The following is a 72,089-nucleotide window of genomic DNA, read 5'->3' on the forward strand; positions in this document are numbered from 1 at the left end:
ATTAAGACATTCCACTCTTAGATAATTACCTTATATAAATTAAAACATGCATCTGTAAAAAGATATACTCAAAATGTTTTACCTGCTTTATTCAAAATAGCACAAATTGGAAACAACCCAAATGTCCAAGAGGTGAATCAGTAAACAAATGATACATTTATTTAATAGCAAACTACTCAGTAATGGGAAAAAATAATTGTTTTTTCCAGCCACATGAATGAACTTGAAAAATATTATGCTAAAAGAAACTGCACACAAAAATTTCAGATTGTATGATTCTACTTGCACAAAGTTATCAAGTAATGAAAGGTACTCTATGGTGATGGAACTCTGCAAAGTGGTTATCTATGGTTGGAGATAGGCACATATTGATTGGAGATGGTAGCGGGAATTTTCAGTGGTGATAGAACTGTTCAATATCTTGATTAGTGTTTAGTTTTGCAGGAAATATGCATTTTAAAACTCTATTTAATATCTGTGCATTTCATTATGTGTGTCATTTATACTTCGGATATTATAAACGGAAATTTAATAGGCTTGTGTGAATGAAAACTTGGATTTATTTTTAAATATTTTATTAATTTTATACATTTATGGGCTATGATGTGGTATTTCAACACATATATACAGTGTGTACTGGTCACAACATGGAAACTGGGCCAGCTTTGTGGCATAGTGGATTAAGCTACCTCCTGAAGGCCAACATCCCATATGAGTCACGGTTCGTGTCCTGGCTGCTCCACTTCCAATCAAACACCTGCTAATATCCCAGGGAAAGTAGTGAAAGATGGCCCAAGGGATCTTCAGTTTCTGATGCCTTACAGACCACTACATGTTTGACTGCATCCCAGGTTGCTTCCTTGGACAAACAGTAGAAGGACCCTACAGTCCACTTTTTCTGTGATAGCCCTGGTGTGTGCCCATTTTTATTATTTTATTATTAAAAGCCTCCCCTTTCACTCTCAGAGTCGCCCTGGTTTGGAAGGTAAATGTTTTGTTCATATTAGCCGAAGGCATCCTTTTGCTTTGATCATAAAAGAATTATTTCTGTACTCAAGAAGCAAGAGGGAAGCAAAGTCATTTCGTGTCTAAGGCTCACCTTTTAAGCCCAGTGTCTTATCCAAAGAACCTACAGACAACAAAGAACATTCAGCTAGGCTCCTGAAATTATTTTAAAATTCATTATAAAGAAAGTAGTATTGAAAGCCAGCAGACTTCTGGCTTGCCAATGCTCAACAGTGTAAGAAAGAAAACATTATCTGAGTGCCCAACTCTTTGATTCTAAGATGACTAACATATGTGTAAGTAACAATATAAGTAATAGGTGTGAGGAAAATGTGATAGTGTACAAGCAAGTTTTTTTTTTTAATAAAAAGAAATAGAGTTCATAAAGTGCAGGAGAAGGGCTGGACAGAAAAGGACCTTGTGTCTTTGAGAAAAGATACCATGTTTCACCTACAACGTTAAAGCCCTGAGTGAAGTTAGTTTAAAGTTAGTTACAGTAGTGTAATCTCTATCTATATATATGGAAAACCAGATCACAGGGTATGTCTGCCTCACATTTCAGGGCCTGCCTAAAGAGGGTTACAGACCTCAGACAGGGCCTTCTGTCTATCATGGTATAAGATCTACAGACTATCAAAGATTAAGTGAGGGGTCCAGGCAGGCAGATGAAAGCAAACTTTAAAGCCTTTGGCAAACCAGGTAGTGTAAACAGAACATCAGAACCCTCCAGAGTCCTCAGTTAGAGACTCATAGATATAGCTGAGAGGTGGATAACAGACCAGCAAGACCTCAGGAGTGATTCTAAAAGGAAGCAGATGAACTGACATGTTGACCAGAGGCCATGAGTAGAGGGTCATCACAGAGGATAGCAGTCAGGGATAGAGGACAGTAAGCAAATGACCAACCACAGTGAGATATACCTTTGAGGATACCAGAAGGGGTCCCAGGAAAATCATAAACTAGCCCTTCCCTCTACTTGATGCCATGAATCCTAGACGCCTCCACAATTGAGCTGCTGACTAGGAGAGTACCAGAACCTGAGTCTTAGCACATCTCTCCTCAAATGCCTGAAAAATAAAACTGACTGGGTTTAAGTGGACAAAACCAAATTTTCTACTTTTCAGCCAAAAAACAGGCATGTAGAAACCATGTTTCATATTCTCACATCTGAATCTGTAACCTGTGAAATTCATACCCATTGCATTTTATTTCTTGCATTAGCTTTCTGTCTCTAACAAAATACCTGCCACAAGATACTTTTGAAGTAAAGAGGTTTATTTAACCCATGGCTTTGATGGTTTAAAGTCCAAACGGCCGGTCTGGCGCTGTGGTGTAGCAGGTAAAGCCACCACCTGCAGTGCCGGCATCCCATATGGGTGCAGCATCCCACGTGGGTGCCAGTTCAAGTCCCGGCAGCTCATCTTCCAATCCAGTTCTCTGCTAATGGCCTGGGAAAACAGTGGAGGGTGGCCCAGATCCTCGGGCCCCTGCACCCACGTGGGAGACCTGGAAGAAGCTCCAGGCTTCTGGCTTCAGATCTATCTAGCTCCAGCTATTGCAGCCATTTGGGGATTGAACCAATGGATGGAAGATTCTCTCTCTCTCTCTCTCTCTCTCTCTCTCCCTCCCTCCCTCCCTCCCTCCCTCCCTCCCTTCCTCTCCCTGCCTTTGTAATTCTGCCTTTCAAATAAATAAATAAATCTTAAAAAAAAAGAGTCCAAACGGCTGGGCACAAGCAAAGGCCCCAAGATAATTGGTGAAATCAATGTGGATGTGTAGTTTGCTTCTTACATATGGAAGCAGAGGGAACTTGGTTGTGCCCAGGCTTATAGGTTTCAGTCTCAGGAGAACTACCAAGGATCATACAAGAGCCACCTTAAACCCTTCTAAAAGTGAGACCTAAGGACTTCCCAACAGGCCCAAATTCTTAAAGGTTCTACCACCTCAGAATACCAGTACCCTGCCTGGTACAAGCCTTTAACACATGGATCCTCAGGGGACACAGAAACCATCAAGCCATGGTATTCCCCAGGAGCTCCAATGGCATTTGCTGTTGTTTCCCACCTGATGATACAAAAAGTATAAAATTCTTCAAGAAAGCAAGTTTGCTGACAATTTCACTGAAAAAAGAAATGTATTCCAACTCCATAGAACACCTGAAGAATCCATAAATCTGGTCTATGTGTAGCATTTTAAGTAGTTGACTCATTATCCATAACATTGTTCTCACAATCAGGAAATTTAATTTTCTCATTTGTTTCCAACTTTGCCCCTCCAGAACTTTAACCTGAACTGCCAAGAATAATAAAATTGACAGATTTGTGATTCAACCCTCCATTTCCCTTTCCTGTTTGTTTGATGGATGTGTAGATTAGCAGTGAAATGGCCCAAGACTAGCAAGAAAATGAGGGGGAAAAATCCAGTTGTGATCTCTTTGCAGAATCCTGCTACTATAGCTTGCCAACCTCCTCCATCCATATCTGTGCTTTAAATACACATGTGGGCACAGGCATGCACATTCAGACACACACACACACACTATAAAAGCACTCTACTATACTCTGTTTTAGTCATTCTTAATTTAATAGGAATAAATTACTTATACATTTAATGTGTGTTTGCTTACATCCATCCACTTGTACTTTGAAAAATCTCAGGAATATTTTTCTAAAAGAGGATTGTCTTTGGCTTCTACATTTTTCTCAGCAATGAAACATAGGGAACCACGTCTGAGCCTTCCATCTCTACAGAACAACCTCTCACCCTTTGCAGATCTCCCATATACTTACTGATCTTCCTTTTTAAGCACCCACATCAAGTGCCAGCCCTAGACATGTGCCATTGCCATTGGCACATGATGGTGGATTCTTGAATGCAAAACCTCGCATATCACCTTCCATCCAGTTCCTATGGCACAGTTCCATTCTGCTGTAACAAACCATTTAATCACATTGTCAGAGCTTAGCCATCTAACCCCAAGACCCACTCTTTCCAGTGACTCTACTTCTAGATACTCCTTTTATCTGACTATGGATCATTTCATTCCATTTTTTCTGATTCTGACACTTCCAGCATCTCTCTCTCTCTCTCTCTCTATCAATATTATGACTCCTAGATGCCTGAACTCTTTCACGTCTCCTAGATGAGCAAAGGCTCTCTTCTGGACTAGCTTGACTTTCTGACTGGCCTACATCCAATGCTTGCCATTTTCACAACGTACTCATCACAACTGTAGAATAATTCCCTAGTCTCCTAATATTCTGTCACCTTACCTTCAAAGACATTCCAATCCTTTTGCTTTCCTTCAAGTTACGGGCAACACTTCATGAAATGCACTTCTACAAATGCCATTTTATTTATCTCAAGTGAATTCTCAATGCCTCCTGGGGATCCTTTTCTCCTCCATTGGAATTTGATCATTCTCATGTCTATAGCAGGGATTTCAAGAACGTCCTTGTTCTCTTAATCACCTACACAAAATCTCATTGGGAAATCCCTCAATTTCACCCTTTCCAAAACAAATTCAAAGTGTTAGGAGCTTCTTCAACTTTCCCCTACTTAGTCTCAAATTGTTTCTCTATTATACTACTTTATTCTGTCCTCCCCTCTTTTTCTCCAGATTTTTTCCTGCACTGTGCCTTATTTCAATCTCTATCTCTGGATCTTTCAACTTAGTTTAGTATCATGTTCAGTTTTCCCAAATCCTAAAACACTTCCTTCCACTCCAACCAGACTAACATTGCTGTATATTGCCTCTCTTCCTTTCCTTTTAAAAAAAAAACACTTTATTATTTATTTATTTGAAAGGTAGAGTTACAGAGAGGCAGAGGCAGAGGCAGAGAGAGAGAGAGAGAGAGATCCTCCATCTGCTGGTTCACTCCCCAATTCACCGCAATGGCCAGAACTGTGCAGATCTGAATCCAGGAGCCAGGAGCTTCTTCTGTGTCTCTCATGCTGGTGCAGGGGCCCAAGGACTTGGCCCATCCTCTACTGCTTTCCCAGGCCATAGCAGAGAGCTAGATTGGAAGAGGAGCTGCCAGGACTCCAACTGGCGTTCATATGGGATGCCAGCACTGCAGGCCGCAGCTTTACCTGTTACTCCACAGCACCAACCCCTCTTCTTTTCCTTTTACACTCTCTTTCTAATTGCAAACAATTTATTCGACAAGTATTTTACTTTCTCACCCCTGTCTCCCTGGCTACTCTTTAAGTCTTAGAATCCAGCACAAGAGCTCCCTTATCAATGAATTCATCTAGTTGCCTACCTTTGATCACTTCTCTGTAGTATTTGACGTTGTTGATTCCAGTCCCACTGAAATTGGCTCCCTTCCTTCCTATATAATTAATCTCCCTCTCATTTTTAGTGCTTTTTCCTCCTGCTTTCCTAAATGCAAGCAGTCTCATGACTCCATCCTCCAAATCAGGGCTTCTTTCTCTTTCCACCTTTTTTTCCAACCATTTTATGACTCCTAGCATTTCCAGTAGCCTCTGAGACATCTTCATATGAACATCCCATTGACATTCTAAAATCAGTAGTAGCAAAGCTGAACACATTTTCTTTCTACCATACACCCCTTTCTCCAGAATTTTCTATTTTTATTAATATCCCTTTTCATCCTTAAGTCACACAAAGCTAAATATCAAAGTAGTTTTGAAACCATATACCATCCTGTGTTTTCACACTCTGGCTACATCTAACAGCCAACATCTTCCAGATTTTAAGACTCATCTAAAGTAACACTTCTGGGGGCTGATGCTATGGCATAGTGGGTAAAGCCACTGCCTACAGTGCTGGCATCCCATATGCACACCAGTTCAAGTCCTGGTTGCTCCACTTCTGATCCAGCTCTCAGCTATAGCCTGGGAAAGCACTAGAAGATGGCCCAAGTCATTGGGCCCCTGTACCCACGTGGGAAGACCTGGAAGAAGCTCCTGGCTCCTGGCTTTGGATCAGTGAAGCTCTGGCCATTGCAGTCAATTGGGGAGTGAACCAGCAGATGGAAGACCTCTCTCTATCTCTGCCTCTCCTTCTCTCTCTGAAACTCTTGACTTTCAAATAAATAGATAAATCTTTAAAAAAAAAATAAAGTAACACTTCTGACCACTCCTTTCCATTATAGTTCAAACTTGCTCTTAACAGTATCTATCTTGCTTCTGTTACCGGAGAAATTGCAGGGTTCTTGTCTTCGCGCAAGAAAGAATTCAGGCGTGAGACAGAGAGTAGTGGGAGGTAAAACAGCAAGGTTTATTAGGAAGGAACATCTGTAAGGACGGATGGGCACCTCTCCAGACAGAGCCTGAGAGACTGGGTGGGGGGGGAGGAAGGAGGGAGGTTTGAGTGGAGAGGTTACACCTGACCAGGCCAGGCGGGCGGCTCAGCAAAGATGCAGAGAGCTGAGCGCGGCTCAGCAAAGATGCAGAGAGCTGAGCGCACAGTCCAGTTGAGGCTGGGGGTTTTAAGGAGGTGGGTCTTGCTTCCCCACCTCTGCTCCTCTTGGAACAAAAGGGCTTTTTGGATGTAAATAGAAAACTTCTCTTGAAGGTCTGAAACAAAGGACTTTATGGATGCAAATGTTATCAGACCTGAGGAAGCGAGCAGGGTGTTTGAGATGCAGATACTGGGCTGCACCTGGGAGATTGTGGAAGATTTATCAGGCAGGAAGCAGGAGGGGTGAGGGCCTCCACCTGGCAGGTTATCAGGTAAAAGGGGGCAGGGCAGGCAGGATGCGAAATCTGGGCTTCCCCTGAAACATTGTTAGGATGACTTTGAGATGCAGATGCATATAGATGTCTTCTCTTTAGGCCTGTCACACACACATAAGCTCATAACTGACTTCCTACCTAACACTTCCACTTCTTCCTTCTCCAAGTTATCCCAGACATTATTATTGGACTAAACTTTTAAAAAAAATATGTATGTCTGTATTTTATTTACTTATAGAGCAGGGGCCCAAGTACTTGGTCATCTTATGCTGCTTTCCAAGGCACATTTGTGGGGAGCTGGATCAGAAGTAGAGCAGCAGGGACTCAATCTTGTGCTCTTATATGGGTTCCTGGCATTGCAGGTAGTGATTTAACCTGTTGTGCCACAGTGTGGGATCCTGTACTAAACTCTTTGAAGCAAAGCTCTAACATAGCCACTTCTCCTACTCAAAACATTTAATGGTGTCCCAGTGTTAACATAGTTGCCTACATATTCTCAAACTAGCATTCAAGGACTTCTCCAATATGGCTACAGTGCATTTATATTGACCTATTCCACTTATTTCCCAGGCTCTAGTCACTTGAAGAAAGTGTAAGAAAATACTGATTTGAGTTAAAATGAGAAAATTGTTCCATTCTTTTCTTTGTATTCTCTATTTGTTAAGTTTTCTTAAGTGCTCAAAATTACCTGTGTAAATGTCTATCTACTCTAATCACCCATTTTTCTCTTAATCTTCTGCTGTTCTGTCAGTACTCTAGAAAGGGGGAAGAGGACAAATGAACATAAATGTCAAGAAGTCAACACCCTTGACTCAGAAATAGCATTAACACAAAATTATTTTTACAAGGGCAACTTGATTGAGTTACATGTAATTATGTTAACATTCAAATACAACACCACCTCTAAATAAATAGTGTTTATTATCATGGCTATTATTTAATCTAAACTCTACCTTCAAGGAATTCCAATCTTTTGCTTTTTTTAAGAAAGTTATCATCTGATTGGAGTATAAAGATTGACACTTGTGAATTCTAAACAGTTGGGTGTCTTTTTTTTTTTAATAGGCTGTATGCATTTTCTTTTCTTTTTTTTCTTATTTGAAAGGCAGGAAGAAAAATACAAAGAGAGAGACACAGACACATAAAGCTCTCATCTGCTGGTTCATTCTCTAAATACACACAATGACCAGGGCTGCACCAAGCCAAAGCCAGGAGCCAAGAACTCAATTTGAGTCTTCCATGGGGTGACCAGGATTCAACCACTTGAGCAATCACCTGGTAACAGGGTGTGTTTTACTAGGACCTTGGAATCAGTAGTGGAGCCAGGACTTGAACCCAGGTACTCTGATAAAGGATGTGGAAATCTTAACTCTTGTCTAAACCACTAGGCCATTTAAAAGTAGCAGTTGTGCCACCACTTGTAATCATAAGCCGTAAAACCTCATGTGATGAAGATGCCTGCCCAGAACCAACCTGAGAATATAACCCTTGTCCCCAGTGATTGAGAGTTGATACTGCAATGGATTTGTATAAACAAACTCACTAAAATGACCCTTATCTTTCTCTGGCTTTATACCCCTCTGTACATCTCGAAGCGACTCCCTTGGAATTAACTACTCCTCACCCACACTCATTTGTTTTCTCAGTTCTTCATAAAATTGATTGTTCTTTGTCTAGAAAGTATAAAAGCTTTCTGCTCCGACCTTTTCTTACGGTCTTTAACCTTTCGTGAGGGTTCCCATGTACATACACGAATGAATAAAATTTGGATGCTTTTTTTTCCTTTTAATCCATTTTGTGCTAATCTAGTTCCTAGACCCAGCTGAAGATCCTACAAATTCTTATTTAATCGTCATGATTCTCCTTATCCCAACTGTTGAGGAGGCTATATCACTTCTCCCCATCTTATGATGGTGAAGTTGCACATGGTTTTACCACATTATTTCCAAATAATCTCCAAAAAGTCCTAGATATAATAACCAAGGCGTGATTAGATATTCTCTCAGTGGAATATCAGAGACTTCGGAATTATCTATATACTGGGATATATATTGTTGTTGCTGAGTAGGCTTCTTCACAACTCTATAGAGATTAAATTTAACTTCTAAAGATCATAGCAACTCAAATAAGTCTATGGACATAAAAATTAACTTAAATCTCCAGACCAGTTTTTAATGCAATTATGAATTCACCTCAATATTCCTAATTCATAAATGCCTGCATTCTTTGGGTTTTCCTTTGAACTATCCTAACATCTTGTTAGTTCCCTCATTTAATGAATTAAAGGAAATATTTGAGATATATTCATTTTACACAGGTTTGAGACTCATGTTTTCATCTCTTTTTGAAAAAGTCTCTCTTCATCGCTCTGACCACAACTACCATCAGAGAAAAAAGGGTGTCAAATCTGCCAGCCACCAATGGACAACATTAATAGACATTCTAGAAATACAAATTTAAAAAAGCCTTGTTCAGCTCTGGCACCCATCATGTTTGCTGGTAAAGGTTTCTGTACTCTCTTTTATCTTTCCTGGGCTTATGATAGTGTTCTACCAAGTTACTCTTGGGGTAAATACAATTCAGGAGAGACTCTAACTGTATCAGAATGGTTATATCACTGTTCCAAGAATTAGAATGTAGTGTTCCTGAGGCTTCCAACATGTGTCAAGCAAGTGACTTAGACCCTGCAAAGAATCTGGCCCAATATAGGGACAAACGATCTGAGGCTAAGAAGATCCAGCCCTGGGTGTCCAGCCACGGGCTCCCCCTGAGCTTCTCAAGGTATCTTCAAGCTAGCAAAGGACAGAGCCATCCACCAGGGGGACTAGCCATCCTGCTTGGAACAAAGTCTGCTGGGAAGAGCTGCTGCTGCCGCTTAGCAGAAAATGAAGAAGCCCTGCTCCACCAAGCCTGAGCAAAGACACCCAGCGTATACTCACATGCTTCAGGCACTTCTCACTCACCAGGCAACTCCCTACCATGTCTACCCCTGCTCTGAGAAGCCGGGGGACAGGAAGCATCTCAGCGTAGGTCCCCAGGGTGTCTCCAGTATTTCCTAAAATTTGGCCAGAATCAGACTGAAGAGAGTGCTCTGTATTGGCCACTTAACTGCCTTCATCTTTATCTGATTAGAACAACAGCGCTCTGGGTCCAGCCCACACACATGTCTCTCTTAGATTCGGCAGCCACCAAGGCTGCTGACAGGCAGCCCAATTTTAGAGGCTGCCATAGAATGATAAAATTTGACTGTTCTCATGGTGTGTGTCCCTCAAAATCACTTAATTTCCCCCCTCCCCCTGCTAATTCACATTATGAAAACGTTGTTCCAGTTTAGGTGGAATTTCTTTCTGCTTCGTTACACTTTCCTTTTTTTCCTTCTTGGACTTCCCTCCCCGATATCTGCAATGAGTACACACCACCTCCCTTGCAGCCTCTCTGCTTTTAGCAATAATTTGCACATAATGGAACAGCCAGAGGGGGTTTGATCAATGACCTCTGTCTCGGAGATGCTGTTCCTAGGGAAACACATCTGCCAACATAAAGTATTGGAGCAATCACAGCTCAGTGAACGCAGTAATAAGCAACTGTTACTCTGGCGCCATCAGTCATGTTCAGTTACAGACCTGAAAGGAAATGGCACCTCAGGGAGCAATGTCCTTCCATAAATTTGGGCAACAATGAAGAATGATTTGCAATCAAGTAATAAAAGGCCCAAAAAAGGTCCACCATGCATACTAACATCCAGTACAGCTGACAAAGGAAATAAAAAACCTTGGCATTGTTTGCTCGTTATGTAAACTACACAGCTGTCCAAGCAATTAAGATATGATTTTGGGAATTCTCTCGTAAAAATTTGCTAACAGTGCTTCCACTTGTGAAAGTGACATTCTTCTTTATCAGTAAAGTGCATTTCATTAAGGTAATGCAGTTTCATCAAGCTTAATAGTAGGAATTGCTTAACCTTATGGCAAGAGTACATAAACAACATAAAATTAATGTCGTTCCTCTATGGGGGTAGATTTGCATTAGTGACAGTGCTGATCAAGTAATAAAGAAAGCCGATTTACAGCCTTCAGGTCCAGCGTCTCTAGGGGCCAGCAGCTGCTCTTTAACGTGCTGGGAATCTGTGCACAGCAATAAAACAGTTAAATGTTAACCTCCACACAAAGCGTGGAGCTACAAGGAAAGAGCAGATCTAATTACTGCAAATTTGTTAGGAAAGTACTTGACTTATGACAAAATAGGGCACCTACCTTACTGAGAAAGAGCACAGGCCCACAGAAAAAGCAAAAGAAATAAAGCAAAAGGTGACTATTTCTGACCCAAGCACCGGCGCGTGTTGGCCTGAGAGAGAACTGGCTCCTTCCACCTGTTTTATACCCCATATTCAACACCCCTTATACTGGAGTTCTTCTCTGGAAACAGTGATATAGGCAGGCAGATAGGATTAAATCAATGAGATTTGTGAGCTGGAAGACCACGCCCCTCTCCCTCCTTACCACGTGCCATCTCACACCCCTACCTGAGCTCACCTGTACACGCACCTGCCAATCAGACTATGTAACCAATCCCCTTTGGGAGTGAGTAAAAGGCCTGTTATCCTGCACCTCCAGGTGTGCGGCCTTTTGGCTGCCTCTCTACCTCTGCTTTCCTGCCCACACTAAGCTACCTATGGCTGCTTCCTAATCACAGCCTTGCTGCACGTGGCTCCACGTGGCTCCACGTGGCTCCCGGCCTGCTCTCTGCCTGGTATGGACCCAGCTCCTGCTTCTAGACTTCTTTCTCCCCTAAAGAAAGCCCTCAGTTTCCTGTGCCTTTCTTTCACTGAGTAACTGTTAAAAGCTCACCATGTTGCCTGGTTTATTTGAGCTGATATTCAGAATTCTTATCTGAATAGATAGCAAGAACCCTCCAAAATATTAATATTAAAAATTATTAATAAGGTTAGACAATATCAACAGGGCTGCGGCTGATAAAATGAAGTCCTCTCTGAGCAGAGTTCCCCTTGCCTCTTTATTTCCACCAGTTCAAACCAAGTCAAATTTCCTGTCACTGAAGCCAATGTTGTAGTTTGCACAGCAGAATTTGTGCTTGAAATTCATTGTCAATGGAAGAACCAGCCCTTCATCTGCAATACTGAGTCCCAAAACATGGTTTAGCTTTAAAAAGTTTCAGCTTTCTTCTCAATATGTGCTGTCACCAAAATCGTTTTGTCATAAATAACAGCTGATTCATTTCAAATCTCCTCCTCAAGTCTTCTACTCACAGCAAAGGAGTGGGTGCAAACAGCAAAACCAAATAATCTAGATTCCCCGATTGCATTATTCTTGCATGTTCACCCTGCAAGCAAGTTCACTCATCATTCAAACACATAGTCCCTCTCACTTGCCTTATGGACAGACTTTCAGATCTGAGAAGGATGGAGGCCACGCCTTCAAGGAGCAAGCAACCTGGGAAGAAAGACACTCAAGCAAGAGGAGAGGTGGTTAAATGAAACAAGAAATACTTCAGAACTGAATTTGGTGTAAAGAGCAGAAAGGAAGGCAACCTTTATTTTGACTGTGGGTTAGGGTCATGAATATATGATGGTACTTCAACAACTTCATGGAAAATTCTAATAAATTTATTTAGGTGCAAAAATTTTGAAATTCATGCATCATTTTTTATTAATTTCTTTTTATTTGTATGTATCTCATAAATACAACATTAGGAACATAGTAATTTTTCCCATCACCCTCATCCACCCATTCACTGTCCCTGCATCCTCCTCCCTCTCCTGTTTGGTACGAGGAAAAAAACAAACAGAAAGAAAGAAAAAAAAAGAAAGAATGGGATACAAAACTAAGAGAACTGTTCCTCATCAATCTAAACAAGAGCTGTTCTTTGTTGCTTCTCAAAGGTGTTTTCACTTTTTTTTTTTGCTTCTTCTCTTCCCTTCCTTCCTTTCCCTTCTTTTTGAAACTTACTTGTCTTTCAAGAAGAACCCAAGGATGATATATCTTTTGTGAGCTCTTAGACATGACTATAACTTATGAGACATACTAACATCCTCCTTTTAATACACTACAAGGAAGTGATTCTTGAGAGCAAGTTTTACTATTAAGTCTCATGATACCACCCTTTGTGGACAGAAGTCCTGCATGGGAAGTTAGTTCACAGTGACTCCTGTTGTTTATTTAATAAATAACACCCTTATATATGACGTCAATAATTACCCAAGGCTTTTGACATGAGCTGCCTTGGCTATGGAAGCCTTATGGATCCAGTAGCTCAACTGGCCACAAGCAAAGTGGGAGTTCTCTCCTCCCTTCAGAGAAAAGTACCTCCTTCTTTCACTGGAGTCTCACCCACAGGGGTCTTTTATGTAGGACACTTTTTTCCCGGAGTGTCTTGGCTTTCCATGCCTGAAATGCTCCCCTGGGCTTTCCAGCCAGACTGGAATAACTTAAGGGCTGATTCTGAGGTCAGAGGGCTACCTAAAGCAATTGTCATTCTATGAGTCTGCTGTATGGACTGCTTCCCATGTTGGAGCCTTCACTCCTTTTTAATTCCATCTATTTTTGTTTCCATACACTTAGTCCGATTAATGTGATCACTTTAACTCTTGATCCTATCTGTATGGTCACTTTACCACTTGTTCCTATCCATTTGATCTTTGTAACATGTAAGCTGCTATTTTTATTAACCCTCATAAGGGATTTAGGGGTCTTATGGCTAGCTGTTAGGTTGTACCCTTAGAAATAAATCCATGTGAATGTATGTAGGACCATAATGCTTTGTGGTTGCATACTTCATACATTTCACAATTACAACCTTATGATCTTGGTTATTCTTCCCACTGTACCTGCCATCCCACCCTCACTCCTATCACCCTTCCTCCTCCCTTTCCCATTCTCACTCTTATTCTTTACTAAGATCTATTTTCAGTTAACTTTATACATATATGATTAACTCTATGTTAAATATAGCATTCAATGAATGGTATGAAAGAGAAAAAAGATAAGGAAAATTTTATAAAGCAAAAGATAAAGATATAGAATAAGAAGCTGTTCCTCGATAGTCAAGAGAAGGGATGTTCATAATCAGTGCTTCTCAAAATGTCAGTTTTGTTTCTATTTCTACATGTTGTCTTTTAGATGTTCTATTAGTTATCACTTATCAGGGAGAACATAAAGAATTTGTCCCCTTGGGATTGGCTGATTTCACTAAGCATGATTTTTTCCAGTTTCATACATTTTGTTGCAAATGACTGGACTTGTTTTATTGTTGTTTTGTTTTGTTTTGTTTTTTTTACTGCTCTGTAGTATTTCATGGTGTACATATCCCATAATTTATTTATCCAGTCTTCAGTTGACAGGCATTTGGGTTGATTTCATGTCTTTGCTATTGTGAATTAGCTGCGATAAACATAGAAGTACAGATGGCTCTTTCATATGCTGATTTCATTTCCTTTAGGTAGATTCCCACAAGTGTGATGGCTGGGTCACCTGGAAGGTCTATATTCAGACCTCTGAGGTATCTCCATACTGTCTTCCATAATGGCTTTACCAGTTTACAGTCCCACCAACAGTGGATTAGGGTACCTTTTTCCCCACATCCTCGCCAGCATTTGTTGTTTGTTGATTTCTGCATGAAAGCTATTCTAACTTGGGTGAGGTGAAAAATAAAGGGGGGGGGGACACTTTCAGGGGCAGCCACATGTGCCAGAACCAGCCTTCTCTTAGATCATAGCTCTCTACACTATAGTGTTGAATCTGTATTTCTCTGTTGGCTAGCAGTCCTGAGCATTTTTTCATGTGTTTCTTGGCCATTTGGATCTGCTCTTTTGCAAAATGTCTGTTTAAGTCCTTTGCCCATTTCTTAACCAGATTGTTTGTTTTCTTATTGCTGAGTTTCTTGATCTCTTTATATATTCTGGTTATCAAATGTTTATCAGTTGTATAGTTTGCAAACATTTTCTCCTGTTCTATCGATTGTCTCTTCACTTTGCAGATTGTTTCTTTTGCAGTGCAGAAGCTTTTCAGTTTGATGTAATCCCATTTGTGAATTTTGGCTTTGATTGCCTGTGCCTCTGGCGTCTTTTCCAAGAACTCTTTGCCTATGTCAATGTCTTATGGGATTCCCCAATGTTCTCTAATAATTTGATGGTGTCAGGTCATAGATTTAGGTCTTTGAGCATTTGATCTACAGTGTCAATTTAGTCTGTTATATCCCTGCTGATTTTATATCTGGCTAATCTGTCCATTGCTGAAAGTGGGATATTGAAGTCCCCCATTACTATTGTATTGGAGTCTATGTCTCCCTTTAAATCTCTTAACATTTCTTTTAAAAACAATGTGCCCTGTAGTTAGGTGCATATACATTTATAATAGTCACATCTTCCTGTTGAATTGATTCCTTAATCATTATGTAGTACCCTTCTTTGTCTCTTTTAATAGTTTTTGTGCTAAAGTATATTTTGTCTGGTATTAGGATGGCTACACCAGCTCTTTTTTTGGTTTCTGTTAGCATGGAATATCTTTTTCCATCCTTTCACTGTCTGCTTGCATCTCTGTTGGTGAGATGTGTTTTCTTGTAGGCAGCAAATAGATGAGTTTTGTTTTTTAATCCATTTAACCAGTCTGTGTTTTTTAACTGGAGAGTTGAGACCATTTAAATTCAGGGTGCCTATTATTAAGTAACAACTTTGCCCTGCCATATTTTTAAATAATAGACCTATTTTTTTACTTGAGGTTACCTTTGTATTTTTATTGGGCAATTTTCTGCCTCACCTTCTTTCGTAGTGATGTTCCTGTTTCTGTGTTTTTTGTATGAAGCACATCCTTGAGCATCTATTGTAGGGCTGAGCAGATGGTTACAAATTCTTTCAATTTCTGTTTGTTATGGAAGGTCTTTATTTCACCTTCATTCATAAATGAGAGTTTTGCAGGATACAGTATTCTGGATTGACAGTTTTTTTTTTTTCTCTAAGGATTTGGAATACATCTCACCATTCCCTCATAGCCTGTAGGGTTTCTGATAAGTATGCTGTGAGTCTAATTGGAGATCCTCTGAGAGTATCTGGCATTTCTCTTGTGCACATTCTACAATCTTTTCTTTATGTTTCACTATGGAGAGTTTTACTACAATATATCTTTGTGAAGATTTATTTTGGTCATGTCTATTGGGAGTTCTGTGTGCTTCTTGTACTTGAATGTCCCTTTCTTTCTCCAAATTGCAAAAGTTTTCTGTTATTAATTTATTAAGAAATCCTTCTAATGCTTTCTCTCTTTCCAAGCCTTCATGAACTCCTAGCACCTGTATGTTAGGTTGTTTGATAGTATCTTGTAGATCTCAACAGTGTTTTTAGTTTTCTAACTACTTTTTTTTTGGTCTGACTGTAAAATTTCCAAAATTTGTCTTCTAGTTCTGATATTCTTTCTTCCATCTCACCTACTTTGTTGCTAAGACTTTCCACTGCATTTTTTATTTGGTCTATAGAGTTCCTCATTTCTAGTATTTCATTCTGATTTCTATTTAATATCTCAATTCCATGGGAAAATTTTCATTTAGTTCATGAATTTGTTTTTGGTTGTGTCTAAGTAGTCTGATGATTAATTTTTTGAATCCCATTTCTGGTATATATTCAATCTTTTTTACTATTGAAGTGTTGTAGGGTTACTTTAGGGGGATCATAGTGTCATCCTTATTATTTAAGTTTCTTCCTTTGTTTTTGGGCATTTGTGTGGCTTAGTGGGATGCATATAGTATCAGTGAATATCTGGAGGTGTGAGGTGGGTGTGGCTGGTGGTTTTGTTCAGTATTCCAGGGTGGAGTAGATATCCAAGGTAATGCCCCATGGGGCTTTGTAGTTCTCCTCTGGATGTCTGTAGAGGAGGGTGTTCACCTCTGTTGGTGTGACCAGCCCCTCTCCTAACAGCTGCGGGATGCCCTGGTGTTAGTCCCTGATGTTTTCAGCACTAGTTGGGACTGCTTAATAAACTGCACCTTCGATCTATGGCAGTTTTCCTGTGAGTACGATTCCCTCTGTTGTGAGATGCTATAGGTCTGTGTGTCACAGGTGTGTGCATGGAGCCCCCACCTACTGTGGCCCAGATGGCTTCTCAATGGTGGTAGGACAGCACAAGCTTTCAATAGGTGTGGCTTCCCAATGCTTGCATGGTGTGGGAAAGTATTCTTCTGAATTACTGTGTTCCTCACTATTTGGGTGGAGGGTGAAGCAACCCCCACTATTGCGGGGTGCACACAGAGGAGACAGGGCAACCATTACCTGCTTGCATCAGAAATTAGAGGGAAAAAAAGACAAAAAATAAAAACCCACAGAGGAGCAGAATGGCTTCTTCCAGGGGCTGCCAGTCCCTCCAAGGTGCTCTACCTCCCTATCCATTTATTCCTTCCCCACATGTAACTTCAGAAGCAGTTTACCAAGCACTTCCTCGAAACTTCTCGAACCCGCGGGTTCCCCTCCCTCTCTCACCTGGTCGCTGGGGCAGGAGTTCTCTCTGGGTTGGAGACTCCGCCTTTGTTTCCCTTCCCCCCCCCCTTTTTTTTTTTCAATTTTTTTCTTATTCACTCTTCCCTCACTGACCTGGACTGAATCTGCCGCTCTCACTGGGTTTTCCACTGTGAGTTCCACATGAAATTTTGTCTCAGATGTGTACCTTCAACCCATTTTAAACATTAGTTTTGCCCCATATGATTAGGCCATTCTGTTGCTATTCTGCCATCTTGGTGTCCATCCTTCTCATTTTCATAATATGGCTTTTCCATGAATTTTTTGGATGAGCTCTCATATGCATGGATTTTTAGGGTTTTTTTTTGGGGGGGGGCTCCAAAATAAACTTCTAATCTTTTGATCAATTTTCAGCAAACGTTTTGAAGTATCCTTGTCCATGATCAGGGTAACATTTGTTTTGTCTGAATGCTAAGGACTTCAATAAGCCCATGAGCAAGCCCATCCAGAATATGACTCCACCTGAAGTCCTATGAGAAGTAGAGACTTGAATGAGATGCATTGAAAGATGTGATTGAACTAAGAATATCAAGGCAGACCAGGAAGAACCTCGCATGAGTCAGGAACTTTGAAAGTCTGATGGTGATTTCCAAAGAAAATAATTAAGGAGAGTTTAATGAAGGAATATTTAAAACATATTGGCGGGGCCAGTGCTATGGCACAGTGGGCTAACCCTCCGCCTGTGGCACCGGCATCCCATATGGGCACCGGTTCTAGTCCCAGCTGCTCCTCTTCCCATCCAGCTCTCTGCTATGGCCTGGGAAAGCAGTAGAGGATGGGCCAAGTCCTTGGGCCCCTGCACCCACATGTGAAGGAAGACCTTTCTCTCTGCCTCTCCCTCTCATTGTCTGTAACTCTACCTCTCAAATAAATAAATAAAATCTTTTAAAAATATATATATTGGCATAATTAGGGGAAATTAACAAGGGAATGTGAAACTTTAAAAAAAAATTTTTTATTTATTTGAGAGTCAGAGTTAGACAATGAGAGAGAGAGACAGAGAGAAAGGTCTTCCTTCAATTGGTTCACTCCCCAGATGGCCACAACGGTCGGAGCTGCACCAATCCAAAGCCAGGAGCCAGGTGCTTCTTACTGGTCTTCTACGTGGGAGGTTCAAAAACCTAAAGGGGAAAGTGGTTACTAGTGAGCCAGCAACATGAGCTATGTTCTTAGGCAGAGGAATACAGTCAACACTAAATTGTTACCTGGATATCTTTTTTCCCAATTGGCAAACCCAGCTGGAAACTAGAAAGTAAAAGAATTCATTGATCTAGTTAATAAAAGTCAGTCCTGAAAATCAAGTATAAAGAGTGGAGGTTGGATGTAGAGGAGCAAACAAAATATCCAGCAAGGATGAGTCAACAAGATAAGAAATTTTTATATAAGTCCGGGCCGGCGCTGTGGCTTAACAGGCTAATCCTCCGCCTTGCGGCGCCAGCACACCGGGTTCTAGTCCCGGTCGGGGCACCGATCCTGTCCCGGTTGCCCCTCTTCCAGGCCAGCTCTCTGCTGTGGCCAGGGAGTGCAGTGGAGGATGGCCCAAGTTCTTGGGCCATGCACCCCATGGGAGACCAAGATAAGCACCTGGCTCCTGCCATTGGAACAGCGCAGTGCGCCGGCCGCAACGCGCCTACCGCAGCGGCCATTGGAGGGTGAACCAACGGCAAAAAGGAAGACCTTTCTCTCTGTCTCCCTCTGCTGTCCACTCAGCCTGTCAAAAAAAAATTAAAAAAAGAAATTTTTATATAAGTCCAACTCTTTTTATTATAAACCTAGTAATAATTCCATGTCAGTATTACTATAAAATTCCCCTTTTAGATTACAAACAAGGATTTCATATACTGAAAGTAAGGATTGTGTCTTTATCATTGTATTATTCCCTGCATTTAGTATAGGGAAAACACAAGCAGCAGTGTGGAATTAAAGCATCCAGCAATTATGTAAGATTGATATAGTTAGGCCTCAACTGCCATGAAGAAGTTTAAGTTATGGTCCTTGGAAATCTATTACTATCCCCTCAATAAAAACACCAGGAAATGTATGTCTAAATGCATCAGTACTACTCCTCAGATCATATAATTTTAGGTCAGTTCAAGAATACCGACAAAATCTTGGATGAGGCTGGAATTTCACTCAAGCCCCAGGGCATCTATTGCAAAAGAAAACCTGAAAATGAGGCACTGGATTGAAGTCAGTGGAAAGTTTAAAGGCGATTTGATGGTGTGTGCTTGGTGGAGGTTGAATCCACAGAGGGATGATTAAAAACACACAATACTGACTTCCTCTGTTTGTGGAGAACTAGAGATTTTCCAGGGTCAGTCTACTCTGGGGACGCCAAGGGAGTCAGGATAGCAGCTGTGTAGGAAGAAAGAGCCTGGGCATGCGACCTGGGTTTGAGGCCCAGACACACTACCTACGGCTGCCGTGACTGTCGACAATCCTCTGAAACTCACTGGGCCCGAACTTTCTCTAGGTCCAGGGAAGAGAACCCCTATATCAGAGGCTTGTTGTGAATGTAAAAGAAATTCTGTATGGAAAAGTGACTTAGAAGCTGCAGCACCGTGCACAAGGAGAGGGTATCATTCAGGCTACTACTTCCTGGCATTCAACAATGATTTGACCCACAAAGCGTACACTAGCCTCTCTGAAAATAAATCCCATACGAATGCCCTTCCTCCAATAAGAAGTAAAAGAGTAAAGCTAAACAGGGAGTTTAATACATTAGTCTCTGACACCTCTTTCATGGATATTAAAATACATGGGGGAGGTATTTAAAAATAGTTTTAAAATATCTTTTAAAAATTTAACTTAAATTTTTAAACTATAATGATGCCTGGAAGAACTTCATTTTAACTGTTTATTGCTTGACTTACTTAAGTTACTGTGTCAGTTTTGCTAAAAGTTTTCATCAAATGCACCTGGTCACTCAATAGGCAATTCTTCTAAGCTGGTCTGTGACTTTACGGATATACAGCTTCATTTCCTATCCTAGTATACTCAAGACAGTCAGAATGTCAGAGAGGGAGAGTAACAAGCTGTGGGAGATAATTACACAAATACATTGAAAGATGAGGTGCACGAGGATGTTGAAACTTTGGTAGCTCTTTGTCAGAAATCTTCAGCCCACTGTTTTAAACCCCCCACTCCTCAGAAACTTCCATGGCCACCATGACCATAGCAGTCATCTTTGACAATGCCTAAACCTGTTAGACTCTCTTCCTGCTATCTGTCTTTGAAAAGAAGTAACATAGTTTTAATACCATGCCTTCTGGAGCCAGAGGACAGGGGTTCAAATCCTAGCTCTGCCCTTACAAACTGTGGGACCTAAGGGAAAGCCTATTCAACCTCTGGGGAACTCAGTCTCCTCATGTGTTGCACATATGACTTTATAAATATCGTTAATGAAAGATTTGCTTTTGCTTTCCAAGAACAGGCCAGCCTTCTATATGAGCTCCATGATGGATTCATTTATTTACAAATAAGAATTCAGACACTTTGAGCTCTTCATTCTAAATCAGTGTTTTAATACATAGTTCTCAAGGTAATGTTGCTTTCAAAATCTAATGTTGCTTCTAAATCTGCTTATGGATTTCAATAATCACCATGGAAAATTCTTTCACCTACTCATTAACTCTACAGGAAAAACCTAGACATGAGCTTCAGCATCTTTGCAATAGGAAACAGAGCCACTTGGATTATACAGGAAGTTCACATAGCTTTCTTGCATTTGAATGTCTCTAAATTTAATATTACTGCAAGAGGAATTTTTTTCTGGGAATGTGGAACACAGTATTAGTGCTTTCAGGGAATAGGTTATACTAAAAGGTCTTCAGAGAAACCAGTGAGATTTTGGAATTCCTCATACAAAGCATACAAAGACATTTGTGCATTGTCTAAATGTGGTAGGTAGACTCACTAGTTCAGCCTTATTATGCCCCAAGAGCTTCTATGGGCTTACATGTCAAAAAAGAGTTAATAATACAGGAAAATGTCTTGAGAGCAACTGTATTTCAAGGCCTTCAGATTTTCCTTTGTGCCTCAACAAGCAATGAAAAACCATTCACTATAAGATTTATATCATGACACCCCTCTCTGGGGAGCTCTGAAAATTGAAAAGATAAAGAAGACACCAAGAAAACTGTAACTGCCTTTAATGATGGGAACACTAATGTGGACAGATGGGGTGAGGATAAATGGTGATATATCCTCCGCTTTGGGCTTTGGCGACCCTCCATGTTCACACGAATGACATCTCTCACCATAGAATTTTGTTCCCCAAGCAGCCTTGGTCCATTTAGAAGCAGCCGTGATATGATAGAAAGGACACTCAAAAGACCTGGAAGTGAGGCCTGCTTCATAAATTCACATCACAGAAAAAGTATTTGTCAGAAATTTGGACTGTGTACAATATGGATAGATAGTCTCAGATGGGAGGCTGTGTACCTGCTCATCTCACAAACACATCTGAAGGTCTGAGATCCTTGCTGGCTCTGTGTATTTAGAAGGATCTAAGGTATTGCTATTCCCATTTCTTAATTTAAAAATGAGAAGGGCACAGAGATGGGGCAAAGTACAAGCTACTGATCACTGAGGCCACGCCCATGTTAAGAAGTACTCATGGGCTTCTTCTGGTGAGGGGGATTCATGCCTCCTGATTACAAGGAGGTTTTGTGAACAAATTGTTTTGGATCCAATTTGCACTTGCTCTGGACGCAGGGCCTAGATTTTTGCCTGTAGGCAGGAGCAGACTTCTTGAAGTTGTTCATTCAGTGCTACCCAGTTGTGTTAGTTTTTTATTGTTACTGTAAGAATTTATCACAAATATCAACTTTAAAATAAATGTATTTGTTTTTCATTTCTGGAGGTCAGAAGTCTAAAATCCAGGTGCTGGCAGGGCTCCGATCCTTTAAGAGACTCCCTGTAGAGATTGTTTCTTGTATTTTGCAAGAGGCTCCCTGCATTCCTGGGCTCATAGCCCCTTCCTCCACATACCAAGGACTTTACTGCAAACACTAGTTCCATCATCCATGTTATTTCTTTTTTCTGGCTGAAACCATCTTGACTTCCTCAAATAAGGACCCTGTGCTTACATCGGGCCCATCTGCATAACCCAGGATCATCTCTCTCTTACAAGATCCTAAATATCATCTCCGTGATGAAAATTTACCTGATAAATTAACATATTCACAGGTTCTGAGAATTAGGTTGTGGACACCTCTGGGGACCATTATTCTATCACATCAGGAATGCTTAAGGGTTAGGAAGCTGGTTAATTGTCTCTTACAAAAGGTATCAGAGCACCACCTAGTGGGGTTCTTTCTGTAAGTCAAGCTACCACAAGCCAACCTCACTCCAACAGTCAGGATTCTAGATCCCCACTCAAGGCAAAGAATGCCCAGAATTCTCAATGGCAAAATTCAGAGAGACTGATTCTTGGAGGACATAAATCCAGCCACGGAGGGGCACAAACACAGCTGAGGTCCATAGGCACTAACTGACCAACTTAAATGCCAACTCCTAGGAAGTGATGCAAGATGAGATAACTGAAGGACATATGAATGACTACTCCCTTGGCTGTGCCATTTCCTTGTTACCACCACTTGCTTGGTCAACACAAACTAGAAGGTGACCTGTAGGGTCCTCACAGTATTCAAACTCATTATCCAACACATAATAGATTTTCAGCAAGCATACAAAAGGTGATTGCTATTCTGGAATCTTTTCTTTCATAATCACATAAATAATTATATTGTATTATGTATGTGATATATTTAAACTTCCAGAAGTGAAAACTTGATTTACAATGGAGACCAGTAGCCATCTGATGAAACTTACCTACGTACCAATAAAGATATACCTTTATATCATTGTGTAATGAATATAGTCTATCTCTCTCTCTCTTCCTCTTTTTTGTCTGTCTCTTTCTGTCCCTCTTTCTTTCATTCTCTGTGTATACATATGAGGGTTCCTCAAAAGTTCATGGAAAATGAAATTAAAAGGTAAGTTTATTTTGGCACAAAAATTTTTGAAATTCATGCATATTTTTTCATAATATTCCAGTTCCACAAACTTTTGAAGACCTTCATACTCAGCACTTTTTTTTTTTTTTTGACAGGTGGAGTGGACAGTGAGAGAGAGAGACAGAGAGAAAGGTCTTCTTTTTACTGTTGGTTCACCCCCCAATGGCCACTGGGGCCGGCGCACCGCGCTGATCCGAAGCCAGGAGCCAGGTGCTTCTCCTGGTCTCCCATGGGGTGCAGGGCCCAAGCACTTGGGCCATCCTCCACTGCACTCCTGGGCCACAGCAGAGAGCTGGACAGGAAGAGGAGCAACCAGGACAGAATCTGGCACCCCGACCAGGACTAGAACCCGGGATGCCGGCGCCGCAGCCGGAGGATTAGCCTGTTGAGCCGTGGAGTCGGCCACTCAGCGCTTTCTAATGTCAGTATTAGGAAACAAGGATTGCTTAAAGCCTGCTCTGCTCTGTGATAATTACAAATGCCTGCAAATCAGAAGCTTTAGAATCCCACAAATACAGAGGGCAGATTAGCCCTAACTGCAGGAATTGGGCTGAATGAAAAGCAAAGTTAAATGATTCTTTTGCAAAAGGGACTAAGCTGGTCTCCAATGGTATTCATGTCACAGTATAGTGGAAAGTATACTTAGCCACCTCAGCCACTCTGCCGGCCAGCTGAAGTAACCAACAGAAGACATCTGTGAACATTGTAAATAGTATTACAGTTTATCCCCGATAGGAAGGGGCTGAGATCTGTGGTTCTCCCCAGATATTCTCTGATTCGACAATAAAGAGTTCCCTCCAAGTGGATGCCGGCAGTTACAAGGGAGCTGTAAGACAGGTGATTAATTTTTTAAAAAGCAGTAAACCAATAAATCTAGGAGAAAACAATCTAATCTGTATTGCCTAATGGCCCACCACTAAAATGGTAGTGATCTATTATATGGGAGCAGAAGTGGAAAATAATGAAACTTGTTTAATTATGACAACATAATTTCTACAGGGTAATAAAGACCATCAGATAAAACAATTATTGAAGTGTCATGTGTGCATGTGCTGCACCACATACACACTGTATCATTAATTTATATAAGTATACAAAGGTAGGAATTACACTTTCATCTTTTGATTGTAGAATCATTTAAGTTTTGTTTTTTTCTTGTAATTTTGCAATTCAGGGCATTCACAATCTAATGCTGAAGTTAAGGTTTTAAATCATGATCAATGCTACTATAAATTTTTCCAGGCAATATAAAGCATGAGGTCATCTGTGTATTAATGAAGGAAGAAGCTGATTGCTATTTTTTTTTTTTTGACAGGTAGAGTTATAGACAGTGAGAGAGAGACACAGAGAGAAAGGTCTTCTTCCTTCCGTTGGTTCACCCCCAAATGGCCGCTACGGCCGGCGCTGCACCGATCCAAAGCCAAGAGCCAGGTGCTTCTTGCTGGTCTCCCATGCGGGTGCAGGGCCCAAGGACTTGGGCCATCCTTCACTGCCTTTCCAGGCCACAGCAGAGAGATGGACTGGAAGAGGAGCAACCAGGACTAGAACCGGGCACCCATATGGGATGCCAGCGCCACTGGCAGAGGATTAGCCAAGTGAACCACGGCACCAGCCCCTTGGGGGGGTTTATTGATAAAAATTTGCCCTCAAATCATTAATTCACTGACAGCTAATTTTTGAGCTCCTACTCTGCCTAAAGAATTGAATTAAACCAAAAGATGATGTCTTTCTTTTGCATATGTTAGCAATTTTCTCCTGCTGTGTCTTTATCAGAGACAAATTGGACTATGGAAAGACTGAGACCACTTTTCTTAAACATTTGATCTTTCAACAATTTAAATCAATTTTTAGAGATCTCTCTTTTGGTTACAATATGATCTTTTCAACTAATTTGGCATCTACATAAATCTTGGGACTGTTGGTTTTATCCTCTGACGAAGTGGCAAAGTTTTAATAGGAAAATTCTTCTGCTAAGAGTCCATTTCATATTCCAAGTGCCTACCACTTCCAGCCTTTAATATGACATTAGCTTTTCATCTCCAAACACCTAGCTGTAGTCAAAGTACAGCATTTGTAAAATGTATAAATTATTATTTAAAATTGTTCACCAGTAATTACTCATGACCCACCTGACCCTGGATAAAAGGTTATCTTGAAAAAAATCAAAATCAAAAAAACAAAACAAAACAGGAATAATGGGTTAGAAGGTGCAGTTTCAAATCCTGAAACTTAAACACACATATAGCACACAACAGAAAACAATGAATGCATCGGAGGGTTCTGCCAGGGCTCTGTAGCATGACAGGGCTCCTCAGCTATGGAGAAACATATTGAATGTTTAGAGCACAGCCCCTTCCTCCCTGCTTCAGTTGTTTCCTTTTGTTTACAAGTCCCCGCCATCCTTCTTTGTGAATTGAATGCTAAGCTCTCTCTGGAGGGATGTTATATTGCTTACAGAATGCTTCAGCAGATGGTGCTTCCTGTTGTACCAGAAGGCTGTGATTATACCTGAATTCTTCAAGAACTCGAGCACCAAAAAACAAGACAAATGAAAGTCTTGAGAAGTTTTATCTCTTCTCTTACTAGCCGACGAGACTAACCCCCCCTACTCTGCCAAGCATCAAGTAGAAGCAAATCTCACCCTATCCCACCTCTCCAAACCAAGGAAACCCTGCTCTGTTCCCTTTTAAATGGCTTATGCGTCCCATCAGCAGAGTTTGTTTAAGGATTGTTGAAAGTATTGCTCATTCGGATGCCTGGTCACTGTGCATTCGGATAGTGGAACACCCCATTATACACAATGAAGAACCGAGAACAGGCCTTCATCAGAAAGTGTCTATAAAAACAAATTGAAATGCTGAGAAGGCCACCTGGTGCCAAAAGTTCAGGGCTACAGAGAAATGTATCTCCACACATGTTTAAGAGAAATCGTCCTTTGCAAAGAACTCTCACACATGCCCACCGCAGCGTTGCTGTCATCTCAGAAACTGCACAGCACTTCCTGGTGAATCTTGAGGATTTGTCCCTTTGTCCTTGAGGCTCTTTTCTGATTTTCTCTTTCTAAATGTCGTTCCTGCCTTTCCTGCCATAATCTGTATAGTTCTTTGGCCAAAGCAAAGGGTGATTACTCATTTGTCCTATTCTCTCTGTATACAAAGGAAAAAGACATGAAATAATGCCCCCCAAAATTATACTATATTCTTTTATATACAAAGGGCAAATTAGAAAATAGGCAAAGTTCTTCATTTTTAAAGTTTTATTTATTTGTTTATTTGAAAGGGAGATAGAAATTTTCTATCCGCTGGTTCACTTCCCAGATTCTACTAAGAGCTGGAATTTGGCCAAGCCAAAAGCAAGAGCCACGAACTCCATTTGGCTCTCTCATGTGGGCGACAGGGGCTCAGTATTTGAACCATCATCTGTTGCCTACACAGCACATTAGCAGAAAGCTTGATCAGAAGTATCAGAAGTGGAGCTGGTTGGGGCTGGCACTGTGGTGGAGCAGGTGAGGCTGCCGTCTGCAGTGCCGGCACCCATGTGGACGCCGGTTCGAGTCCCGGCTTCTCCACTTCCCATCCATCTCTCTGCTGTGGCCTGGGAAAGCAGTAGAAGATGGCCAAAGTCCTTGGGCCCCTGCACTGGCATGGGAGACCTGAAAGAATCTCCTGGCTTCTGGATTTGGATTGGCGCAGCTCTGGCCATTGCAGTCAGTTGGGGAGTGAACCAGCAGATGGAGAACCACTCTCTCTCTTTCTTTGCCTCTCCTTCTCTATGTATCTCTGACTTTCAAATAAATAAATACATCTTGAAAAAGAAGAAGAAGTGGAGCCGGGGCTTGATCTCAGGTACTCACAAACGGGATGTGGGCATCACAAGGGGGAGCTTAGCCCACTGCTCTGTAACACACACATACAGCATCCTGAAACTTCAAGCCCTTTCTTTCTGTGATCCCTCAATCTCACTTTTCATTATCCCAACAGTTAATCAGTCAGTCAAAACTTGCTTCTTTCTTCAATATTTGCTCCCAGCTCTCTGTCCTCTTGTAATGTAACAATAGGTGATAGAGATATAGACAGTTGGTAACTAAAGTGATACCCAACCCTCAATCCTCTGATGAAATCAGTATCATGGAATTTTAGAGTCTATGCAAACAGTCATCTAATTCAATTTCCTCATTTTAAAGTTAAAACTAAGTGCAAAATTTTTATTGATCTGCCCAAAGCCATAGAACCAAGAGCCCTAGAACTTGAATCTAGTTCTTAAAAATATATTATCAGACTCAGTATTAAACATTTAGCCCTTATTAGCCCTCAAATAAGTAAAATACTGAAAACTTTAGTTGGTCTTGGGTCTTACTTCATTTGGTTGTATCAGTAGATCTATCAATGAGATGGTACACAGGTGATTAGAAAATCAATTGTCTGGAATTTATCAAGTGACTTTACCACCTTCCCTGCATTCATGATCAATGTCAAAGTTAGGACCTGGGGATATAGTGATAACAAATTTAGGTATATCCTTGCCCTCATGTAGCTTATATTCTAGTAGGGGGAAAAGATAGTAAAGTAGAAAGTAAGTGAGGTAATTTCTGATCATGGTATGTGCTACAAAGAAAAGAAAATCATGAAACGATGATGAAGGGACACGGAAGCAGCATTGAGCTTGGGCACATAGGAAACTTTACGGATAGGTGACCTTTGAGTAGAAATGGTGATGACAAGTTGGAGCCTCCTAATCAAAGATCTGGAAAGAGAAAGGACACAGAGCTGTTCAGATCATGGTTAGGTAGCTCTTTTCTTTTTAAACCTATGAGAAATTGTGTATGTCATTTAAAAGAGCAAAAATAAAATTCCTTAGTAATCTGCCTGCCAAAAGATGTCGGTTTCTGTATTGATCATGCAAATTATCCCATGGAAATATTCAGCACTTTTTCGATTGATCGATCTATCTATCAATCATCTGTCTAGCTAACATTCTTTGTGCTGTGTTTTGAATGTTTATGTTCTCATGTGAGAAACCTAGCAGCAATGCAACCACGCAGGGAAGTGGCACCTATTGGAAGATGGAGCCTCATGAATGGATTAATGCCTCAGTGAAAAGGATCTTTAGGGTAGGTTCACCCTCTTCCGTTCTTCTGTCATGCAAAGACACAATGTTCCTCCTTTCTGGAAGATGAAGCAACAGCACACCATCTTGTAGACAGAACAAATTCACAGGTGCCTTGATTGGCCCCCAGAACTATAAGAAATTTTTTATCATTTATGAATCACCCAATCTGTGGCATTCTGTTATAGCAGCACAAAGCCAACTGTAATATACATATATAAATAAAAACCATGTGACAAACATCAAGTGTCAACTTTCAGAACTCCACCAACACTGTCAAGAGAAAGAAAGTGCGAGCTAGACATGTATTTTTTAAGTTTTTGAGTAGTCACATTAAAAACTCAAAGGAATCTGGTGATGTGGATATTAATAATGTATTTTATTTAATCCAATTATGTCTAGAGAATTAATATTTCAATATGTAATATGAAATAATTAATGAGATATTTTTACCTATTTTTCCTAAGTTATTCAAAATCCAGTGTGATTTTTATAAGTTTAAAAAAAAATCTCAGTTCAAGTTAACCATGTTTGCTTTGTGATTGCTATGGTATATAGCATAGGTGCCTTAGAGTTATAATATTTTTATAATATCTTTCTTAGTTAATAAAAATGCCAAATACTCAATGTCTGTGCATTTTTGGCTTTTCTCATATGTCTAGCCTTATGGTGTCATATATTTTACTATCATACTTAGAAATTAAATCTGTGATTTCATGACACAGGAATTTGGCCTCCTCCTTATCACTTATCATCTTCATAAAATAAAAGGCTTTACTTTTCACGACACACTTTAAATTTTCCTCCCCCTACAAATGTATATAGGTCAAATTGTGCTGTCATTAGAGACAAAGATAATAAAAAAGAAAGTTGATTAATAATAAAATGTAACATGGCAGATGAGAGCGTCTAGGTTCTTCCAACTTGGAAACTACAGACCAAAAGGACTATCTTGTGGGCATATTGGAAAAATGTCTCCAGAATACACAAGCAGAATCCCTCCTGGCCCGTGGCTCACCTGTGCAGCTGAGCAAACCCAAAAACCTCTGGAGCTGCTCTTCCGCGAGGAAGAACTATAGGTAAGCCATCGGTGTGCTTCCGAACTGCAGGGTTCTGGAGTAAGACACTGCGACGCGTTTGCGTCATGGAGAAGGAAAAGGGGACTGAAGAATACAAAGAGGAAGGGTGAGTAGGAGAGAAGGAACGAAGGAGGGAGGGAGAGGAGGGGAATGAGGAGACAGAGAAGCTGTGAATTGCAGTGCAGATACAACTCTGAGTCTAGAAGCAGCATGCTCTCTTCAGCGCAAACACCAGGCAACTTGGGGACAGGCCCTAAGCCATGCTAGTTAGTGGTCTCCGATTTGTTGCTTCTCCAGCTACCATATCCTCACAGAGAAAGGTCTATGGATCCTAAAAGACAGCTCACGCGGTAGCCTGTGCCCCTTTGAGACCATGGTTTGCTTACGCAGGCCCCTGGACTTCCCTGGCAATAGGAGCCTTGCTTGCCTGTGGGCTTATGAGGACCTTTTCATATGTCTACACTTGTGATGACACACTGGGCCACCTGAGGGGTAGCCGAAGGGCAGCCGTTTGTTAGGGGAAAGGTAATTACAGGCTGCAGTGTCCATTAGCATGCACCTGCAGTCCCTCAAAGTGGGAGGGAGTTCAAAAGTGGGACAAGCAGGATGTGGGCTGAGAGCCTCCTTGCATCTTGTTGTTCTAGGCTATACAAATATTAGGGCCTGGTGGTCTTTCCTGTGTACAGCAGTCAGTTCAACTAACGGTAATTCTACATTTCCCAAGGGATTAAAAACATGATGGATAAGGCCCTCTGTTAATCTTTGTGGAATGACCATTCAGTCATTTATGGCACCTGATAATTAGTGGTTGCCTAGTTAGGTGGGATTGCTAGTTTTAACTTCAATACACCACAGGGAAAGTGGGCACCTCCCTCCTTACTTCTTCAGCCACGGTTCATGCAGAAAGGGTAAGCCAAGTCAGGGAGCATTTCTGAACTGAGAGCCTGATATCCTAATCAAAGAGCTACCTGACGTCTACAGGAGTCCAATCACAGTGGTCCCCATGCTGCGGGGCTCTTCTCAGAGCAGAGCTGGAGGGGCCGGAAAGTCAGAAGTTTCTGAGGCAAATCTGGAGAAATCACTTAAGAGATTAGAAAGAAAGAGCTGCCTGAATCAGACTGAAAACGCTGAAAGACCATTTTCAGTTGGGGAGTCGCCTTGGCTTTGAGAGTGCGAAGATAATCAGAAGACAAGAGAGCCATGGTGATTTCCTGAGACATACATCCCTTTTTGATTCCTTTTTTCCTTCACGTTTTGGGAAAATTTATCCTAGCAATTGCTTTCTTGATGGAGACATGAATTGTGCTTTCTGAATAGTGATGAGTAAATGTAAAAGGGTTCAGGGCTGAATGCATGAATACTCCGACAGTCAGCTTCTTCCAAACTCGTAACTCCAGACTTTCCAACCATTAAAATCAAAACGAGGAAACTTGTAAGAATAGACTTGCATAAGATATAGTCAAGGGTCAGTCCAATTTGTGCGTGGCCAGGTATCTCAAAAAATAGCATCACAAAAAAAAAAAAAAGATCAAGGCAAAAGAGAAGCTCAAAAATGTCTTAACTAAGTTAAGATCATTGGCTAAATCTTTTAAAAATAAGGTTGTTAATCTGTAAGATATAGCAGTTCATTTGGTCTGCAATCTACTATGAAACATCTAAAATGTTCTATTATATTGCATCCAGTTACTTTTTTTTAAAGATTTATTTTATTTTTTGAAAGATAGAGTTAGAGAGCCAGAGGCAGACAAAGAGAGATCTTCTATCCATCGAGTCACTCCCCAAATGGCCGCAATGGGCTGATCCAAAGCCAGGAGCCAGAAGCTTCTTCCGGGTCTCCCACATGGGTACAGGGGCCCAAGGACTTGAGTCATCTTCCACAGCTTTCCCAGGTGCATTAGCAATGAGCTGGATCAGAAGTGGAGCAGCCAGGACTCCAACCAGTGCCATATGGGATGCTGACACTGCAGGTGGTAACTTTACCTGCTATATCACAGAGCCAGCATCCCCATTCAGTTACTTTTTTTCTCCTCTAAGTTTCATATGAATTGAAGAAAAACAGACGTCAAAGAGGTTGAGACATATCAAACTTTAAATGTCAAGTTGAGCTTTTTTAAAACAGTTAATATTTAGTTCAAATCATCCTCTTTATCAACAACAGACAATGAGCTCACTAGTTATTGGGAGACTAAGAAAGAAGACAAAAGTGTTATTATCATTTGTTCTCTATCTCTTTTATTTTCTGGTCGTGTAAGTTAACGTCCACGATGGTGTATAGATGATCATCCTTCAAAATTCTGTAAAAAATGAGATTAAAAGCAATGCACATTTTCCATTAAGTTTCTGAAGCTCCTTCTATGTTTGTGCTTGTGTACCTACTCATGGATTTGTATCATTAATTTTGTGTTTCCTTATTTCATTCTTAAAGTCTCCAGGAAGTTAGGGATGCATCATCAAGAGCATTACAAATTCGAGTTCTTATCTTTACATTAAGTTAAATGCTGTTTCTAATAATCACTAATTGCCCCAACGACCTAGCTGGACTTGAGTTCTCTCTGTATTAATTCCAGGTGACTAACTTAGGAAAAATGGGCATTATTGTATGTATGAACTAACTAGCTCTTGTCAAAAGGAAAAGAGAAGTACCTGATTTAGAGAACAGGGAGAGAATTAAGTAGGCATTACACACCTCATGGAGTTTATTTGGTTTCATGACACAGTGTCTACAGTTAGTCACCCAGAGAGAAAGGAATCAGAGGAGTGTGAGTTAGGTGTTTAAATTTGTTCAAGTATTACAGTAATGAGTTCCACAATTTGCCCAAAAAAGTAGAGTAAAACACAGCTCTAATGGCACAGCAAGCCCCATTAATCACTGTGGAGAAAGCAAAGCACATTAATTCCTTTCAAAACGTCAAGAAGACAGTGGGGAATGAAAAGCTAGAAAGTGCCTTTGTCAAGGATGTGATTGTTAACCCCTCTGGTAATAAGTGAGGTGCTGTGCTGAAGGACATAAAAGAGGAATATTTTGGGGGCCAATGATGTGGGGCAGTGTGCTAATCCTCCCCCAGGAGCACTAGCATCCCATACAGACACTGGTTCTAGTCCTGGCTGCTTCTCTTCCAAACAAGCTCTCTGCTGTGGCTGGGAAAGCAGTAGAAGATGGCCCAAGTCCTTGGGCCCCAGCACCCACGTGGGAGACCCAGAAGAAGCTCCTGGCTCCTGGCTACGGCCATTTGGGGAGTGAACCAACAGAGGGAAGACCTTTCTCTCTGTCTCTCCCTCTCACTGTCTGTAACTCTACCTCTCAAATAAATAAATAAAATCTTTTAAAAAAGAGGAATATTTTCTTTGTATGTCATGTCATCAATGCCTCCTTAATGTTTGGGGCTATTGTATTAGTTTTCTACAGTTACAGTAAAAACTTTCTACAAATTTGTGGATTTAAAGTAACACACATATATTTTCTAATAGTTCCAAGGCCAGAAATTTGTCGTGAGTCTTACAGGACTTGAATCAAGGGGTTCACAGGGCTCTACTCTCTCCAGACTCTGGGGGGAGAGAGGGAATCCATTCCTGCCTCCTGCAGCTTGTATGCAGTGTCAGGATTCCTTGCGCTATAGCTGCATCACTCCAACCTGTGCCTTCATAGCCACAATGTCTTCCTCTCTTCTGCGTGTGCATGCATTTGTATGTGAAATACCCCTCTGCCTCTGTTGTATGGGGACCTCTGTTATCACATTTAGGGCCCTAACTCGAGAACACCAAGTAATCACCCACCCCAAAATCCTTAATTGAATCATAGCTGCAAAGACCTTGGAGTAAGCATTCAAGGTTTGATTCACAGTACCCAGAAATTAGAAAGTGTATATCTTGGGGAGGGTCTACACAGGCACTATGGGAATGAATCAAAGTATCTCACATTTTTAGGTCAATTTTTGTCAATTGTCACCAAGGTATTAACATTCTGGGATAGCCTACTTGCCCTATATGGCATCTACCTCCTATAAGAATGTCCCACGTTATTTTATGGGGCTTCAGGCAAGCACACTTCTTCATCTTGAAAAAAAGCATCTTTTGCTAACCGATTGCGCCACTGGAGCTCCGTCTCATGTTCTCAGTTGTCCTCAAATGGAGACCCAGCAGTGCTCTAACATGAACGTGCATGACAGTGCAGATTTCTGGGTCTCACTCAGAGTTTCTGGCACAGTCTATGTGGAGAAGAAACCAGAAAGTTCCATTTTTCAAACACCCAGCTGATTCTGATGCATGTGTTTCTGTGAGCCAGAGTTTGAGAACTGCTGCTCCAGCACCATATTACCTGATGCCTCGTGAACTTGTTGATTTGATTCATCACCACAAAAAACTAAATTTGCATAAATGTAAACACATCCTTGCCACACCTTGGCTTTCCTTATCCCCTTGATGGCACCACCACACTTCCAGGTATTCACAGGCACCTTGAGCTCCCTCCCTTGGCTCCTGGGCCCAAATTCCAATTCACATCTAAACCCTTCCTTTGAACACTCTCTAGGATGCCTCTTGTGAACTGCAGAATCAGGAGGCTCTAAAATGCAACCCAGCCCAGGATTTCAGCTACAGAGCCCCAAAGAGATGATGTCGGAAGCTGAAAGGCCCCTGAAAATACCTCTGGTGGCTGGAAGGAAGGAAGCAGTGAGGAAATCATAACAGAAATTACGCTTTGATGATTCCAACTGAACAAGGTCTATGGTGCCAGACTGCTTGGATTTAAATCCCCGGCTCTGCCACCTACCACCTGTATGACCTTAGAAGAGTAACCAGATCTTTCCGTGCCACCATTGCAAGATGTGGACAATGTAGTTCCTACTTTAAGTCCATTGTCATGAGGATTAGTAGATCACCATGTGGGAAGTGACTAGAATAATGTACAAGTAATGCTATTTGTTCAATATAATATTGAAATGCAAAAACAGCTACCAGGAATTATCCCCTAAATAGGTGAAGGTCACGAGTATACTGTTATTAGATCATTTGACTCAAAAAATCTTGCAGACCTCCAGGTATCACCATTCTCAGAGAAATAAAGTATAAACCAGCCACAGGTATTGAAATCTGAGGTGAATTTCCACAATTTGCTTGAAAATAAAGGTTATCTATGACACACACTATAGAACTGTCATGCAGCTATTATTATAAAATATTTATTGGGCACAACAAAATGCTGTAGGCAATGCACAAATGTAGAATAGCAGTAACTTCAGGCCCTAATTGATTATGGACCATATATTTTTAAGAGAAGATGTAACTGAGTTACTTAACACAGAATGAAAGATTCCAGGCTCTCAGGCAAAGGAAAATAATTACATAGTCTTAAGGTACGGTGGTGAGTTATTGTATGTTTAGGGGCCCTCTCTCTGTTTTTGCTCTAACAAGACCACATCTGAATTTTGCACAGCCTTTGTACAAAGCATTGTTGGACTGATATTTACGCTGACTCCAGGACATCTTTTGGTAACAGGATTATTGCATGGACTAAAGAGTGCTCTACTTTGAGGTCAGGTGCCAAGGTGTTTACAAATATCAGACCATAGCCGCAGGGCTCTAGAAGTTTCAACATCAGCAGGAGAAAGGCTAGAGGGAAAGAAAATTTGCAATGGAAATGAAATAAAATATTTGAAACAAGTTGTCATTTGTACAAATTTGAAGTCAAATTATTTTTACACAACATAATATAGTATCTGGTAGAATAATTTCCTTTCTTTCCTCTAAAAGGTAGCAATGCCCTTAGGATGAATATCTGAATAGATAATACAATAAGACTTATGATAAGACATTCAAGTCTTCATTTTTGAAAAATAAAAATCTTTTGTCCATTACTCTTTAGGCTCCTGAATATATATGCAAACAGAGAAAGATTGTTATTTGGACAACCTAGTCATTCAATAGCAAGCCTATGTGTGTGTTCCACAATCTGAAAAAAATAACTGATAAGGGAGTTAAGGGGGAGCTTTTGGAATAGCAATCGGGACACTGATTGGGAAGCCCACATTTCAGATCAGAGTGTCTGGGTTTGCATCCCTTCTCTGCTTCCAGTTGTAGCTTCCTGCTAGAGTGCACCCTGGGAGGCGGCACGCAATGGCTCAAGTAGCTGGGTGCCTGTTTCCCACTCAGGAGAACTGGATTGAGTTCCAAGTTCCCAGCTTTGGTCTATGGGCACTTGGGGAGTGAGCTAGCAGATGGGAGCTTTCTCTTTTTCTCTCTGTCTCACAAAAAAAAAAAAAAATTGAACAAATACTTGCTACTAAAAGGAAATAAATGGAGAAGTGCTGAGTATAAGATACTGTAAGCAGATTAAAATATTGCCACTTTTCTTCTCTTTTCCTTTCTTTTAATCCAGTCTTTCATTCAGTAGAAGTTCACACAGTGACACCTAGTGCAGCTGGTATGGTTATGACAGCCTGAAAGACTGAGTGAGACAAGCTGCCTGGCAAATTCCAGTTCTAATTTCAGCTAAAATAAGCTAAATTCAGTAAAGCTGAAAGGCTCACATTTTGTCTCAGACCCCAATGTGCATGCATATCCTAATTATAATTTGAATCTATTTAAAAATGTATCATGCTTATGGGCCATAACTCCAGCTCAGTTCATTTCCTAGCAGTTAGAAATGCTGGATCATTAATATCCATAATGAAGTAGAACTGCAATTAAGGGACTCAGTGAAATACCCACCCCTCCCCCTTTCCAAGAAGCTTCCAAGAAGGGCTCAGCAGTTGGTGAGCTTTTCTTCATAACAGTTCTCTGATGTTTGCACATTGAGCCTGCCACCGAAAAGACTGCCCCTGGGTCCTGTTACAAGAAACCTCCAGAGACCTGCAGAAGCTGCACATCCCTTTGTGCAAAGCATTTTTCTTAACATGCAGTCAGATGATCTCCAACTCGGATGACTTTCAAACACACAATGGTTCAGAAATTCCTTCCTCTGGATGAGCTGTTCTCATGAATCAAGGGTGTGCTGTCACAAACACCCTACGGTATTTGGGGGGTATTTTCTTACACAGAGTAAATGTGCAGTAAAGTTTTGCTCAATGGATTTTCTTTTGTTCTTTTTTTTACTAAAGAGCTACTTCTGGGGAAGGTGTTTGATGTAGCAGTTAAAGACACCCCATGGGACACCCACATTCCATATTAGATTGCCTGGGTTCAAGTCCTGGCTCTTCCAATCCCAGCTTCTTGCTAACTCACATCCTGGGAGGCAGCAGATGATGGCTGAAGTAGTTTTGTTCCTGCCACCCACGTGGAAGACCCAGATTGTGTTCCCGGCTCCCAGCTTCAGCCTGTCCCAGCCGCTGCTCTCGCAGGAATGTTTTGGTGCGAGATCTCAATCTCTTTTCTCTCTGTTTCTCTCTCTCAATCTTTCCAATTAAATAAATAAATAATTTTAAGAAGCACTATCACTCTAACATTTAACTTCTTTTCTTATACCTCGAAGTCACCCTTGGTATAGTTTTCTATAAGTACTTCTTGGAGGCCAGAGAGGAGCTAAGAGAGAACTAAATGCACAGAGACAATCATTCCACATCTGCAAGCTTAATTTCTGCAGGTGGGCGGGTGTGCTAGACAAGGTTGCAAAGTGCAAGAAGCAGAAGTCTCCCCACAGCTATCTGGGAAAATGGGTTGGGGGATGGATACTTATTTAGAACAGAATTACCCCAAAAAATGTTATTAATAAATTTAAAATTCCACAGTATTTTGACACAATAATCCAACACATTAAATTCTATTTCAAGTAAATAAACAAACACAAAAATATATGTAAAATATATCTACTTACTGCAGCACAATTCATAATAGAAGAATTAAGAGATTATGAAATACATAGCCAATTTAAGGTACATGATCAATTTAATGGTGTGGCATACTATACATCCTAGTATCTGCTGCAAATACCCTGTTCCTCTCCACTCCCCACCCTGAGTTTACCAGGAAAACACTGTAGCATTTCTAACATGACAGCTTCCAGCCTCAGGAACCCATGGTTCTCTTCTTCTTTGCCTGAAATCCTTCCTTCAGGCATCATAGGAGGGCCAGGACATCAACAACCCAGGGACAACTTCAAAGAATGTGGAATGAGAGATTATGGATGTTACTCCATGATTTCTCAATGGGACAGCAGCAGGACTGTATCCTAAATGCCCCCAGTAGTAAACCTCTCATCAATGTGCTCCTTTCTCCCCCTCAACTTCCCTTTTTATCATTTGTGGTAATGTTAGCACAATATGCTCCCAAGTCCTTGTCTCAGGTCTGATTTTGGAGAGCCCTGAATAAGACAATTAGGCTCTGTGCATAAATGAATATGAAGTAATTACAATGAATGTCTATGATGTCACAGGTTCATGCCAAAGTCAATGACTATGTCATGGCAAATATATATATATATATATATATATATATATATATATATATATATATATATATATATAAAGGGAGCCACAAAGCAGCTCCAAGGCAGTTAGCAGTCGGGAGCCAGATATTACTTCATTTTGCTTAATCAGAAGCAGCAAACCCAACCACCAACTTCCTCTTCCAAATACGTGTATTTATAAAGAAACCTGGGAGGACTGGAGTGGAGTGGTCCTGGGCCTTTTGGGAGATACTGAGATGCTTTCCCTCCCTCCTGTGGGTGCTTCCTCTTGCCCAAAGCCAAGAGATAAGGCCCCAAGGGGAAAACTGTAACAGTTGCAGGATGTCCTAAGGAAGTAAGATGAGACTCCTGCTCAGGGACAACCACCCAGAGCCTCGTTGGATGCTATGAGACAGTTCATGGGAGGGCATATAGCCTGGGACACAGGTGGGGCAGAAAGTGGTACCATGTCCAGCTGTGAGATGACTGATGGTGAGCCACATGCGGGAGCAGCAGGTGCATTAAGGTTTAAATGACCCAAGGTGCATGCAATCTGCTGGAAAGAAGAAAGGCAATGCTACCCCATAAAGCCCATTTGGCCCTCAAAAAGTAGGAAAGGCATTTCAACAGTTCGCATGCCTCTTGATGAAAGTACATCAAGATTTGGCGAAGCACTGGTATGTTGGGAAACTTGAAGTGTATTCTGCAGAAATCATCGAAGGCCTATAGAGTGTAAATACTCACGCAGAAGCTAAAGGGGCCCTCAGGGATGTAAGGAACCAGAGTGCAGCTGAGCACTCCTCCCAAAGAAACCATGCAGAGGATGCATCAGGATACATGCATCGACAAAAGATGGGAACAGAAGGGACCAGAGCATGGTGGGGACCATCTACTCACCTTGTAGCCGAGGCAGTGCTCAGCCCTCAGCCTCCAACACTGGAGATGACAGGCCGAGAACAGGGAGGGACAATGCCAGATCACCATCCATAGCTCCCCAGCACCAGAATCCCAGACTCATTCTGCTCTAAAAGATGAAAAGGATCAGGGTTTGAAACTTGAAGTATTTAAAAAGACCAGGACTCACTAACATTCAAAAAAAAATCATGTCATATTTCACAAAGCATTAGGAAAATCATGGAATCTGACCAAATTGTCATTAGATGCTGACCCTCTAGGAGGATAAGAGTGTTAAGCTGGAAACAGTGCTGGGAGACTAAAACTGTCCCACACTTACACGTCTGAAAACTAGAACTCTTCTGTAAGCCAATTACCATTTTTAATTGTATAGCAAAATTCATACAGCAGAGCATAAAATTAATTAAAATTAATATAGCATATGACATAGATTATAGATGGATGGATAGAGAGAGATAGAGAGACATACAAGGAAGAAAACATGTTAGCAACAATAACGGAAGTTATCTCCAAATAGGATAATTACAGATGATAATATTTTCTTCTTTACAGCCCTTTGCTGTCTGCAAATTTAGGCCAGTATTGTATAATTCCTAAAATTGAAGCAAGATGCTGCTTTAGAAAGATATTAAGTAAATAAAATTATTTTAAAGACATAACAGATTTATATACATAAGGATATAAAGATATTTCAATACTTCCTCCTCATCTTGCAAAATATTCCCCACCCAGGAGTAATGACTGACAATCAGTTGCCAACACCTCTGAAGAATGCTTTTGTCCTCTGCGCATCTTCTTCAGTAACAGAAAAATAGGGCTGGGCATTGACTTAGCACTTACGATGCTAGTCGGGAGGCCTATGTCCCATATTGTAGTGTCTGGATTTGATATCTGGCTCTGGCTCTTGATTTCAGCTTCCTCCTAATTCAGATCCTGGGAGGCAGCATGTGATGGCCCAAGTCATTGGATCCCTGCCCCCACCTCTGGCCTGGATTGTATGACTGGCTCATGACTCTGGCCCCAGCTCATCCCTGGCTGTTAGGGACAGGTATCTAGGCTCCCAACAAACAAAAAGAAAAATGCTCCCACTCTCCCCCTTCCTCTCTCCCCCTCTCCTCTCAAAAAAGTAAATAATAAATAAATAATGTATCAGAAAAACAAAATTCTCACAGGGCCACCATTCTCTTATCATTCAATTATGTACATTAAATGAAATATTAAAAGTGATAAATTAATAGGAATAGAGCATCAAAGAAAACTTGCTTACCCTTGTGTTCCTTTTTATAAATGATGTGAATATAGCCAGTCCTGCAAGGACTGAATTAGATTGTAGGCCATTTGGGGAAGGCCTCCATTGAACGTGCTCCAAACTCTTGTGTTCCAAAGAAAAACTCCCTTTGGGTTTTGCTGAAAATTTAAGAATCTTGAATCTTTCAATTCTAGACACCTGGCATAGACACAGAGCAGCACAAGATTATTGTGGGACATAGGTTCTGATTCAAATTCTGTCACTTCCTGGTTGTGTAACTTTAGGGAAATTTCTTAATCTTCCTGCAACTCAGTTTCCCCTTCTATAGGATGGAATTAATAGTGCTAGCTACCCAGATTTTTCCCAAGCTTTAAATGAGTGAACAGTGCACAGAAGATGCCTAACACTCAGTCACTCTTACAAATGGTCCTGATAGACATCATTGAACCAGCGAGTTCTCACGCACGACATGGATGATACTTTCCATTCATTTGGGATTACATCACCTGGTAGTGAACTTCTCAGGTTCTCCTCTATTACTCATCTTTGAGAATTTCAATGACGTTAGCACCTTACCAAAGAGAAGGAAGTTCAGGAGTCCCAGGTAGTTACTGTCATCGTTACCCAGTGGCAGAGTCACTCTCTAACTGTGCCTCAGTTTTCCCACCTCAAAAGAGTATAGAGAATATAATCACTTGTTCCATCAATTTCATAAGTCATCCAGAGCAGCAAATGAGAAAACAGGTGAAAATACTTCACAAAAATACAAATCACAATACATCCAACTAATTTTAAAGAAACTATTATGGGTTGACCTGGACTTGAAACCCAGGCAGGTGTTTAACCCCCAAAGTCGTATGCTGAAAGCTAAAGGATTAATATTAATGGTTGATGGACTAGGGTGGAGATTAATTATCACAGCCAGGAAGTGAGCCCAGGGGGAGTTCTTCAGGTCACTGGGGTCCTGCCTTCACAAGGTAGTTCTTGAGAGAGCCGTTGCTATTTTAGCTGATTTCAGCCTAGCTGCTCTCTCTGCTCCCTGGCTTACACGGTGATCTTCTCTCCACACACGCTCTGCCATTGCCAGTCTCCGCCAGCTGCCAGACTAACAGAGCTGCCCAACGTTGAACTGCGAACAACCAAACTGTGAGCCAAAAACAAACCGTTTCCTTCCCAAGAAACCTCTCCCAGACATTTTTGGTAAAGTAATGAACAACTGACTAATAGAGCAACAGCTTAAAGAGGATTAAACTCACAATGGTCTTTCCTACTCCTAGGGAACTACTCCTACCAAAGAAAAATCTAAATTATATGAGGATGTCAATCATCATGCTCTTCCTAGCCACTATTACAATTGATAACTACAAGACAAATAAACCTACATATCAGTATACCATATGTTTGAATGCATCAGGTCTCACACTGTCCAATATGATAATCACTAGCCACATGGGACCACTGAGCATCTGAAGTGTGCCTGTCCAAATTGAGCTATGCTGAACATGTAGAACACACCACCAGATTTTGAAGATGTACAAAATAATATACAATAATAATTTTAAAAGTTTTATACCAGCCTAATATTGATTTTATGTGGATTACGTTTTGTATTGATTATATGTAAGATATATTGAGTTAAATCAAATATATGATCAAAATGATTTTGATGTGTTTGTTTTTAAACATGGCCAACAAAACATTTTTAATTACATAAATGGCTCACATTATACAAGGGTACTACAGAAAGTGTGTGGAAAATGTGTACTGTGCAGAAACATAAAATTATCTTTTAATTCCATTTTCCAGGAATGCAGCCATTGGATAGCGCTGCCTTTGACAATAATGAATCCATTTATAATGATGACTTACAAATACAGTCTCACTGGCAGTGTACATGGACACCTGTGAGATGGAAAGCAGTAGCTTCCTTGTACTTACGTTCTATACACCTTCCTGTAGTTGAAAGTTGTTTCAGTCAGCCTTAGAACATACCAGTCAAGCAGATGAGTACAATTTTTGAAACACCCATGCTGCCCCATAAATATGTACAATTTTTATGTGTCACTTAAATTTTTTTTTAATTATTTAAAAATGTAATTAAAAAGTTGGCAGGCCAGAAAGAAGCATTGCATTATTTGAGCTTTCTAGCTAAAGAGTTTCTGGAAAAGGATCACAACTGAGATAATGAACTTTGCCTGTGGTTCCAGATTTCAGTGAACCTAAGTGAGATGATGAAAAGCCTCCTGAAACACATCTGTTTGCTCAACTGCTACAAGCCTGCTTGAATACATGTGGGAGACCATTTGAACCAGGAATGCATGGGCTACGAAATCCAGAAGCCCTGTTACACATTTTATAGACAGCATGATCTAAGAACATCTACTTGATAGAACAGAATAAAGAAAACACATGGCATGTTTTTAGTACTGAAAGAATATCTTGAAGAAGGAAACAGAGTGCCAAGAGAGGCACTTTTTGTCTTGTTTTGTTTTGTTTGTATTTGAAAGGGAGAGAGAGAGAGAGAGAGAGAGAGAGAGAGAATCTTCCTCCAAAATGCTCACAAGGCTGGGCAACATCAAGGCACCAAAGCCAGGAGCCAGGAACTCAATCTGAGTCTCCCGCATGTGTGGCAAGAACTCAAGAACTTGAGCCATCCCTCTTATCTCTCCATGCATTCCAATATAGGATACAGGCATTGCAAGTGCCAAACACTTGACCCAAGAGAGGCCTTTTCTTACTGCTGTTAACACTGTTTGCTGGCAACAAGCTTCTGGTTTCTGGACCACATGCATGAGAACATAAAAATAACTTGGCTTTAGTCAACAAAGATCCTACAGCCAAATAACCAACAGCTTCTCAATTTAGGGTTACAGTTTGTGTTTTGTGCTGGGCCACCTGAATTCAAGGCTTGGCCAATAAACACACTGCGGAGGCCTTGGCTACTTGTAGTGGATACATTTGATGCCAACTGCATGATGCATTCATTGAAGAGGAAAAAGGAAAATATTTCATTACAAAATAAATACATATGATATTTAATGTCCTGCTGCTGTCCATAAAAACAGTAGGGGGACTTAGAATTAGTAGTGAATGATGGTTTCTGAATATTGGAGGTTGGAAGAGAAATGAAAACTTAAACAAGAAGGAAATACCACCTTTTACTCCAGCATAAACCTATTCTGAGCACTCAAGAAAATGACGCACAGAGTAATTACCAGTGTAAATTCAGCATACTTGGGAAAAAAAAGAGAAATTCAGTGTGTTTCAAATACTCAGTCACAATAGCCAATTTTTAAAATTTTTCATGGCAACATCCTTCTTTCTTATAATGAAGTAAGTAATGAAATTTGAATAGAATTTAGCCCTACCTCCAAGCATTTAGAATTCAAATGACTATTGGGAGATATATCTGATCTTTGCAACATGGAAGATAAAAGTTCTAAGAATATCTTTCGAAGAAAAATCCAAATGAAGTTTCTTTTTTAATAATTAAATATTTTATTTAGATTAACAATGTCAGCATTTATATGTAATTATTTTTATTTAACTAATTGACTTTATAATAAGCATTAGGCTATATATTACATTCTTAAAATATTTATCTTTTTTTTGACAGGCAGAGTTAGACAGTGAGAGAGAGAGACAGAGAAAGGTCTTCCTTCCATTGGTTCACCCCCTAAATGGCCGCTATGGCTGGCACACAGCTCAGATCCGAAGCCAGGAGCCAGGTGCTTCCTCCTGGTCTCCCATGTGGGTGGAGGGCCCAAGCACTTGGGCCATCCTCCACTGCCTTCCCAGGCCACAGCAGAGAGCTGGACTGGAAGAGGAACAACAGGGACAGAACCGGTGCCCCAACCGAGACTAGACCCGGAGTACCGGCGCCGCAGGTGGAGGATTAGCCTAGTGAGCCGCAGCGCCAGCCAAAATATTTATCTTTAATACTTTATTTTTTTAATTTTATTTTCAACTCAATAAATATTGTATATTATTTTAGATAACATGTCTTTAAATTTACATTATGAGGGGGTGGCAATGTGGCATAGAAAGCTAAGCTTTCTCTTGTGTTGCTGGCATCCTACATGGATGCTGGTTCACATTTTTGCTACTCCTCTTCCAAACCAGCTCTCCACTTATGGCCTGGGAAAGCAGTAGAAGACGGCCCAAGTCCTTGGGCCCCTGCACTTGCTTGGGAGACCTGGAAGAAGCTCCTGGCTCCTGGCTTCAGATCAGGCCAGCTAGAGCCATTGTGGCCATTTGGGAGTGAACCAGCAGATGAAAGACCTTTCTTTGTCTCTCTCTCTCTCTCTCTCTCTCTCTCTCTCTCTCTCACTGTAACTTTACCTCTAAAATAAATAAATACAATCTTCAAAAAATTTACATTATAGTCAAAGGCATAATGGCTCTATTAAATAAAGAGCTCAACTTATAAAAAGTAAAAAGACCGTACAGCAGCAGAAAAATAGGCAAGGGTTACAAACAATAGTCAAATGAGAGGATGTTCAGCCTCATTTCTATAAGGTGAACTTTAAAATAGTCACAAGATCATGAAAACTGCAGTAGTAGATAATTCCTATCAGTTTGTTTATGAAGATTTCAAACAAAGTTTGGCAAAACACTGTATTTGCAGCAAAACTGATACATTTTCTTCTATCTCAAATTCTTGGGAGTACATGAAAAGCAGATAAAATCAAATTGCAAATACTAGAGAACACAAGATGTCAATGTGGTAGAATGTGTGAGGAAATCATTAAAGAGTGAAAAGTTTATGGGAAATTCATTAGAATTAAATGCTATTGATAAGGTATTCAGCAAATTGAGACAATCTGTCAGTCTCAAGATGTTTTTTCAGGGTTTGCCCACTGAGGATGTTAACAGGAATGGTAACTAGATTTATTCACAGTGGTTGTCCAAAACTCTGGGTTGAGGATGATTCTAAAATTATGTATGTATGAGTTTAAGGTCAGCAAGAAAGAGTGCTGTGGTTGACTAGTGATGTCTGCCTAGAAGGAGGATTGTCTATCCTTGGATCATGAACTGTTTTTTCTACAATGGAAGGTGAAGTTGTAGAAACTCATTTCCTGTCATTCTAATGAGGTGCAACTTTATTTGAGAAAGATCATTTCATGAGCTATCAGTTAGAGTTGGACTACTACCCTCAGAATAGTGTAGGAAATATTATTTCCTAAGTTCATCTCTCTCAACTCCCCCAACCATCTCTTTTTCATACATGGTCATTTCACTTGATTGTAATTATTAGCCTTCCTTTAGGGGCACATGAACCTCTTCCTTCTACTTCCAACACCAAAACTTCTTGTTCCAACTGTGAAATTTTTCTTCTGTGCATGAATTATGGAATGATATACATCCTGCAAAAGCAAAGACCTTTCGTACAAAAACAAAAATGTTCCATTTGCCACCAAAAGGAATATCACAACGTTCTCTCCTCAAATTATTCATAACTAATTTTTTTGACTTAATTAATGCCAACCCTGCCCTTTAACTCACTGCCATCTGCCACAAGTCATCTTCCAGGCAGAAAGGTCATGATGCTAGCATCATGAAGTCACCAGGGGACAGGCTGGCTCCAGGCTTCCCTCCTTGATGCCATTCACTTTGCTTGTCCCAGCACCAGCCAGTGACAACTACCACTGTCAATGTCAGACACTCTAGGACCATCAATTAGAGATGGAAAAAGCTCAACAACTTCTGACTTGGCTTGAAAAGGAAAGCATCCAGATGCTTGTGCCCATTTGGCAAAAACTTACTAAAATCATGTGAAGGGAAGCACATCTTTTCCAATTAGGATGATATCTGTTAATGTAGCGAGCAAAATTATCCATTGAGAGATACTCAATTATTAGCAAATCCATATGGTTCAAACTACCAGAGTATAGGCAATCATCTGCATCGGTATTGGTATTTACAGATGGAGTTGAACTATGAACTTGAAACCTGGGATATGTGCATACCAGGAAGAAACAAATATCTTCTTTCAAAAATATTTCAGACTGTGTCAATTTTCATATAAAAGGAAATATACCTTTACACAACGTATTTCTGTTCTTTTAATGCCTATATCAAGTAGAAGCAGTTAGACTATAGTCTGGTGGAAGAGACAGACCTACAATAAGAGAGAAAACGATGCCAGCATTTACAGAAAGGTCCAAGCAGATTATTGGAGGAGAGATCATGTTGGCTGGGTTTTCAAAATTGTATAGGAAGAGCTAAACTGAAGTTCAAAGGTCCAAGGAATAAGGATAGGGGATGGTAAAGACAGGATCAACTTCTTGGTAGTCCCATTTTCAAAAAGGTTTGGCATAAAATTTTTTTCCATTTGCAGCATCTCTCCTTTCTTCTGCTATTCTGCTTCATTATAACTTTGTCTTTTCCAACATTAGGTAGGGCCAGTGATTGCAATGAATGAAGAGCAGTATTAAAATGCCATCAGGGGAGATTCATCATGCTCAACTTCTAATTGGGGAGGAAAAATGTCTTTAAGCTTCATAGGTGTTTCTGTTTTGTCTTGGGACAAATGTCATATTAATTGACTAGATAAGTACTTAGGGAGCTTAATCTTTCTGCCAATAACTCCTTCCAGTTTCATTGAAATTTTGCACAATCGCTGCTCAATAAGAATAGTACAAAACATTTAAAATCTACTTTCAGAAAACGAGAATGTGTCCAAGGCATGAGGTCCAGTCCAGTAATAGCCTTCTCGTGGGGGAGTTGCAATTGCAATTGCCTGAGTTGGCATTTTTTTTTGACAGGCAGAGTGGACAGTGAGAGAGAGAGAGACAGAGAGAAAGGTCTTCCTTTACCATTGGTTCACCCCTCAATGGCCGCTGCAGCAGGTGCGCTGCAGCCGGTGCACCACGCTGATCCAGCACCAGGAGCCAGGTGCTTCTCCCGGTCTCCCACGTGGGAGCAGGGCCCAAGGACTTGGGCCATCCTCCACTGCACTCCAGGTCCACAGCAGAGAGCTAGACAGGAAGAGGAGTGACCGGGACAGAATCTGGCGCCCCGACCGGGACTAGAACCCGGTGTGCTGGCGCCGCAGGCGGAGGAATAGCCTAGTGAGCCGTGGCGCCAGCATTTGATTCTCACAGGATACATGGCTAACTGAGCTACAGGTCAGTGTTAGAACAACATTGAGGGACTTGTCTACTCTGGCTGGGAAAGGCCATTGGAATCTGAGTAAGGAAAACAAAGGGCACCCTACACAGAGAAGCTGCCAAATGCTTAGCTCATTCATGTTGAATTACACTTGTTGCCCTGGGATGTCTGTAGCTGACATCTCCTGCCTGATGTGCAGCCGTCATCTCCTCCACACTCCAGGTCCCCAGTGAGCGTTCGGCTGCTGCCGCCTGGAAAGAATGTCACATTTTTTTCTGCATCTCATTATCAGAGCAAAAGCTAAAGACAAACTGCCCAATTCCACTGATATCATCAACTGGATGTATTACATTGCAAAGGATTTTTTTTTTTTAAGTTAGCATCTCTTGGGCTGAAGTGCTGTGGTTTCCCTGGCCAGAATCGCACATCTCCGCAGTGAGAACTGGGTCTGCAGGTCTGAGCGGCCCCGAGGAGGACCACCAACACCCTCTTTGCCTTTCTCTTGGCGTCTGCTCACATGGCTCCTCTCACAGCAGTTTCAAACCTCGATGAAGGAATAGTCAGTTCCACTTTGTGAGCTAAAATGCCAAGATGTGTAGCCTCTTCTTAGCTAAAGATCTCATTTCAGCGAGGAGCAGTGGAGTTGAGGGGGTGACTGGCATAGCACTGCAGTTAGTGTGTCCCGATAGGGAAGCTTAACACGCATAGACAGAAGGGTGCGAATCATGAACACGGTGACAATCCCTGTGGAACCAGCATGCACAGAAGGGACATTATCCTGACTCCTAACGCCATCAACTTATTTTACCTCTGATTAGGATGCCTTTAAAATCCCAGGCATTATGCTGGGGCAACATGCAGAAACCAGCACTGTCTCTGGCATGCCCAGATGTACCTACTCTGAATATTCATCACACTTTGCCTGTTTCCCACGGCATTTTATGCTGACCCCATTCCAACACTTGTCACAATCTGCGCGGTTGCCAAATAGGCAACAAACCTCCTGCTTCGAGAGGTCACTGTCAAGTCTGATTCACACTTTTCTCCCAGTACCACACAGTAGCTGTCTTACGCTGTCAGGTGCAGTTGAAGCATCCAACATTCCTCTATTGGCCAACACCTGTGTTTGTAAATTCCACTCCCTCAGTATCTGGCTGGATAGGGAATGCAACCCCTCATCTCCATTCTGGCCTGGCCAGAGGTATCTCTCCAGGAAGCTCTTGCTTGGGGGGACTCTCCTCTCAGCCCAGACTTTGTCCCTTGCCTCCAGGTCTCTGGGGAGGGGACACACGTGCACACACACACACACACTTGATTTTTTTTCTTTTTCATTCTGCTGCCTCTGGTCTGTGTGGAAACAAAAGGATGCCTTTCCACGCCCCACCCCCTCCCTTCCTTGCACCCACTGTTTGACCTGCAGGCAAATGAAGCCATTCAAATATTTGTTCATCATGTCATCTGTTCCCGTCCGACCTTGCCATTCCTGTCATGCCCCGCATGTCAGTTTAAAGCATAACGTCATTAATACCTCCAGTGCACTAATGGATGCTTCACACATGAACGCATTAATGAAATGTGTTATTGTTTTCCCTCACAGGACATTAACAATCTACCTCACGCTGTGTCCCGAAGCCCCACGGAGCCGCTGAAAACCACTAGCTATCAAATGAACCCTCAGTTCCGCCTCAGTAACTTTAAGTTCAAGTTTATCACTGAAGCGTCACTCATGTGAGAAGCAGATACAAGCCTCCGAGGGCTTCGGGGCCCAGCTTCAATTACCATAAAGAGTAACAGGAGGCAATAGCTGCAGGAAACAGGGAGAGGAGGGAGCGAGGCATTGAAACAAAACCCTGTCAAGATGAAATAGGAAAGATCAGGGTGTCACTGGGATGATTTGTTTCTTGTTTCTCCCCTTTGTCTGTGGGCTGCTGGTTTGAATAATGAAGACAGCATTGGTTTTCTTCTCTGGTACACCAGCACAGGAGGTCTGCTTTTCTGATGGCACAGCTGACATATTAAGAGGGATTAAAGTTTCTGTACACAGGCAATGTTTAAATTAGCTTCCTTAAGCCCCAAAGAAATCTTTCCAGCTGATTTGCAAAATGAACCCCAGCACGGCCTTGCAGCCACCCTGCACAGGTTGCCTAAACAGAGCGGCGGTGCTCTGTTTGGCCAGCTGTTTTGCAAAATCAGAAAGAAAAGGAAAGGTAATTCCCTTTCAACACGGCCTCAGCCAGTATTTCTTCTGTAATTAAAATTGAAAGCTTTCCCCAACAGGTTCTCTGAGGCTCTCCCGGAGAAACAGATTTCTCTTTTCCTGTGTAATTAAGCACAAATTGTAAGGTAGTGGGCTATAGCGTGGAGGAGCAATGAATGGTCAAAGGTGTTCCATCCAAGGCTGGGGGCAGCTTTTGTATTTGGTTAGCAGTTAGGAAATGCTAATTGCTTTTTCTCTTGCCATTAGGCACTAATCCCCGCTGTGATGGAAATTTTTCACAGGCTGGGGCCAGGAAGGTGAAGGGAGATGCACAGCATAAATGCCACAGACAGAATCACCTGTACCTGAGAATTGCAGCGTGGCCAGGAAGACGACTGTGTGCCCACTGTGTGTACCCACAATGCATCGCACAGTTCCTTTTATTCCTGGCTTAAGAGCAGGTAGTACCTGTGGTCTCTGAATGTTTCAGGTCACTAAGCCTGTCCCCTCTACATAAGCTTCCAGTCACAATTAAGCATCTAATCAAAAACTCCCGGCTTAGCAACAAAAGTCAAGGCTTAACTCTTTGCTAGCTTGCTGACCGCACTGCCAGGAGACCTCTGTTGCCTGACTTTTGGAGCTATGTGCCTCACCTCCCCCGCATCTACCTTCTGAATTGCAGAAAACCCACAGCAAGTGCCCAACCTGTAATGGCACAGCCTCCCTGAACCACTCAGGGGGGCTGCTATTCAAATGCTTGCGTTCTGCTTCTCAGAAACACAGCAAGGCCAAAGGAGGCAGGAGCCACGCGCCCCTCAACCAGTTCTCCCTTTGCAAGTCTCATCCTGGAAATGTCCTTTCCTTACGCAAGAAACAGGTGGCTGGAACTATAAGCACAGATGACAATTTTCCTTCCATTTTATTTTAGCTCTATGGCAAAGGGACCCCAGAGAGGCCTTTGGGGATTCATAGCCTAATATAATCATTTTTTACCTTTGAGTGGGGCAGGACCTAGGACTTTTGTCGATGACTGAGTGTGGCAAAGGTGAAAGGATTTTGCAGCTGTAATTATGGCCCCAAGTCAGTTGACCCGAGTGAATCAGAATGAAAATTACTCTGCAGGGCCCTGGCTACATCAGGGGAGAGCTCTTGAAGTATTGGGCCCTCCTTTGGGTCAGAGATTCTCCTTGCTGAGTGAGAAAGCAGCCTTGTTGAGGAAGACCACGTGGAGAGGTGCTGATACTGGACAGCCAGCAAAGAGAGAGCCCTCACTCACACAGCCACAAAGAAAGGAATCTGCCAGTAACTTAAACGATTTTGGAAATGGATTCTTCCCCAGCTGTGGGTCCTTATTTATCAAGCTGGGGAGCCCCTGGTAAGCCATGGGTGGACTCCTGACCCATGGAACCTGTGCAATAAAAACAACACCTGTATTGTTTTAAATCACTGTGTCTCTGGTTATTTCTTACACAGTGATAGAACACTAAAACAATACTTCAGCACTCCCGGCCTCCACATTGAAGTTCATGGTGATCTAGTTACATTGCAGTTCTGGTCCTCATCAGTTATATCTTTATTATATATGTGTTATATATATAATTAATATAAACAGAACAGATTTCATGTAGTTCATAGAATTCTAAGAATTTAATATTTCCCCGCCCTCACTCCCTCCTCCTTCCTTTTCTCTTTTTAAATTTTTTTTAAGATTTATTTTATTTATTTGAAAGTCAGAGTTACACAGAGATAAAAGGAGAGGGAGAGAGGTGTTCCATCCACTGGTTCAATCCCCAAATGGCCACAATGGCCGGAGCTGCACCAATCCGAAGCCAGGAGCTTCTTCCTGGTCTCCCACGCGGGTTCAGGGGCCATATTCTGCTTTCCCAGGCCATAGCAGAGAGCTGGATAGGAAGTAGAGCAGCCAGGACTTGAACCAGCACCCATATAGGATTACAGGCGGCGGCTTTACCCGCTACACCACAGCGCTGGCCTTCTTTCTGAATTTTTGTGATACCATCTTTTTAATTTATTTTAAATCATCAGCAAATGAATTTGGTCCATGAATGCATCTCCTCTTGAGTTCATGGTACACAGTTTTTGAAAGTAGTTGAGATTTTCTGTCAATAATTTTTTATTTCTTCTCAACCTTGCCTTTTGGTCACTAAAGGGCCGCCTAAATTTCAATGAGAGATTTGAAAACGAGTAGAAAATAGTAGAAAACTACATTTCACAAAGAGGTCTGAGTCCCTTGCTCAACACAGTAATATTATAAACATATGCGTCCTCTCTTTTTCTCAAAAAAAAAAAAAAGCTCTCTAAATGATGCTAAAAACGCATGCAGAAATAAAGAGGAAATCATATTTTATTCCTGCTTGTCTTCAGTCTCATGTAGTCTTTGGGTCATTAACTTCTGGAAAACTTTCAAAATTCTCAGCAAATATGTTTTGCAGTTCAGACCTTTTAAGAATCAACTGCCATATACTAACAAGGTTTATGGTGTGTGTTGTTGTTGTTTTGTGTGTGTACACTTTTCCACATGGAATATGACAAGCTTAATGGACATTTTATATAGATGGGCAGGCCAACAAAGTCCAGCACACTTTCGAAGACTCCAGTTACCAGATATGAAGAACAATTGTGAAATGATACTGTTGTAGGCAGGCATACAGGATAAATTGATTAGGTTTGTGAGCTGGAGGGCCACACCTTCACCACGCTGCGCCCACTTGCCAATCAGACTAATAACCACTCCCCTTTAGAAGTGGATTAAAGGCCTGAAATATGGTGGGCCCAGTCTTTGTTGCCTTTTGCCTCTTGGGCCCTTTTTCCCTGGACCCACTTGCTGCCCCCATGCCTTCGGGGCACGTGGCCTTTGGACCACCCACTCCATGCTTTCTGGCCTGCGTGCTCCTCCACATGGCTGCCCCCTGGTACTCGGTATGAATCCAGATTTCCCTTTCCTTCTTAGTTAGGGCCCTCACTCTCCTATGCATTTCTCCCACTAAATAAAAAAGCTTAAAATGTACCATGTTGCCTCGTTATTTGTGCCAGTATTCAGAATTCTTCTCTGAATATTAGGCAAGAGCCCACAGGCTTATTAATATTCTGAATTTATTAATAAGCACCCGGTAACATAAATGGCACCCCATACTCCAATATCAATACTAATTAAGACAGTAGAATATTAGCAGCATGATTTTTTTAAAAAACGGAATGAAAAGAGATTCCCAACACAGACCCATTCACATATTGATCTGTAGAATTTGTGGCATTGCAAATCAACGGGAAAATATGTTCTATGAAGTAAATGCTATTTCACATGGTATCACGGTCTTTTTTTCTGGGAGAAGAGCAGGTAACTATATTTCCAAATGAAGCTTTCTTCAGTTTCCTTTGATTTAACTATAAAGCAAGAAAGAGTGACAGAGAGGAAAGCAAATGTATACATCAGTATGTTTAAGCTATAACACAATAAATAGTTATATAAATCACATGACAGTTATACTTTACAATCTTTTCTTTATTATTTTGAAATAATTTAAATTGACCTGACTGATCCTTTAAAAATATACTAACCATGACCTACAATTGATCTCTCAAACACATATACTTTATTTATGATTTAGAAAGATATTTCTTTTAAAAATTATTTTAATATGCCTTGGTTTACCAAAAATAAAATATGGGAGAAATGGTGTTTGGAATGTATTTCTAAATAAAAGGAGTGGGGAGATTGTATGGAGGTGTACCTGAAATAAGGTTGGTCACAAATTGATAAGCATTAGAGCAAGATAATGGATCTCTAGCTGTTTATTATACAGTAAAGAAAGTTTTTTAAAAGAAAGAAAAATAGCTAAGTTTTGATACATTTATGTTGTTCAAGCATCTCATGTAGAAAGCAAAAGTTATATAGAATGAGTGTGTTACATTTTTTGAAAATACACATATGCACAAGTATGTATATATTATATACATAAAATGTATATTAAAATGTCAATATGCATATAGACAATATAAATTATGTCTGTGTATATAATGTATAGACACATGTATGTTGAACAGCTACACATACGAACACACATGTGGGTAGCATGACTTTCTGGAGCAGTCAAATCTGTCTTCTCACACCCTCCTGTTCCAGCTGAGAATCCTGATCTCTCACTGGTGGTGATCCTCTATTTGTCTTTCCAGGTTCACCTTCCACACTTCTCTGGTGATCTGAACTGTGTGGGTAAAGTCTACAGGAATCCTGATCCCTGTGGTCTAGGCATGAAAAACATGACACAGGAGATCAGAAATAGTGAAAAAGAGAGTATAGTCATTGTGTCTGCCTGGCTGTCTCCTTGCTACATAGATTCAAATTGGAATGGCCATGACCCTCCTCTGGACACTATAGGAAGAGGCAATGCTACAAGACCTTTTGATTCCAAACACTATTTGTTCTCTCTTCCCCTGCGAGTACAGAGGTTGTCAGCCCACCTGCCAGAAGTCCTTGTTTGAGAGTTATGCGCATACCTTTGTAAACAGTTTGGTGTGCCATCTGTTTTCTGTTAGGACTCTAATTCTGCACCTTCTTCATTAAACAAAAAAATGACACCCAGCAAAAATAAATAGATGGGGAGATATGCTACTCCTTATATATGTACAAATACTTCTGATGTCTAAGTTACATCCTGGGTGAATCCTAAACTGGACACAGCATCCATAAGTGGTAAAGAAAAAAAGATATTTGGAGTTGGGGGTACCAGCCAGATACTGGTTCTCAAGTCAGCTTCCTTTGCTAATAGACACAGGGGAAGCTGAAAGTAGTCTTTCTCTGGAAGATCTGAAGTTTGAGAGTAACTCATCTCTTAGGTTTCCCCCTACCCAAAACTAGACTCAGTGCTGGATCATTGTTATAGCACATCAAACACTGCTCTATAATTGCCTAAGTACAAATATTTGTCTCTTCCACAAAGCCGTGAGCAATTCAAGGAAAAGAGTTCTGTTGTATTCAACTTTACACTTCTACCACATAGCATGGAGGCTGTCACATAACAGGCACAATAAATGCATTTAAATTAACAAAGGCATGCTTGAATGAATGAATGCAAGTGGAGCCTGTGTGTTCCATAGTAGGGGCTCTAAACAGAGGATATTCTCACCTCTTCGCCATCTGGCTTCCAAAAGCAGCACGGAATCCAAACATGACCTTGGTACCATAGGAAAAGAGTCTTTCTCATCTGAATCACTCCCATCTGCCTGGCTACAACCAACATAAGGTCTTGAGGCTGAGACACACCTTCATTTGTTAAAGGGGGGGAGGGTGGAGCAGATGGTAAATTAAGGTACTAAAGCTCATTAATTCCTAATGGAGGCTTCCTCCTGGATGTAATTAGAACAAAAAGGAGGAAGAGCCAAAGGAGGAGTGTTTGGGAAATAAAGTAGGCAGCTGGAAGGGGTTTATGATAGGTATAGACCCTCAGGGAGCTTTCCATTCGAGAGGATAATAACATCCACACTCCACAATTACATATTTCTTTAAAAACAAGCCAAACACTTTTATATATATTATTCCAATGGAGTTTCAGGAAATGATTGTGACACATGGAGGAGAGTTTTCATCTTTCCAATCATATACTCACTCAGTGACTATGAATGCAAAGGGTGACCTTCAGGCCAATTCTAAAGATCAAGTGCCAGTCCAGGTTCTCCTTTCTGTTAGTCCCATTACAATCACTTAAAGGTCTTCTAGTTTCCTTCTACTCTTACCCCCCCCCCCAAAAAAAAAAACTTATTTAGTTATTTACTTGAAAGGCAGAGTTACAGAGAGAGAAAGAAAGAGTGAAAGAGAGAGAAAGAGAATCTTCCATCCACTGGTTTTATACCCCAAATGCCCACAATAGCCAGATCTAGTCTAGGCTGAAGTCAGGAGCCAGAAGCTCCATCCTGGTCTGTCACATGGGTGGCAAAGTCCCAAATACTTGGCCATCTTCCACTGCCTTCCCATGCACATTAGTGGAAGACTGGATCAGAAGCAGAGTGGCCAGGAGTTGAACTGGCACTCTGATATGAGACACTGGGGGCCATAAGGGGTGGTTTAACCCACTGGACCACAGAGCCAGCCTCCTGGTTGCCCTCCATTTCTGATTGGCAAATGGGGCTCAGAGGTGCCTACAATCCTAGGGTTTTTGTCTATATTCCTGTGGAAAAATAGTGTGATCCAGACAGAATTTCAAGTTAGGAAAGAGAGGAAATAGTCCCACAAGACTGGTTACTATTATTCATTTCTTCCTACTATTTCCAACACAAAATAAATGTATTCACACACATAGTTCCATAGAAATTGAGGATTAAGTACTATATTTTGATCTTCTAAGAAGTGTGCAGTATAAATTGGAGCTATCTTCATCAAATGTGGAAATTTCATTATTAAAGCCTTGATAGGAAGCCTGAATGTTCATATTTAACTTCAGTCTATTCAATAAGAAGTAAATTCCTTGAAAAGTGACTCTTTGTATGAAATGTGCCCCTTGAGGTCTACTTCTCAAAGTTACATCACTGACCACTTAGTTCACAAGTGAGTGGTAAAAGACTAAGGAGGATGTTCTATTTAACCAGCATAAATTGCTTGTAGCTACCCAGATCTCAATATTTCTCTCTCATCCCATGGAAACATTCAGCCAACATTTTTATTGGACTGAAGCCCATAAGTGCTCCATTAATTCATGCAACTATCTCTGTTGGAGTGCTCAAGGCATTATCCTCCATGAATCCATAAAGCGCAAATGTGTTTCTAGAAATATTGTCATTTGTATTACATATTATCCTGAAGTACCTTCATAAATTGCACTTTAAGGTGAACCATTGAATTTTGGATGTCTTTTATTTTTGGTCATCTTAATTTCACCAGACACCTTGTCTTTTGTTTATGTATCAACTAAGTTGATTCTGGTGTACTGGATCTTTTGGTGTCATCAACAGCATGGTAAGGCACTTTTGATTATATGTGATCTTTAAATCTGTACTAGGTGTCTTTCTGATCCATGAGTTGCATTGGTTCACACCTGTCCTGGCTTCATGAGATGTTTTCTGGCTCAGATGGAGGATTCTGGACTGTGGTTTATGTCTGGTATTGTAATTATTTAGTAATCAGACAAAAACAAATAGTTTTATCTTTAGCATGAAATTTGCTCATTTTCAGATGTTTCGGCAAACAGAAATATAGTGCATTTTAATTCCTGAATTAGTTATCTTTTCCTAAAAATACTCATCAATACCCCAGTCTGGTAATAAGAAATTTCCCCCTCTAAATACGTTTTAATTTCAAACTGATTGTCAAATGGCACTGTTTTCTACTCAAAGTTTCTGGAAATAGGACAGTAAATATGCTTGTTTCAGAATGAATAAACAAGGGGCCAGCACTGTGGCCCAGTAGGTTAATCCTCTGCCCAAGGCGCTGGCATCCCATATGGGAGCTGGCTTGAGTCCCGGCTGCTGCTCTTCCAATCTAGCTCTCTGCTATGGCCTGGGAAAGCAGTAGAAGATGGCCCAACTCCTTGGGCCGCTGCACCAGTGTGGGAGCCCCAGAAGCAGCTCGTGGCTCCTGGCTTCAGATTCGCACAGCTCTGGCCATTGTGGCCATTTGGAGATTGAACCAGCAGATGGAAGACCTCTCTCTCTGTCTCTCCCTCTCATTGTTTGTAACTCTACCTCTCAAGTAAATAAATAAAACCTTAAAAAAAAGAATGAATGAGTAAAGCATTATTCATGGAGAGGAAAGAAGTGCTTTGATCTACTACACCACTTTGGCAAGGAAAGTAGGAATGTTTAGGGTTATGATATCCTAGAATGAACATAGTCTAGGACACAGAAAATCAGTATCACCTGTGAAAGCTTGACCAAGAGTACACTCTTTCAACAGCAGACAGAAAGCAAAAATGCCACCCAGCTATTTACTTGTGGTCCAGACACAGGAGAGTGATTCCTGTTCCTGGGAAGGAAAGGTGATCTGTGAGTAAATACTGCCGGGGTCATTATCATTCGCACACACAGGTAACAGGTGGTTTGCAATGAAACAGTATAAGAAGCAATATGGATTTGTAGTAGGAAAATTTGTCTTCAGGTATGATTGAGAGTAGATTAAGCAGAGATACAAACCCCTAAAGCTTGTCAAAGCTTGCCAAGTCCAAAAGTCCAAAGAAGAGGAAAGTTCTTGCACTCAGATATGAGCTCTCCATGAGACTTCTAGAATCTTCAACCCACAGAATGCATTTGGCCTTTCATCTTTTCTCTTAAAGGTCAGACTGACAAATTCTTGGAAATAAATGAGTGAAGTCTACTCTCAGAGGTTTTCCTAGAAGTGGAACTTTAGCTTTTAAGGGTTAACAATGTGGCTTCTATATAATTTACTTTGTACCGCCACATTTACCATGCCGAAAACTCAGCCCACGTCTACCTGTTCTTTCTTTTAGCAACAATGTATTCACTCATTCAATAATTATTTATTGTGTGCCTCTTATATGCCAGGACTGCTTTTGGAACTAGAATTCAGCAGAGAACAAAAGAGACCAAAGCTCTTCCTCTCATGGTCTTTATTATTCGAAGCGATAAACTGTTCAATTCTCAGTAACAACCTTATTTCTTGTAAGAAATTGGGTCAACTTCTTTGATCAAAGCTAGTTTTGTTGGAATTTAATTCCTTTAACAAAAAATTCAGCTACATGAAAATCAACCTTAGATTTATTCTCAGAATTTGACAGCAGTTTTGTTAATTCTTTTCTACTGTTTTTCAGTTTCGCGTTTTCTGGAAGTCTCGTCTAAGCTGAAGCAGAGTTTTCCTCTTCCCTGGAAAGGCACTTTGTTCACATCTATCTCCTGGGAAGGACATGCATTGAATATGAAGGTAGAAGGGGAAGTAGCTGACCATGCTACCCAATCAACTCTGGAAACAAGTGGAAGTTCCTTTACATTATGTTTCCTAGCAAGGGACTAAAGAAGGAAAGATGCTACAATAATAGCCAATCCCCTAACTCTCAACCATTGCTACTATCACCACTGTTATTTGAGTTCATAGACATTAAATCATTTAGACTCCACAGGTGGGGATCAGATGAGTACACTGAGACTGGGAGGGTTGAGTATCCGGTCTGTAACTAAGGGTAGTGGCAAATAGCAGTGCAGGTGATCACATTTGTGTCTGATTCCAGTTGTCACCATCTTATGAAATGCAAATCCTATTTATCTTATGAAACCCTAGAAAGGAATTACTGAACTTAAGCCACTATTATTTCACAGCCCACATAATGGCATTTTGCAAAGTGAAGAGGATACAGGTTTTGAATATGCACTCAAGCCTACATTCCTTCTCTAAGTCTTACCCATTGTAGTAAAAGCACTGTTGCCACCCTCAAATATATACTCCTGGCAGAGGAAGACCTTCTCGTTCATTTCTGTGCTGATTCAAATCTAAAAGAAAGAAATGATCAGTACAGATGTCGAGTTTTACACCTTGGACAAAGTAGCTTCAGGTTCATCCATGTCTGAAGACAGAGAAATGTAAGACAAGAAGGAAGTCCACTTCAGTTTGTTCTAAAAAGAATGAAGACTCAGAGATCTGGAAATAAAGAAGCAGACCTTATCAGGACATTTGGTTCTATGAATAGGGATGAAATAGCTTCACAGTGCAGCTGGATAAAACTAGCTAGAGGTAGTTTGAGCTGAAAAATTTCAAAGACAATGATTATAACCAAGATATTATTATTGCAGAAATTTTTGATTCATAGAGGTGATTTTTCATTTTGTTTTCCTTATTAAACTTAGAATTTTATAACTTATCAGTGTAAATTTGGAAAAGCAGCAAGTTCACCTACCATTATTTAGTAATAAGACATATTTTTGAGGCTGGTGCTGTGATATAGTGGGTAAAACTTCTGCCTGCTGTGCCAGCATCCCATATGGGCACTGGTTCGAATCCTGACCACTCCACTTCTGATCCAGCTCTCTGCTGTGGCCTGGGAAAACAATGGAAGATGGTCCAAGTCTGTGGGCCCCTGCGCCCACATGGGAGACCTGGAAGAAGCTCCTGGCTCCTGGCTTTGGATCAGCACAGCTCCTGCAATTGGGGCCATTTGGGGAGTGAACCAACAGATGGAAGACCTCTCTCTCTCTCTCTTTCTCTCTGCCTCTGCCTCTCTGTAACTCTGCCTTTCAAATAAATAAATAAATCTTTAAAACAAACAGAAAAGAACATATTCTCTGCAAAAATGTAATATGTTGAGTCTGAGTCTCCCAGTTCCCTTTCTCTCTGTGCAAAACTGCCTCTGTCTAAGAAGAGTCCAGAAATACTGCCTTGCTAAATACAACAGAACAAATGCAAACCATCTATTGGCAGCGATTTGCATGAGGACCTGGCCCACAGGACAAAACTGCCATTTAACCCCAACACAGGACATCATGCTCTAAACTGCTCATTTGGTACTTACCATAATCCCTGAATAACAGCATTCATGTTTTCAAGCAAATTCAATAAAAACTCACTGAACATTTTCAATGTGTAAAGCACTTGTAATTGATTATTGGGGAACCAGAAGTGAAAAGATTATCAGACTAGGGGTCGACGCTGTGTCACAGTGGGTTAAAGCCCGGGCCTGAAGCACCAGCATCCCATTTGGGCACCAGTTCGAGTCTCAGCTGCTCCATTTCCCATCCAGCTCTCTGCTATGGCCTGGATTAGCAGTAGAAGATAGCCCAAGTCCTCACCCCTGCACCTGCGTGGGAGACCCGGAAAAAGCTCCTGGCTCCTGACTTTGGATCGACTCAGCTCTGGCCATTGCAGCCATTTGGGGAGTGAACCAGTGGATGGAAGACCTCTCTCTCTGTCCACCTCTCTCTGTAACTCTATCATTCAAATAAAATAAATAAAACTTTAAAAAAAGATTATCAGACGCACTTCTCTGTAATCTATCAGAGAAAAACAGAAGAAAGAGATCATATATGCAAATAATCCTAACATAAAGCAACAAGTTCAGGGGTAGAGAGAAAAATAGCATGTTTTGAAGAGTAATGTTAACTTGACATGGTCATCTTTTCTAGTCTCTGCTTTATTATAAATCCTTGGAAGCCAGAAGTTGGCATTCTCCAGGATCTTTGCACATAATAAGTGATGTAAGTAGTAGTCTTTTTTAGCAAGGGACAGAAACCCAGTTTCAATTAGGTTAAAAAATGTTGACCTCTATCTTCATTAAGCCTAGGAGTAGGCTGATAACAGATTCAGGCATAACTAGACCGGGTTTTTTTTTTTTTAAGATATTTATTTATTTATTTGAGAGGTAGAGTTATAGACAGTGAGAGGGAGAGACAGAGAGAAAGGTCTTCCGTCCTCTGGTTCACTCCCCAGATTGCCACAACAGCCGGAGCTATGCTGCTCTGAAGCCAGGAGCCAGTAGCTTCTTCCGGGTCTCCCATGCGAGTGCAGGGGCCCAAGGACTTGGACCGTCTTCTACTGCTTTCCCAGGCCATAACAGAGAGCTGGATTGGAAGAGGGGCAGCTAGGACTAGAACCAGTGCCCATATGGGATGCCGGCGCCACAGGCGGAGGATTAACCTACTGCGCCACAGCGCCACCCGCTAGATCAGGTTTTATAAGGAGGACATTAAAATCTCTGTCCTTTAGCTTTGGTTTAGCTTGCTTTGTAATGGCCTTACTCTCCAAAGACAGTCTTCTAGTGGAATTAAAAATATCCCCAGAAATAGTGTACCTGGTCAGTAACAGCAGCAGCAAAAAGAACTTCTCTTCACAGCTTGAAGGAGAGTCATGTGCTTTGGTCATAATGGACTACACTACTTTAGGTTGGGTGTCCATCATCACAGGAGTCCCTGGTACCACTGGAATGGAATATGCTGATTAGGCAGTCTAAGGCATGTGCCCACCACTGGAGCAAGTGCAGGGTCCAGAACACATGAGTGATAACTACAAAAGGAAGCGTCCCCAGAGCCACTCCCACATGGAGTTACTACAAGACAGAGAAATGTTCTCCAGGCAAGACAAACATCACATGGCTACCACGAGAACTGCTTGGCAAATATTAGCTAATTGATTTATTGATTAGCAAGCCTTAGATAAGTGAGCTGATGGTAAATACGTGAGGGAAACATAGCCAAGAAAAATGGTGAAATGAAACCATAAAGGTGGGCACTTTCCTGTAAGTCCTATTGGAAATAAACCAACAACCAAAAAGCTACTCCTGACTGTTTGCACTGTTTGAGAGAATCAGCTGAGTTTGTGATCAGTAAGCAATACAGAGGCCTTGATCCCACAAAGTCAGCTTTCTCTGATAAGAAGAGTGTCATAGGTCAGAAACGGAACATGGTTCACTAAAACAAGAATGGTAAATAAAGTATAACAGAAATTTTAAAGCTCATATCCTAGATCACAACACTTAGAATAATGAAAACTAGACTAAAATTCACATTAATCCAACATTCTTGCACTACATAAATAAAACTACCCTAAAAGACCACAAAAGGAAAAGGACCTCTTCTTTGGAATGATCTGAATTGACAATAATACAGGAGAGGATACTTCAAAAATTTCATTGAACATGAATTAAAAAATAAGCAACAGGTTTAGCTGCTGCTTGCAAAACCAACATCCTGTATCATAGGGGCTGCTCCATTTCCAATTCAGCTGATAATTTGTTTGGGCTGGCAACAGAAGATAGCTCAAATGATTGGACCCCTTCCGCCCATTTGAGCAACCAGAATGGAGTTCTTGGCTCCTGGTTATGGCCACATGAGTGGGAATGGAATATGCTGATTAGCCAGTCTAAGGCGTGTGCCCATCACTGCAGCAAGTGGGGGATGCAAAATACATGAATGATATCTAGTTTTGGCCTCATCCAGATCTGGCTGTTGTGATCATTTGGGAAGTGAACCAGTGGGTGGATGATATTCTTTCTCTCTCGCTCTCTCTCTCGCTCTCTCGCTCTCTCGCTCTCTCGCTCTCACTCTCACTCTCCTTTCCTTTCACTTTGCTTTTCAAACAATAAATAAATAAGGAAATGACTTTTTTTAAAAAAGATAAGTTTACTCTGGTACAAAAAAGTTAGAAATGCATGTACAGTTCTTTTATAATACACCATTTTCCATGAAATTTTGAAGACCCCTTATTTCAACATTTTTTGCTTATTTCAACATTTTTACACTGAAATAAACTTATTTTTTAGCTACTTTCCACAAGCTTTTAAAAGTACTCTTAGGGGGCCAGCGCCGCGGCTCACTAGGTTAATCCTCCGCCTTGCCGCGCCGAAACACCGGGTTCTAGTCCCGGTCGGGGTGCCAGATTCTGTCCTGGTTGACCCTCTTCCAGGCCAGCTCTCTGCTGTGGCCCAGGAGTGCAGTGGAGGATGGCCCAAGTGCTTGGACCCTGCACCCCATGGGAGACCAGGAGAAGCACCTGGCTCCTGGCTTCAGATCAGAACCAACGGCAAAGGAAGACCTTTCTCTCTGTCTCTCTCTCTCTCACTGTCCACTCTGCTTGTCAAAAATAAAAAAATAAAAAATAAAAAGTACTCTTAGGGGCTGGCATAGTGGGTTAAGCTGCCACCTACAATGCCAACATCCCATATGGGTGCCTGTTCAAGTCCAGGCTCTTCCACTTCTGATCCAGCTCTCTGCTAATGTGCCCAGGGAAGCAGCACAAGGTGTGCCAAGTGCTTGGGCCACTGCCATCCACACGGAAGACCCAGATGAAGCTCCGGGTTCCTGGCTACAGCCTGGCCTTGCCCTGGCCATTGCAACCATTTGGTGAGTGAACCAGCAGATGGACGATCTCTCTCTCTCTCTCTCTCCTCTAATTTTGTCTTTCAAAGAAATAAATAAATCTTTTTTTTTAAAAAGTACTCTTAAACACACCCTGAAAAGAAAGTTAATTAATCCCATCATAGTTAAACTTTGATAATATATTATATGTTCAAAGTAGAGAAACCTTAAGAAAGTGTGCTAATACATTTGTTTCTTCAAAGACTTAACTTACATTGTTATATTAAGCTGTTTTAATCAGATCTCCTAATTTCTTTGTCACTTTCAAACACAAATTTCCCAATTTACATGGAGTTCCACATGAAGAGACTGCAGCAAACCAGTCATTATCTGCTGATTGACCATTTGTATCTGGTACCAAAACTGGGAACCCATTCTTCGCCTTGAAAACATTGCCAGAATGGAAACCTCTTTCCCACTTTGGGAAATAGTAGGACTGCAATGAATCTAGTCATGAACAAAAACAAAAAGATTGAACAGAAGTAGTTTGTAAAAAAACATACACTTGACATTTTCACTCTAGACATACAGATTAAAAAGCTATCAATGTAAATCAATTCAATGGTTAAATCTGACTTTCTCCTCCCTCAGAAAAAGAGTTGCAGGCATTTTCTGGCCTTTTGTTTTAGTGTGACTGTTATTTCACATTGTACTTGTAATTCTTCTTATGGAACACTAAGAACACTTATTTCTTTTTTCAGTCAGGTTTATTGAGGTATAATTTATTGCTTGTAAAATTCACCCTTTTTCGTGTACACGTCTAAGAGTTTTGACAAATGGATATAGTCATGTAGCCACCACCATAATCAAGAGACAGAATAGTTCCATCATTCTGAGAAGTTTCCTATGCCCCTTTAAACTCAACCACTGCACCCTGACAACCACTAATATGTTTTCTGTCCCTACAGTTATACTTTGTCCAGAAAGTCAAATAAATGTCATCCGGGAATATGTAACATTTTGAGTTTGGCTTTTGTCACATAGCTCAGTGCATTTGAGATTCATCCATGTGCTTATGTGTATCAGTCATTCAAGAAGTGCAGATTGGGTTATATTTTCTAATTTTCCTTATTTTCTAAAACCTCAGTCAGTACACAAAACCCAGATCTCTGGTCATTTTTAACTTTGTCCTATGAATAAGAAAGGGCAAACATATAGCCATTTGTTCTTTGATGTGCCTGGGAAAGAAGAAACACTCTCAAGGTAGTCAGGATCTGTCGTTATAGGCAGAAATGCTCAATACATTCAAACCTTTGCCAGTCCAGTATCTGCACACAAAAATTATTTAGGGGACACCAGATGGATTCTAGGTGTGGTTTTCATTATATTTTCTTTATCGCAACAATGGAGGCATGGACATTGATGATTTATAAGTATACATTTGTTTTCTTATCTGACCACCTTTCACAATAGAAAATTACCATCCAGGTGAAGAAATCAGGAAGATAGGCACTTAAGAGGAGTAGAAGACGATGGTTAGAGTCTCCTGTTCCCCAAACTTTGCTTACTCAAGTGTCATCTCCATGATTTGTGCACTACCCACATTCTTAACTATACCATTATTTATTTAACAACTTATTTATACATTCTCAGTTTTACTAAATATCCTTTTTTTAAAAAAAGATTTATTTATTTATTTGAAAGTCATAGTTGAGAGAGAGAGAGATATCTTCTATCCGTTGGTTCACTAACCAAATGGCTGCAGCAGCTATAGCGGGGCAGGCATTGTGAGCTTCTTCCAGGTCTCCCATGTGGACACAAGGTCCAAGCACTTGGGCCAGCCTCTGCTGATTTCCCAGGCCCATTAGCAGGGAGCTGGATCAGAAGTTGAGTAGCTGGGACTCAAACCAGAGCCCATGGGGGATATTAGCATTCCAGGCAGCAGCTTAACCCAGTACGCCACAATGTCGACTCCCTAAGTTTCCTTTCACAACTTCTTGTTTAATATTGTTAATAGAAAGCCTTTGCCATATATAATAGGTAATTATAAAAATATCCAATAACTGGAAACCTCTACCTGTGAGTCCTTGTGTTATCCCCAAATCATTCTGAGTTCTTGAGTATGACTGATGGGGTTCATACCTGCATACACTTTGAAAGCAGTAGATGTCCTTGACCAAGCAAGGCCAAGGCCAAGGACAATATAATTCAGCAGCAATTTCCTTCCCTTAGTTTAAAGTTGGCATACTTTTTATATCTGTTGTTTTAGGCTAAAAAATGAAATTGAACTTTGTTAAAGGACATAGTCATATTTTCAATATTTTCATGCTTATGTATTTCTTAAATATTTGAGGGTTAAAAGAATCTGGGTAGTTAAGAATCATATTTTGTAAGGAAATGCATTAGTACAATCTATTCTGAGTCATGGTCACTTTGATCCTTTGACAAAACAGTTTCCCTTCACAATGCTAACCATCTCATCTGTTTGAAAGGAACTAACATGCTTCTTTTGCTTTCTGCCTAATAAAGCTATCAAAAGGATTAATGAAAGCAAACTTCTAGAATACTCCAACGTCTCTCCAAAAAGGCAGCAGTAAAACAGCGTGTGCCTCTTGTGAACATACATTTGTCTTCTTCCTATAAACTCAGCCTGAAGGACATCAGGCTTCCAGCTTATACATAATTGGCTGATTAGGTTGTCACTCTTGAGCTCCTTGCCAAGTTACAGGGAAGAGTTCTCTTGGAAGCCATAGTTTCCAAACTTTCCCCAGCTATGCAGTTTAATTACATCTCACAAAATGACAACAGAGCTCATAATTAGCCTGGAGATTAATTACTGCAGAATCAGTCCAAACATCACAGCTACCAAATTCAACACAGGTGCTTAGGCAAAGAGAAAAGAGTTTTCTCAATAACCGACAGAAGGTGGACATGGAAGATGTGCTTTATGACTTTCTTCCCATGAGTTTAAACAAACAACCTGTGCAAAATGCCTTGTATCTTTATAGCCAAGATGTCCCTTATTACTTCAAAAAGAACCAGTCCAACAAACATTCATAATAGTGATACCAAATATACTGAAATGTAAAATAACCGTGGCAAATCTTTCTGTGCAAATGCATGCAACATAGAATTCTCTAAAAATCCTCTGTAGTTGACCTGAAACGCTCAGACTCATGAATGAAAGAGTCATAGGAAGATGTTGTACAACGGTATTAAGTTTTAGTGTGGAACATGAGTAAGTTCCAGAGATATGCCGTATAACACAGCACCTATAGTTAACAATACTAAATTGTACACTTAAAAACTTGGTAAGAGAGTAGATCTCGTGTTAAAGGTTCTTGGGAAATAAAATAGGAGGGAAAAAAAAGAAAGGCAAAGGAAATAATCTTGTTCTATTTTGTGTTCATTCTGTGACCTCTATAATTCTTATACACTCATGGAGTGGGCAATCATACTCCAATATAGAGTGATGAAATGTTGCCAGATCAAAGACCATAAAGGCAACAACCACCCACCTAGAACCTTCTATGTTATCTTGGAGAGAAAGAATAGGTTAGCTAGAGAAAGGAAGGAGTTGGTCCCACATACAAATGCTGCCTGTTTCTTATTCCTTTTTACCTACAAGTCACCAGGATACTTTTAGATACCTGTATATCTAGGGCCCAACAAGACAAATCATATCCAACAGTGATTCTAAGGTATAGCCAGAGTTAAGAATGACTTCTTTGGAATCACAAGGTTGACCAGATTTTATGATTGCATAAAAGGACCCAGGGGGAGAGACAGAACCAGGTAAAAGAGTAGACAAGAAGAATGAGAGTAGAGTCTAGGGAGACAAAAAGAATGGAACGATACAGGTCAGAAACTCAGAAGCTTCTTGTTAAAAGAAGCTAAAGGTATGTGGCTATAAATGGATATTTGATTCTGTCTCCTAATCACAAGTTGACTAGAGTCATGCTGAATAAGCATTTTAAAAGTTACTTATTTTGAGAGGCAGATAGGCACAGAGAGAGCACTCCCCAATTGCCAAAAATAGCCCCGCGTGTGCCAGCTGGCTGGGAGTCCCAACTCAGTCCAGGTCCCTCATGTGTCACAGGAGCCCTGTTACTTGAGCTGTCACCACCGCTCTCTAGGGTCTGCATTAGCAGGAAGCTGGAGTCAGGAGCAGGAGCCAGCAATCACATTCAGGTATGGGACGCAATGCTTAAATCGCTCAAACAAAAGCTGGCCCCCATAAGCAGTGCTTTCAGTGGAGTTACGGGATGCTTGTATTTGTTGGCTTGATTTTCTAATGGTTTATTTGTGTATTTGGAGGAGTGAGAGATTCTCTTTTTTTAAAAATGATTCTAATATTGACTAAAATCCGTAAGAAGAAAGAAGTCAATGAAATCTGGAGAAGGCCTAGTGGAAAGATTTAAATAAATGAAATAGATGCAAATCCACGGGTCTGATGCCTGTGTTCTAACCTACACCGGGACCTGAGGGAAGCTGCTGCAAAACCATTTGCTTGCACAAGACTGGAGGAGCGCGGACACGGCTGCCAGGAGAGGAATGTTGTCAGAGCAACCTCAGGAGGAGCAAGCCGAGCGCTTCAGTGCTGGGAGGCTGACCGCTGTGCAGCCAGCCGTCCCACCATCTGTCTGGGCTGCCTGCTCAGTGCCGAGCCAAGCAGAGAGCGGTGTCCCCACTCCACCTTGAGGGAAACGGGCACATGTACACTAGAACACAGCACGGTTGACAGGGATCCTGTGTATGATGTCCCAGAGACAAAGCCCCTTTGCTAGGGACAGCTTTCTCACGTGCTGGGGCACATTCCCACATACATGCATGTGCTTGTCATGGTAGGATATGTGTGCGGTGAGAATGCCTTCCCCGTTCCCTTCCTGCTCAGATGCCCAAGTCCCCGGGCAGAATTGCTCAGGTCCATGTGGTTTATAACTAAGATATAAAATTGGAAGATATGCGTTCAAGATTCAGCACTACAGCTTACTTACTGGTTGATCATGGCCAAAGTATTTCAGTTCTGTGAACTCTTTAAAGAGAGGATTAGGAGGCAGAGAGAGAGTCTATGGTTCAAGATGGTGAAGGGTCTGCACACATGACCTCTGCTATTGCCTAAAGCCTGTCAGACAATGGGAAAGAGTTTAAAAAGAAGGAGAAAGGAGAAGAAAAGAAGAGGAAGGCACCAGCAATGAAGCACACATTTTGGACAAAATCTGGAAGATAGAAGGCATTTGAGATTGAGCTGGTAGAGAGAAAAACTTTCAAAGCCAAAAATTAAATCATTTGGGGGCCGGTGCTGTGGCGTAGCTGGTAAAGCCACCGCCTGCAGTGCCGGCATCCTATAGGGGTGCCAGTTGGAGCCCTGGCTGCTCCTCTTCCAACCCAGCTCTCTGCTGTGGCCTGGGAAAAGAGTAGAAGATGGCCCAACTCCATGGGCCCCTGCACCAACATGGGAGACCAGGAAGAAGCACCTGGCTCCCGGCTTCGGATCAGCTCAGCTCTGGCCGTTGTGGCCATTTGGGGAGTGAACCAGCAGATGGAAGACCTCTCTCTGCCTCTCCCTCTCACTGTCTGTAACTCTACCTCTCAAATAAATAAATAAAATCTTTTAAAAAAAGTATGGACTTAAAAATTTTTATACTAAAACACACTTACCTTTTAAAAATTAATTAATAATTTGAGATGCAAAGAGAGAGACAAGGGAGCACTACCATCTGCTGGTTCACTCTTAAATATCTGTAATGCCTGTGGTTAGGCCTAATCAAAGCCAGAAACTAGAAACTTAATTCAGATCCTTCCTGTGGGTGACAGAATCCAGCCACTTGAACTGTCACTGCTACTCCTGAGGTTCACATTAGCAAGAAGTTGGAATCAGAATCTGGACCCACACTCAGGCACTCAGATGTGGGACATGGGTAGCCTAACTGTGTCTTAATCTCTAGGCCAAATGCCTGCCCTTAAATTTATCTCTCTTTTTTTAAGATTTTATTTATCAATTTGAGAGGTTGGGTTACAGACAGAGAGAGGGAGAGACAAAAAGAAAGCTCTTCCATCCACTGGTTCATTCCCTAAATGAACAGCTGGAGCTGTGCCAATCCAAAGCCAGGAGCCAGGAGCTTCTTCCAGGTCTCCCATGTGGGTGCAGGGACCCAAAGCACTTTGGCCATCCTCTACTGCTTTCACAGTCCACGGCTGTGGAAGAGGAGCAGCCAGGACTAGAACCGGCAGCCATATGGGATGCCCATGCCGCAGGTGTAGTTTTAGCCCACTATGCCACAGCGCTGGCCTCTCCTTCAGTATTTTTGATAAATTGGTTCCAGGTTCTTCCCAGATACCAAAATCTGCATGTGCTCAAGTCCCTTATATAAGATGGCCTCGTATTTGCAAATAACCTATGCAAACCCTCCCTTAGACTCTAGATTATCCCTAGATGACTTATAATACCTAACACATGGTAAGCAGTGCATAAATAGTTGTTATTCTGTATTGTCTAGGTAATCATGATAAAAAGTCTGTACATATTACTTTCTTAAATTAAAAAATGGAAAATAATTGAACAGCACTGGCAGGTGTAAAGTAAATAATAGATTATTTCCCAAGTTGCTAGTAGATAGCAATACAAATCAGGGGCAGGCACTGTGATGTGGCAGGTAGAGCCACCGCCTGCAGTGCCGGCATCCCATGTGGATGCTGGTTCGAGTCCCAGCTGCTCCACTTCTGATCCAGCTCTCTGTTATGGTCTGGGAAAGCGGTGGAGGATGGCCCAGGTCCTTGTGCCCCTGTACCTGCATGGGAGACCTGGAGGAAGCTCCTGGCTCCTGGCTTTGTATCAGCATAGCTCCAGCTGTTGCAGCCAGTTGGGGAGTGAACCAGCAGATGGAAGACCTCCCTCTCTCTCTCTCTGCCTCTCCTTCTCTCTCTGTGTAACTCAGACTTTCAAACAAATAAATAAATCTGAAAAAAAAAAAAACACAAATCAGGACTGTTTTTGAAAATTCCATTAATATGTAAATTTTTAATATCTACAATGTGCTTGCTGTGCTTCTCATATTCATAGTTCAAAGCTATAAGAATGTTTATGCACTTAAGATTTTCCTCTTCTTTTTCTCACCCCTGTTTTTTGTTTATGGAAATTACTGACAGTGTATTTTGTAACCCTAAACTAGAATGTTATAAAAGAAAAAGTAAAGCAAAGAAAAAAAGGGATGGTTAATGCCAAACAATCATTATTTATATTAGTAACTTATTATTTAGTAAAAAATCATCCTCTATGGATATACAAGTCAAAGTGAGAAAGAGCCTGTTTATTCAAGTAAATAATTTTGCCTGCATGTTCCACCCTGAATTTTCTTTGTTTTGTCATCTTTCAGAAACACTGTAACTGGTGGAGAAGTTGGCTTGTTTCCTATAAAAGCCTTTGGAGTGCCTGACAATGAGAAATTAATTAGAGAAGTTATAAGGGCCATTGATTTTCTGGCTGCCAATTGTCCACATTGAGGAATTATTACAGAAGCCAGGAAGATAATAGAAAAAGGTACAAGAAGTGTGCCTGGGCTGCACAGCAAAAGGGCTGCCCAGGACTTCAATGACAGTGATCCCTGCTGGTTCAGGTCTTCCACCATGCATGTCTTCGCCACTTCCTTCCTGCCCAACAGGCCACAAGAGCCAAGCCACTATGACAATGCAGTAGCAACTCAAACACCTCTGTCTCCCGATTTTGTATAGAGTTCCAATAACATCTTCAGTAATACATAGAAAAAGTAGATGTAGGAAAATCACCTTTGAAAATAAAAATCCACATTATGGAGGGCCTTACCAACACAGCCCCAGGCTGAGGAAAATTAGAAAAATAAATTATCCTCAGGAGTTATGTTCACCCAAGGAAAGTCCTACAATTTTTAGGGGAAGACTTTCAATTCTACCTAGGACGATCTTATGATAATTTGTGGCCACCGTTCTTAACCAAGTGACATTAAGCTCCTTGGTTAGAAATGCTTTTCATAATTCTTTTGTGCAGGTCTAGAATTTTAAGTTGGACAAAATGTATCATTTATGTTTTAGTGCAGATTCCGCAGATAGGATACTGAGGCTTCATGAAGAGACATAATTAGCTTTAAAACCAAACCACCGGGCAGAGCAGAATCACGGGTGTTTTCAGAACTCCATTTGACAACACAGGCCAAGTGTATTATCTTACATGTGTGTTATAACTCCTTAGAGAGAACTCTTAAGACGCACTGCTTCTGGAGACTACTTTCGCCAACTGTGAAAAGTTGTTTTTAAATGAAATTTCCTTGCGCAAATGTCATTCAGTAAAGGGGAAAAGAAGTGGGAAAAGCTCAAGTGGAGAAGGAGGAGGGGGAAATCCTCAAAATGCACTTTAAAAACTACCGTGAAGTGACGGGGAAAAACACTTTTTTGTCAAAGATGCTTTTAAGAATAAACTCTCGCTCTTAAAGAGTTCCAGCTGGTCATCAATATTTTACAGTTTCACCAAATCTGGATTGTATTTGAGTATTCCTGTCATACAGGATGAGATGCATAATAAAATGGCAAATTAATTTCAATTCCTCAATCAATTTTTAAAGAATGAAATTCAGCCACACAGTATTTCTACCATTACCATTTATCCAGGAACAACTAATGTGGCCTTGGCCTTCAAAGAGAGTGAGAATAAAAATGGTCCAAGAAAATGGATGAGATTTCTGGACTCAAAGATAAGTAATGGATTTTATATTTCCAAAGAGTTCATTTCTTGGCTATACAAAAATGCATTTAAGTTCATTTATGACTACTTAAAATCCTATCCTATGTCATGTTACTACCCATATTTAAGGTATGGAGTATCTAAAAATAATACATTCCACTGATGTGATCTGTCTTCTCTGGGTGCCAGCAGAGTGTCTTCAAATTCTGGTTAAATTTCTTTGATTCAGCCACTTCTCCTTAAAGTACCTGAGTGAATATTTATTATAAATGATAATCATAGAATCATAATAGTGTCAGGTACTCATTTAGGCTAATGACTAGTTCACTTAATTCTCTCTTTTAAAAAAATATGTATTA

Source organism: Lepus europaeus, chromosome 12, assembly GCF_033115175.1.
Source record: "Lepus europaeus isolate LE1 chromosome 12, mLepTim1.pri, whole genome shotgun sequence".
NCBI lineage: Eukaryota > Metazoa > Chordata > Mammalia > Lagomorpha > Leporidae > Lepus > Lepus europaeus.